Here is a 72,089-nt window from a genome sequence, read left to right as displayed (position 1 = left end):
TTTATTCCGATCAGCTTCCCCAGGACAAAAGAGAATGCTTCAAAAATTTATATTTCTCTGTCGTACTCGTTTTGGTGGATTACTAGATTTTCTGCTAGAGTTGTTCTACTGTGGTTCCCGTGAAGTGTTATTAAAAATATATACTGGACCGAGGAGTGTAAAATGTTTTGGCACTTTGGTTAATAAAGTGTAATTATATCCATGGTGTTGATTAAATAACAAATTGCTTTAGATTGAAACTAAATACACAAATTTCAAACTGCTCATCATTCTATCAACATGAGATCTGTTAACCAATTTTCTTTGATAATCATCATGTTATTAATTAAAGCAACCCTAATAAAAGCAGATAACAAGTCTATCAAAATATTGTTAATTATTTCAAGTATCTAGCTAGCTCTCAACCTACACGGTTGATTCAGGTAATTATGGGAGACAATATCAATTCCCATATAGCTGGCTAACACTTAATGCCAAGTTAGATTCAGATTGAGAGGTGATGCTACTTTTCTTTTCTCATCCAAAATCCACCCCTTCTTGTGATAAATTTTTTTGCCTTTACAAAAAGCTGGATTGTGTTCTCGATTTAGTACTCAAAAACTTTCGAGTTTCATTAGCGATTTTCGTAGGCGCGGACCATTAGAGGTAAACCAAATTTGGTCTACCTCTCCTCCATCACAGGATCTTATAGGGATAGAGTTTCAAGGTGTTAGTGGGGTCTGCACAATTTTGTTGGATGGTTGGATTTTATTGGTTCACAATTGGACTATGAAATTTGGTCTACCATTAGCTTTTTCAGTTCATTAAATTACATAATGGATCAAATGTTAGGTGCAATTATTAAAAAAAAAGGAATGAATTAAAAAAAAAAAAATTGGAGCAGGTGCAATTTTGTTTACTCCGCATTAAATGATAAAATTCAATTTACTTTTAAGTGGAGCAATATAAATTTTGATATGTGATATTATGACTTACGAGAGATATCATTGCGGAGGAGCCGGATGAGAAGAAATTTTCATGTTAGGCTTGGAGATTGTTGTTTCTTTTACTAATTTTTCTGCTAAATCAATAGCCTACTAGAGGTTTTTTTTCGTTTCTTTTGCAACTTTAAATTATAGGATCCCTCACTTATGATTTATTCTTCTCTGAGTACATTATTTATATGTCCTTATTTTTGAAATCCAATAAATATATCCTTTTATAACAATAAATATGTCTCGATTTTTTAATTATCTTATCCATTTAAAATTAGATTACCTTAATGTCCTCACTCATATAATAATTTTTTTATTTTAAAATGAAACAAATTTCTTCCTCTACCACTTCACCACCACCACTAGCATCATCACCACCAACATTCAACTACCATTCCACCTCCACCGTTCAAAAACCACCACCTACCAACCGCCATCACCACTAATATTTCACCACCACCATTACACCACCAACAGTCCTCCACCACCACTGGTTTGTCGCCACCACTAGTCCGCCGCCGCCACCACTGGTTCAGATATTTTTGTATCAACAACATTAGTTGATCCAAATAAAAATATAACCAACAATAGAAGTTGATCCAATTTAGGGGATCAACAATGATAGTTAATCCAAAAAAAAAGGATCAACAGTAAAAGCTGAATCCCCTAAATTGGATCAACAATGAAAGCTGATCCATGTAAATGGAGTGAACTTGGCGTGAATCGAACACACATCATCTGATATGGAGTCAGTCATGCTACCGTTGCACCACAAGTTCAACATTGGAAAAAATTTACATGATTTAATCTACGAGCATGATTATACTAATCCAAGAAAATGTTGTCAACAATAGGAGTTGATTGGATCAACAATAGCAGTTGATCCCATAAGAAATTGGGTCAACAACGGGAGTTTATCCCATAAATGGGATCAACAACCATAGTTGATCCAAAAAAATTGGGTCAACAACAACAATTGATCCCATAAAAACATATAAACAATAACAAATGATCATCACCTGTAGCTTCACCACCGTTGTATCTCTCTGAAAAGTTCTCAAACCTAGACAAGCACCACCACCGTCCCAGAGGTAACAAAATAAAAACTCACAATTGGATCAACAAGATATTGTTTGTTGATTATTTTATCTTAATCAACCCAACAATTTCTTGTCTTTCCTACGAAACACTACATACAACACACTGATCCATGGTTGGATTCCCAGCACATGGCTACAACCAATATAAAAATCAACAAATTAGCTTCGTATAGTTATGAAATATAAATTAACCTTAAATAAACATCTTAGATCGAATCTATTATCTATACAAATAAGATTAACCCTAAGTAAACATCTTAGATCGAATCTATTATCTATACAAATAAGATTAATTAAAAAAATTAAATAAACAAATCATTTAATACCAAATAAAACATTTCCCAAATCGTGATGATGATGGCAATGGATTTTCCAGTATAAATCCTCCTCCATAATCACTATTATCGCCAATAACAACACCTTATCATGATTTCTCTAGAAATCTACTGCAAAGACCGTAATTAATTCATCTTTAGGTTGTAAATCGTTTTCGAGATGTGATTTCGGAATACAATTTTCATATTTCATCACGATTACACGATTCGTTTTGGTAATCTTCTTTCAATTTTTAATACTGGTTTAACTCGAACATAGTGATAGATCTGGTGTTAATAATGGGAGACGTGGGGGTGATGGGGGTGGCGACGGAGACGGTGGTGGTAGTTGCGGAAGTGTTGGTGGTGAATTGAAATAGGAGAGATAAGAAAGTGATAAAATTTTCAGATTTGGAAGGGAAAATGAAATAAATCTTCGATATAAAAGAGGCTTAAAGAAGGAAAGGTTAAATGTGAAAAGAAAAAGAAATGTTAATGGACCCAGAAGGGCTTATAGATGGAGAGGGATACTTATTGTGTGATAAGGATATTTGTGTAGTCCATTAAAACAAGGGATATATATTCAATTACCACTTCTTCTATTCCCTTAGAGCTAGCACTATGGCCTCATCCCTTCCCTATCCCTCAATTTCCTTCAAAATCAGAAAAACCAAGTGCTATGGTCTCCCATATCCCTACTCATGTAGGGATATCCCTCATTTTCCCTACATGGAGGATCACATCTGATCCTCCTTGTAGGGAAGGGAACCGTATTTTTTTATACTTTGCGGCTACTCGGTAGCCGTAGCATTTTACACGGCTACTGAGTAACCGTTTCTGGTTTTAAAAGTTTTACCTTAAAACTTTCCTTTTCCACTCTTTTTTTATCTATTATATATATCCTTTTTTTACCTATTATATATATCTTTTTTTTACCTAGACAAACATATTCCCACTAAAAAAAAACTGCAAAAAAAAAATACGGCTACTGAGTAGCCATTTAGTGTAGGGAAGGGATAAGAGGGTATCATAGTGAGGTTGCATTCCTTTTGCTATCCCTTCCCTACATATGAGGGATGGGAAGGGATGAGGCCAACCATAGTGCTTGGGATTACAAAAAAAAGAAAAAGAAAAAACTTACTCTTCTATTAAATTTTATCAAAACTTATGAGAGGATGGACTGGAGGCACGACTGGATGGGGGAAATGGCGCCTGGCTTCTGGCGTCCTTTGTGACCGCAAAGTTCCGCTAAAGTTTAAAGGTAAGTTTTACAAATCTGCGATCAGGCCTGCCATGTTATACGGTGCGGAATGTTGGGCGATAAACAGCCGGGACACTCTGCGACTGAAGGGTACCGAGATGCGGATGCTGAGATGGGCATGCGGGCATACGAGGCATGACCGTATTAGGAATGAGTACATACGTAAGAAACTTATGGTAGCACCAATCAAGGAGATGCTGGCACAGTATCGGATGCGCTGGCTTGGGCATCTCCAGCGAAGACCGCCTGATGCCCCAGTGCGAGTAGGTCGCATCAGGCGCGCCGAAGGAAGGATGCAACGAAGAGGCCGACCGAAGCTGACTTGGGACGAGTGTGTAAAGAACGACTTGAGCAGCCGAAATATTTCACCAGAGAAGGCGTTGGACAGAAAGACATGGAGGGAGGAAATACACGTGGAAGAGGTGGGTTTCAGGTATGTACACTAACAACCCTCTCCTTTATTTCCTATAAGTTTCTTTACAACCCAATCAGCGAACACGTAAAGGAAATCCTGCGGTTTGTTAAGGGGGGGAATCCCCCCGTAGTGCTGCAGTTGGCAGGATTGTGAAGGGGCAACGCCAAGTAGTTTCTGCAACCGGGACATGATGTAAGTATATCCGCATTAATGGTCGAGAATTCGTAATCCCATTAACACGGTGATTACTGTCCATCTGGTCCAAAAATAATCGCGACGCGGGTAGCGTCAAGTATTTTTGCTTGCTGTAGTGCAAGTTGTGCAACGCTTGGACAGGCCGGCGTAAAACCTATGTTCGACTCTTAGGAGATATTCTCTAGTCGATCCGGTACTTACTACTGGAAAAGACTTTGGATTTGGATTTGGACTGGAGTCACGACTTTTCTTAAACTACTGAAGAGTCTAGAAGTACCGCAGTGTACTATCTCCTAAATTTAACATTTGTGGGAGTACTCTCAGACAGTAATATATTTTTATCTAAATATTTATATGTATATAGGCGAGGGAGTACTCATGGACAATCTTACATGTACATTATCCATGTAAGATTGAATCAATTTTTCTTTAGATTCCAAATGACAATGAATCTGAACTCAATATTTTGATGATATGTTCATTTTACTAAATTCTAGTTTTCTATAAAAAAAAATGAGCACAATCCAACATACCAAACTTCATCATCCATCGATTTTCTGATCGTTAATTTTCAATTATTGATTTTCAAAGTGATAACGGTGGTGTTATATTCTTTGGATTGTGTTCATTTGTCGTAAGAATTTATAATTAAACAAAAGGAATATATCATTAAAATATTAGGTTTAAATTCATTGTCATCTAGACTCAAAACATGAATGTCACGGAAATACATTGATAAAGTCATTGGATGCTTCGTGCTGAAATGGAGGGGAAAATGGTGAGGCACTGAGAGAGACACAACCGCACGACCTGAATGAATCTGAACTCAATCATCATGTTTTAAAGATGCTCACCAAATTCAACCCAAATATTAACTTTTTCTAAAAACTGTTTCACACCAAACAGTTTTAGTCATCATAAAAGCATATAAAAGTCTTGGTGAGGAAATGAGATAAAAGTAATTTGTTACTGCATTAACAAAACAGATAAATGGATAAAAACTAATTGGTAATCCTTCATTAACTGTACATATACAACTCGATATGATTACACATTACCTTGATGATATCCTTAGCTGGAAAAGAGTACTCAAACTGAACCGAAATTAAGATCCCAAGTTATGAATTATTCCAATTACTAAAGAGACAGAATTATGAGGAGCTAGCAGCTAAAACAGCGGAAATACTCTCAACACATCCATCCACCATCAGAATCAAGTAATTCTTCAATCATTTCTTCAATATCATCCTCTTCCAGTTGTTTGAATTCTTGGATATTCAAACAACTTGTACTGCTACCAATCGTCTGTTGAACCGCCATTGTATTTTCTACACCTCTCTTCTTCAACGAGCACAAAGAAGACGATGATGACGACCAAATACCCGTCATTTTGTCATGTTTTCCGGCATTATGCGGATCAGACTTTTGAGTTGGGCATTTCATCAGAACAGCAGGCTTGTTATTCATAATCTGTAGAGATGCTAAATGACACCGCTGTAGTTTTTGAGTAAGAGCTGGCGATAGAAGGTTGTTGGATGCAGAGTGATGTAAAGAAGAAGAAGAATCAGGGTTGTAAGAGAAGTTGGTTCTAGCTCTAATGCCGCACATTAATCTCGCTGCTTCATCATAAGCTCTAGCTGCATCCTCTGCTGTTTCAAATGTACCCAACCAAATCCTAGTCTTTCTGGCAAAACCAAAGAGATGGGTCAGAATTAATGAATTAAATTCCATAACTAATTAATGATTCATGCAAATGTATAACTAAGAAAATGCAGTTACATACAGTATTGGGTGTCGAATTTCTGAAACCCAAGAACCCCAATGCCTTTGACGTACTCCTCTGTATTTCTGTTGCTGTCTGCCCATTTTTTTTTCTATTCTGTTGATGTTTTAAGAGAAGAACCAACCGTTAAATCGAGTGAGGCAACAAAGAAAGGAGATGGTGGGTTTTTGTAGATGAATTTCTTGGGCATTATCATGGCTGGAGTAGTGGAAACCAGTTTAGGAGACAAATGGGGCCATGCGAAATGTTTTGGTCGTGTGTCTTTTTGGTTTGCATCTCCTCTTTCTCTTTTGAGTAACTTGGTGAATTATGGAAAATGAAACTAAGTGACTAGATTCAATTAACAAAAGGATACTAATGGTTTTGATCCACTATGAACGAGGCAAAACGATTCATAGTACCGAGTTTAAGAATGGTGTTATATTTTTAAAGTTTCCTTGCCTATGATCACTGTTCACCCACGTGTATGTTTTCACACTACCCATTCCTCCATTACTTTCCATTCTTTTCTCTCTCTACTAAATGACATGACCATCATGATCTTGTCCTTCTCGTGTTTTCTTGACTATCTAGCTTTCTCTATTTTCTTCTGAACCTGCTAATGGGTACCAGTTTACTGAGAGTACAGGTAGTATTAATATTGTCTAATATATGAATAACAGTATGCTCCTCATTAAACTAGTACCTCCGATTATCAGTTATCTAAACTGGTCGATGACACGATTGATTATCAGTTATCCGAACTCGTCACGCATCATCGACCATGTGGCCTTTACCTCCGATCATCAGTTATCCGAACTCGTTGAGCATCATTGGCCATGTGGCATATAGCTCCTGCTTCTGAGTTTTACTGGTTTCCTCTATGTTTTCTTTCCTCCATTTTTTGTGAGTTTTCTTACGAACTGTTTTTGCCTTAGGTGGGATTTTCTCATACTTGGTCTTGGTCATGAAAATCTTCCCTGAATGGTCATCGTGGTAAACTAGTTTAGAGCACTGTCACAGTCGTAGAGCTGGCTTAGAATATAGGTGTGCAGTTGCTCATTCAACACTATGGGCACCCAAGCCCAATGTTACAGTTGTAGATTTTTTGAATGCAAAATGAGTAAATATTTGATGGGGCCAAATACGGATGCGGACATGGGGATGAATAGGAATTAGACACTTGGTCTCCATTTCCTTACCATTTTTAACTAATTAAAGTCTTCAATTTTTAACCCAATTTACCCTCTCATAGATTTGTTAACCTTATTAACTGTCGGTGATTTCTCCTATAATGGTAGTTTTCTACGTCTTAAACACGGAAGGAATATCGCCAAGCAGGGAAAAAAGTTATCCATTTTTCTTTTAACTGTGCAGCTATGTTGGATTATGTAAATCTATGAAAGGCATGAACAAAGAAACATGTTATGTAAATCTAAAAGGCATGAACAAAGAAACATGCAAAACATACGATCAAAAAGTTCAAAGAGAAAAAGATTTATGAACCACAGGGCAATGACAACTGAAGTCCTTTTCTGAATCCTTTCTCTTGCTTGATCCTATGATTACAGTTTAACTAGGTCTCCCATTAGAGATTCAAAGATTTAATCTTAATTTATTAAATTAAAATGATCAAATAATCAATACGAATGGGAGAGCTAATCCAAAATCTGTCGAGTAATTTGGTCATCGTTGCATTGGATGGTAAAGTTTATAATCATTGCATGGAGATACACCCTCATTGATGTGCTCTTACCCTGATTACTTGGTTATGATGTGGAGAAGGATTGATTTTCTTCGCACAGTTCTAGAAATGGGTAATCAACGACATTAGTTTTGTAATTGTTAGAAGCTTCAAATAAGGTTATGGAGAATCATCCATCCAAGTAATAAGGATTTTTGTTTGACTCCTTCCAAGAAATAGGTGATTAAAATACCGAGCTGATCAAAGGAAAAGAAAATACTAATGTTTAATTTAAAATAGTGATTTAACCCTGTTTGTTTTTTGGTTGATTGGATGATGTAAAAACGAAATTAGAGTCAGAATGTTTCGTATTGATTATTTGATCACATGAAAATTGTTTTGAAGCTAATAGTTTGCATGAGACAGCTATTCTCATCTTCCAAGAATGTTTTAATGATTAAAATGGAGTTTACAACAATTAACCTTTGATTGGATATAGCATAATATGCATACTACTGCAAATATACTCCAAGTCCGGGAACCATAGTATGCATACCTGTATGCGTATTGGTTTAGTAGTTGAAGTCTAGGAATTATAGTGTGCATACCCGTATGCGTACCGGCGTTACAGTTCAGTTCCGGGAATTCAACTGAGTTTGGTTATGTCTGACATACTGGCGAACCCAGACCAAGTTGAGCTACTTAGGTATGCATACCCGTTTGCATACTTGAGTAGGTAAAGTTCTAAAATTGGTTTACTCATGAACTAATACATTTATGTATAAGGAATCCCATCTTTTGCAAACCGTCGCTATAATGTTCATGATCGATTCAAGTGAATCAAAACTGATTTTGCTTCAATTGTGTCTGGTATACTTCTATGAGAATATAAACAATTGAATAATTCCATAGCTAGTTTCATTTGAGTCATTTGAACTAGTTGTGATAAAGATGAATAAGGTTGATATGAAAGTGTTCATATGTCTAACTTTGGTTAACTATTGTTGAGCCAACCAAGTGTACACGTTTAGGTACGGTTACCCAGTGGCGGAACTGGACATTGAGTATGGGGAGGGCTTGATCTTCTTTTGGACTGGCTTAAGCCTAAAATTGACACACATAATATGATCCAATAAAAAATAGGCTATAAAATAAATGGTTTTTTAGCTTGTTAGGGCTGGCTTAAGCTAGCCCTAGTCATCATGTAGTTTCGTCCTTGCGGTTACCCATATCTAAATAAAGGTACATTTCACATGTGTGTAATAGAGCTACGACAATCTAACGGTTGAAAGATATTAGATTGAATCTAATCAAGTTTTCATTTAATGGTGAATATTGAATGCTTTGTTACCAAGGTAACGGTGATCCTGATTTGAAGACTATATAAGAGAGAACTCTAGCAACTGGGAAACCTAATCCCCACACCTCATGTGTGATAGTAGTTGCGGCAAGAGTTGATTCTCCTTTAACCTAGGTTTTTCTAAAACCATTATCCGTTAACGACTGGAGGACTTCATTGGGATTTTGAAGCCAAACCCATTTTTTTTCTCTGTAGTTGTGTGTTCTGATATCACTTTATTCTATCGAATTGAGTATTATCTTCTCTAAAATTTGCTCGAGATTTAATCTATGATAGGTAAAATAAAAAGTAGTCATAAACATCTTCGTCTCATCATTTGTGATTCCATAATATCTTGTTTCGCTTCCATACGATTAAGATTTTTATGAGGTGATTAAGATTACTAGGTTGTTCTTCGGGAATATAAGACCGATATATCAATTGGTTCCTGTTCACCTTGATTTATAAAAAGACGGAACAAAAACTCGTAAGTATTTATATAGGAGACAGATTTATCTATTCAATAGACTTTGCTGTGTGAGACAGATTGTTTATCAAGTCTTCGACTTTGGGCCGTAGCAACTCTTGGTTGTGCGTGAGATCAGCTAAGAGAATCAAGTGCGCAGAGTCCTGGTGGGATTCATAGGCGTAAGGAACGCGACTGTACCTTGAATCAGTCTGAGATTGATTAGGGTTCAACTACATTCCGGTCCGAAGTTAACTTGGAGTAGGCTAGTTTCTGTAGTGGCTTAATACAGTGTGGTGGATTAATTTGAGTAGGCTAGTTTCTGTAGTGGCTTAATTCAAGTTGTTTCTCATATTAACTCTTGGATGTATTTTCCATGATTGAGTCTGACGATCTAGTTGATTCTCTTGGAAATTATATTGGAGTTACTCCATACAAATTTCCTAAACGGAATATTGGGTGTGGTTGTTAGACCCCCGCTTTTTCAATTTATTTATTTTTATTTTCAAGCTTTCTTATTTTTTTATTTTCTTTTTAATGAAGCACCTTCAACAAATGGAATATATAACTGATGAATACCATGCCGACTGTATATAACCGACATTGAATATTTGTTGAAAACCATGCCGAAAGCTGGTGGTGTTCCTCATTAACAATAGTCCACACGGTATGTATTGCATAACCTGTTGATACAATCAGTATTAAAGAAAAGAATCCCCATGTCAGCCGCAAAGCTAAAATTTGGAATGGTTGACACAATCATTCGTGATTCACAACAACAACACGGTGTTCATTCATTTTCATTCCAACTGTATAGAATTAGCATGGTATTCTTCATTTGATTTACCATGTCTACTCTAGAAATAAAAATTAAAAATAAATAAATAATTAGAAGCACGAGCATAATTAATGCATTACAAAAAAAAGTATATGGATAAGGGGTTATTCATTTACTTCAAAATGACCTGTTTTGTATTATTCATCATCCTCGGTTAAAACAAGCTTCCCCCAATTGTGCGTTCTTATGTATATTCGATTAAGTCTAAAAAACCTCTTTTTTTTAAGCATGCAAATATTATAAAACCAATTAATATTATAAAAGCAATTAATATTAAAAAACCTCTTGTAAGAGCAACTGCAATGGACGAGTAAACCCAAATTTTCAGTCGAGTGGGCTGGCGTAGTGGGACGGACCATCGATCAAAATTTGATCAAAGAGTAAAATCCAGACCAAATTTGGTCTGCGATCAAGACCAAATCCAAATATAGTCGGGCGTTGATATAATCTCCGCTACACATCGGGCGTTGATATAATCTCCGCCATTCAAGGGGCGTTGATATAATGTCCGCTACACAAGGGGCGTTGATATAATGTACGCCTGAAACGGGGCGTTGATATAATGTACGCCCGATGGGGCGTTGGTAAAAACAACGCGCGAAATGGGGCGTTCATATAATTAACGCCCCACTTTCACAATTTATGAAACTTGCATGGGGCGGGCTTTATACCTCCGCCCCATTTTTTTTTTTTTTTTTTCTGAAGCGTATACTATACCAACGCCCCATTCGCGCGTTATCTTTACCAACGCCCCACTCGGGCGTTATCTTTACCAACGCCTGATCCCAGGCGTAATGTTTATCAACGCGCAACCAAATATACTCTTTTCCCACTACGCCACATGACGGACTAAAACCAAATTTGGTCTTTTTTTTTAGTCTTTGGTCTTTGGTTATACTCGCACCACTGTGGACGCTCTAAGCTCTCTTCGTACTTTTCTAATAAATTCCACTGAAAAAGAATCTTATTTAAAGCCCATTTCTTAAAGCTTAATTAAAATGATATTAAATAGAAAGTAGTTACATGTGAGTACGTTGAACCCATTGAATCATTAAATACAATTTGGTTAACAAAAGTTGGGACGTTGTCGTAAATGGTGAAATTTCGACGAAGAGCAAAATGGTCATTTCAGAAGAAAAAAAATCGTACCAAGGGAAATAGTTATTTCATCAATTTTCAGTCGAGAATAAATAGTTATTTTAGCAAAAATCGAGCAAAAAGGGGCAAGATATTTGTTTTGATGTCCGCCTCAGGATTCATAGAAAAAGAAAATCTCGTAGACACTGAAATCTCAAACCATGGGAGTATATGATCTACACCATGGTGCACGAAGCGTAACCCCTCCCTTACAAAACAAGACAAAGCTTAGTCATACACAACATGATATAACAAAGCTCGTCCCTTCCTTCAATACAGGACGAATCTCAGTCCTCACCTCACAAGACTAGACTGCATATACTCATAAGAGAGACTCAAACTTGGTCTACAAGGTACCCATAGTCGAAATTCCAAGACAACCCTGCGAGATACGCTGGTTAGAACATATCTAACGCCTCAAGAAACATCTTCCCCTGACTCATGAGCATGAACGGAGACTTAATGGCTCCCGTAAGCATCAATCACTTATATCTGTGTTAAGAGACTGATTCCGAGTACATCCCTGTGGGATAAAACTAGACATATCCACTCTAAGTTGGGCATCATGAGTGATTCTTAGAATGTCCTCGTGAGACATACTGGTCATTCTGCCCTTGGGATTCGTGACAAATTTTTAAAACATCCTTTCGAAATACACATGTCATGTATGCCCCATAATATGGACATAATTATAGATGACTCCTAACATATCCCTGCAAGATACGCCGCCAAAAGAAGAATGCTCCATAAGTCTCTAGGACACATTCTCATGTGGAAAAATGATGTTATCAGGATGACAAGCCTCACTCTTAGTCTATGAATACATCAGACCTGACTCTTAGAGATTCAAACTCCATGCACAATCCTAACAATCCCCATGAGTCCTCTACACCTCCAGATCATCTTAAAGTCCCGTACAAACATGAGATCGGGCACATGCCTCAACCGAGGCACAAGCCTCTTCCGCAGCCTCTTGAAACGCGCTCGCGTCTAGCAAATTGAGTATGAATCGTACATACTCATATAAAATGTGGATACGACTCTTAGAGTTCCATAAACTCATCATATGGACCCATAAGCAATGAACCAACCCCCACAAGACATATTTGGCAGGCCAGAAAAAGTTGAGGGTCAGCCTGAGTCCCGCTCGTGTTTAACACATGATCTTCGAGGCATGTTTTTCCTTTCATGTAACTTAGTCATAACTCACAAATCAATGAATATTTTTCCATCTTAGTCAAACATCGTCTACTGATAATATTGTATCCTGTCAACACATCATCAACAGGGTTGATTTAATCATACAATGGACGGGGGAATGATATCAATTAGGATTTTGGTTTCAATGACACTTGAGATCGATGAGTTCACCTATAAATATGTCATTAATCAAACAAACTAGGAAATACATTCATCACAATTATTTGCAACAAGGTGTTGGACCATTAATGTCGCAACTCATTGCGGCTTCTTATGTGCCCTCATCTTTGGCTCAAAGGGATTAAGTACTGACCATAGTTCATCAACGTCCGGATAAGAAACTACATCCAACTCGCATTGCAAGGGAAAAGGCCAAAAAACAGTTTAATCTGTATAGGCCAAAGGGTATTTTATAATGATAAGCATAAGTGTGCATTAATTACTGTCCCTTTATTCATTTTGTGCCATGGTGGTGCATCCTTATAGTTTCATAATACTATAATAATGATTCCTAAGCATCGTGAAACTTTCTTGATTAAGCAACTCACCATAATGATGATCTGTATCGTATAGGCTTTACCGACTAAGCTTTGAAGATTGCACCTTCAACCAACTACCCTTCCCCATAGATGTATTATTGACATTTTTACAATTTCAAGTCTGAGAGTACTTTGACATGCTTGCTTCACTATTCATGTTCATTTTTCATGCACCTTGAGTGATACGTCATGGTGGTGGTGCATTATCTAGTTCTGGGTCGTTCGCTAAATTGAATATTGCATTATGATGGTGCAACATGGCTCTTGGCGAGTAATTCATTGATGTGATGCACATGATTTTGTAATTTCAGTCCTTGTCCAACTTTCCCTAAACACACAAAACAAGCTTGAGATGAAGCTTCATTTCATACAAATGACGTATATCTTTGAGCATGCGCCGTGCATAAAGTGTGGGTGTCACATATGTATTGTCTTCGTCCTGCTTCATTAAATGCGGCATCAGACATTTTAAATATAATGGTCTTCAAGATTAATATCACAATCACAAATATTCGATCTTGAACCCTTTGTCTATCAACACGAAGATTTGTTCTGATAGGCCATCATGATAACTCTAATAATAAGACTAATAGAATAACAGAATATCACATTGATAGTTGTATTGTAAGCGGTGACGCTTATTTTGCTTATTTTATCGGAAAATATGGAAATCATGAACCACAACTTGCTTTTCGAGAAATGCAAACTTAACGTACATTTGAGAGAAACACAAAAGATATGGAAATCTCATTGATCGATGGTTATGATGGCGTACGTGGTTTTGACTCTGACAGTGAAGACCAAATTGAAGCGGTAATATAAACTTTCCAAGATGAAAATGTGAAGTTAGAGATGTTTCACCTGATAGGTTATTAAAATTCCTTGAAGGTATATTGAGTTCGGAATATTTCTTTTAGTTGGAGCTTTCCATGTTTCGATTTTTAGGTTTTTCATATTATTTTATTTTTTACGTACTTAGATAACCAATGTTTTTCATTTCATGATATATTTTGGATTTTATTTTTTTTAATCTCCTTTTCGTTTTCTGTCACCATTTTGGTGACTCTCTTTAATTAAAATTTTGCCATTTTAATGTTAAAAAAATAATTTATAACTAGAAATGAATTGACAGGGTAGATGAATTAATTATAATTTTGAAGAACTATAAGTGGTCAAAAATAGTTTTTAGTCTTAGTTTATTTTCACATATATTTATTTACTTATCTTTTTTAGCTTGGTTCCTTAGGGTAGTTCTTAAGGAACTAAACAAAAAATAAAATTTGCAAAACCAGGTGGATGGGCAAAGATGGATTTCCATTGTGGGAAAAGTAATGGACGGTTGGTGAATAAATGCGCGGGTGGATAAGATCTGCTGTGATTGCAGGAAAATCGGTGGCGGGCGGACAAGATCCACATAAGGTCGTCGAAGATGCGCGGGCGAACTCGCATATTCTGCCAACGGTAAAAAGCCAACGAATATATCCCCAACGACTAAAATTTCAAACCTTTTTAGATTCTTTCAATTACAACAATTTTCGTTGACATCACTCCACTCACTTCTTCCTAATTTCTCTAAACTAAATACTTTACTTGTTATTTACAATTTGTAAGATAAAATAATGGTGATGAGGGCTTCTATAAATAATTAACAAAATAAGTAAAAGATTAGTGGTGCCTCCTACAAATGTCGATTATAATCAAAATTGTGATGCAGAATTTGCTTCGCCGAGTGTGGTTTCTGCTCTAGAATTAGTTGCACGTCATTTGTCGGGCCATCAAGAGCTGTCCAGTTATTATAAAATGAGAGGTGGATACAAAGATTTAAATGTTGTTCATCTAGCGTACCCCCTCATGTCCGAGAAAGAGCATATAGATATCCCTGACGTCAGTTTTATTATGTATATCACCGGAAAAAATAATTGCATGCTTACAAGAAAAATAATAGAAAGGTGGTGGCCTACGATGTACACGTTCCATTTCCTAGAATTTGAAATTGCCAAGTTTGTTTAAAAAAAATGAAATAATTAGATGATTATAAATTATTTTTAACCAATTATTAATTAATGCGAAATATTCAATTAGATGATATCATTCTTGTTATAGGAGTTATCCCCTTGATTTTTATTTCATTGGTGAAATTACAAGTGGAGTGGGAACCCTCGTGCCATTCAACTAAAATGAATGGATATGAAATGATAAATGGAAGATGCTTCTCCCCTTGTTTTCAGAATCACCTCTACGAGAAGATCATAAATAGTTGAAAGGGGGTGGCATACATGTATCAGCATTGAAGCGTTTCTTAATGTTCAAGGAAGGCTCAACAAATGTAGCTTCGTATGAGGAGCTTGAAAGAGTGTTTTTTTTTATGGTTATTGGGTCAGACATTATTTGCTAACTCAACCACTGTTTCTCACGTTGATTGGTTGAAGTGATACAAGATCTTGATATTGCACCAGATTATGATTATGAGTCTATAATTTTAGCAGAACTGTGCAAAACCCTCGATACAACATCCATAGGTGTTTAGAATTTCACCGGTTTATATGTCATCACAGAGGTAAATATCTAAATTATGATTAAGAAATTGAGTACTTCTTATGAACAAAACAAATAGTCATTATATATACTAAATTATAGGTTAATTTGCAGTATGGTATACCTACTTTCGTGTTGGTAAACTAATTCTTAGAGATAATACTCGTAGAGTTCCAAAAATGAACATGTACCACAGGAATGACTGGTAAAGAGACACTGGTAGCAACGGGGAGCTTTCCATTTTTGTTAATAGGTATCAACAAATGACACGGGTCTATTAAAATGTTGTTGTTCATTCTAACAACGATTTTCCTGAGGTCGCAGATCCGCATGTACAAATTATTTTTGATTATTCACTCGGAAGAGTTAATTTTTACACATATATTGGAAATGAACATAGGTGTTTGGTATTTTGGAGAAAACATACTTTTGAAATTGTGATCAACCTCCCAAGACATACGTAAGTTTCCGCATCAGATTTTGATAGGCTGAGACAACATCCATGGGAAAGGTTTGAATTCAATGCCTAGCATCATAATACTGAAGCACAATATCTGGGATGGTATTAGAAGATTGTGAATCCTACCATTGGTGTTCACAACATCCACATTTATGGGTTTGATTTCTCAGCGTTATGACGTGTAATTCGTAATACAGAACTCATTCCTAGTTAACCGCCTCCAGAAGAACCATGCTTTATGACTTACCCCATTACAGATGGAAGTTTTCATCATCTTCATCAAATATGCCTGACAAATATTGAGAGTTGCTAAGCATAACTTCAAAAGGCGAGCCAATCACGATCTCGATCGTTTCTCGAGCTATGAAACGTACCTACAATATGGATGCCAATGAAGAAAAATTGAAACATGATCTTAACAATTTGCACTGGTTAAATCAATAAATGACGAGATGACACATGCAGATAGTTCAGAAATGGTAGACGAATACCATATTTGGATTCATCCCATCTATAAATCCCGATGGTCGTGATCATTTTAGTAGTACTTCCAAGAGAAATTCATCATGGCATGATCCTGACGGAACACAAGTGTTAGATACAGAAAATCAAACCATGTTTGTTCGCCAATATCAAGTAATTCAACCAGATCCAAGATGCCTTTCAATATCATTTCTCCCTGGAACCAGAATCAAGGTTATTATACTATTGATCCACCACAAGCAACCTCTTCTACATTTCTAGAAACTTCTGGTTTACAACCAGCCTCTCCTACTTTTTCAAATTACGAAGATATATGTCAATTCTCAAGTTTGTTGGTAAGTGGGCGTATTCCGGGTTTTGGAGAATGCAATCAAGGTGAAGGAGGCAATAATGATCGGCAAAGGGAATTCCAAGCTAAGGCTTCTAAGATGACTCTCATTAGCTGCAACGGAATCCTACATAATCAAGATAAAATCAGAATAAAATATAGTATAATTAATAAAAAGTGTTAGAGCACTGCTCGGTCGAACTCGGAAGTGTTGCTATCTCAAGCTTGTTTGTCAATTTTAGTGATCAAAACTATAAGTCTTGATTTTTAGTCTACTTATAGTAATGTCTCGGACTAGGATAGATTGTGTAGTTGAGCTTTAGACTTTATGGCGTTCATCAATTTGAAGACGAAGAACTCCTAAGGAGAGCTTGTGGAAGTTCATCGACAAAAGGTATGTGGAGACTGAAACTCATCTATCACTTAGAAAGTTTATTTCTACTTTATCTCCTTATTGAGACAAAAATTCGTATTACTATATAGTATTCGATTATACACATTTGATATTTCGAGCTGAGTTTAACTCGCTTACATATTTCTCGAAATATGTATTGGTGAGCTTTCTCTTTAACCAAGTTCATCTTAAATTATTGACGCAAGTCAAAAGATGATCATGTGAAAATTGCCTGGTAACATCTTATATGATTTGTGTGAGAAAATCATTTGATGTAGACCTGGAATGTTTCGTATTGATTATTTCTATAACTTGAAAATCGCTTTGATGCTAATAGTTTGTGATAACAACTATTGTCATCCTCTAAGAAAGTTTCAATGATGTAAATAGAGTTTAGAACACTTAACCATAATTGGATTATAGACATAGTATGTGTACTTGCATATGTTTTGATCCAACACGGTTATAGTATGCATACCCGTATACGTACTGGCAAGGTCAGGTAAAGTCCATGAGCCTTGGTATGCGTACCCATATGCGTACTGGCGAACTCAGTTGAAGTTTGTGAACTATTGTATACGTACCCGTACGCGTACTAATTCAACTGTTGTTTTGGATGTGTGATAGAATGTGTACCCGTGCGCATACTGTCGCACACAGTCCAAGTCCGGCTACTTAAGTATGCGTACCCGTTTGCATACTTGAGTGGGTTAAGTTCTATAATCGGTTGAATCATGAACCAATACATTTATATAATAAGGAATGCAATCTTTTGCAAACCGTGGCTATAATGTTCATGAATTGATTCGAGTGAATCAAACCGATTTTGCTTCAATTCTGTCTTGTATACTTCTATGAGATTATAAACAATTGAACAACTACACTTGCTATCCTAGTCCGAGACTTAGATATAATAGACTAGAAATCAAGACTTATAGTTTTTATCACTAACATTGAAAAACATACTTGATATTGCAACGCATGCGAGTTCGACCGAGCAATGCTCTAACAATCTCCCCCTTTGTCAATTTTAGTGACAAAAATATCAATACATATGGAATACAAAAAAGATTAAGAAACTTTAGTAGCTCCTATTCCACATGTCTAATCTTCAACATTCCTCGAAATCTTCGTCACTTCCAAGTACTCCAATGATCCCAAAGGTTGTAAGTTTAGCATCGCCGTTGTTGAAGATCCGTAGCTATAACAATGAGAAAGCATCGGTCTCGATCATTGTTATACATTGTCATATTATCATTACACAGTGTCAAAGTCCAATTGTATCACAACTTCAACAATAATACTATGGTGATATGTATCACTCCACCTTAGTCAATATTCCATCTCACATGGAAACCACTCCCCCTTACACAATGATCTGAAAACCATATGTATTTGTAGTGTGGATTACATATTAATTCTCCCCCTTTTTGTCAATAAAATTGGCAAAGGTACAAGAACGGGATCATAATGAAATTTTTGTAAGAGATATTTCATGAATAAAAGAAACAATACATACCATCTAATTTAGATGCAATCATATAGCCGAAGCTAATAGCATTCATCAAGGAGTTTAAAGATACAAGATAATCCCTCTAAAATTCCACAGCCGCACACCCCTCAAGATATGACCATTAAGCACAAGTTCATAAGAACTCTCCCCCATTTGATGTCATTCCCAAAGGAACAACAAGAGCGACCTTAATTTCGAAAGAAATGAAGGATTTTTTATTGGACACCAAAACCATAAGAATGATTTATATCCAAAAACTCAATCAAATTAATCATAAGTAAACCCATGATTAATTTAATCGGAATAAGCAATCAAATTAAACACAAAAAGTGATCAACTTAATTGATTATGCTCGACATAAGAGAACTTACGGAGCATATGACTAACATAACCATTAGAAAATGAATAGGATAGTCGTTCATATACTCAACATAAGAGGAATATTACGGAGTATGAAAATACTCAACTAGAGTAATTACAAGAGAACTCATAATTAATCTAATTGGAATACACAACCAAACTAATTACAAACGTAATCAACTTAATTGTCATTTGTTTTGATCGACATAAAAAGACTTATGGAGACATAAATAAATAACCAAACAAAATGATTAATTCAGTTCAAAAATGCTCAACGTAAAGTACCTTACGGAACAACCAACAAAGCTAATCAAAAATTCATCAACTTGGTTGTATCGTGCTCAACATAAGACACATTACGGAGCCTCACAGTATTACATAAAATATGGATCAGTGAAGATCAATACTGTGGAATACACAAGGATTCATTCTATCTTCCATCACTATTTGCATAACGATATGTAATAGACATAATCCTTGAACACAAAAGATTTTAACCTATCTTCCATCAAAGAATTGACAATATAGGCTTAACTTTTGTATATGTCAAAAGTCCATTCATTCTTTTACCAGTACGTGAATACCTAACACGAACGACTTTACTTTTGACAAAGTATGGGACAAACATAGTTCACGGACGTAAACACCAATATCCCGTAACAAATTGCAATATGACAAATCATAAAGATTAAATACTGCAAAACATCATCCTCCAAATATTTTTATAATTTAATACCAATAAACCTAAGGAAATAAACACAAGAAGATGAAAAATAATAGCTATGTGTAGTCACAATCATTGCTATTCAAAGCACTAGTTATTCTTCCAACTAAATCAAAAAGAAGACATACTAGGCAACAAATAAAACAAGCTAACAAAAAACAGACTCCAGTCATATTCCAAACACGAACTAAGATCATATGGACGGTTCAGAATCCTCATGAGACAAAGGGTCTTTGAGCTTGTGATCAACAACATTCATTGCAACATCGGAGAGGTGATTCTCTTTGCGAAGATCATTGATGTAAGATTTTATGAGACCAAGGTCAACAATAACCTTTTCCAGCTCAGTTTTCAATGCATCAAGATTTTTCAGAGTCACAATGAGCTCTTGTTTTTCTTCCCCAAAGTACTTAAGAAAGTCATGAACAACTTCAGCAGAAATCATATCATCCTTTTCAGCATCCTCATGAACATAGGAAAAACAACATGAAGCATTAGGATGATCTTCATCTACAAGGGTTATTTTCTTCTTGGACTCAACAACACAACCCTTGTCAAGGAATCCTCTTGCAAAACCACCATAGCAAGATGAAGAAGAAGACATTCTTGACAACCCAGAAGCTAACCTAGAGTATGCGTACGTGACTTTCGTAACTCAATAGGTTGATATTTAAGGGTCTCTTGGGGAAGGGATTCTAGGGTTTTCTTAAAAAGTTGACTCGTCCCAGAACACGAATATCCGTTCGAGTACAACATGACCCCCAAAAAAAATCCCAAAAGGGGCTTTTGCAACAAAAGACTCGAAAAATTCCATAACACAGGAAGACAATTTTGAGCATAGTTGAAGCAAGAGACAAGATTCAGAAGAAGACTTCCTAATGACAATTTAGAAACAATACTTTAAGCACAGTGAGTCTGCAATAAAAAAGCTTAGATATGGACGATAAGAAGATAGCTCAACTTAAAAAACGCAAATGCCAAAAGTATACCTGAATATTAACACATCTTACTCAACAGGGTTTTTGTGAGTAAGCTCTTCAACCCTTGTGATTAATTAGCACAAGTATGAGACACAAGCTCATCAAGAGATTTTTGTTTATGGTCAAGTATCCTTTTCCTCCTGAATCTAGAGAGGGACTCCCTTTTATGTGAGAAATTATCATAAAACTTACTGTCATCAAAATACGAGACATAGTTTGAGTTCTTACCAGAAGAATTTTGGTTTGAAGAGGAGGACAACCTGTTGACAAATTTTTTATACCCTTTAATTAGTTGTTTCAGATTATCTCTCATTTCATCAATTTTTCTTCTTTCTTCTGAACTTCCTTTCTCAATAGGAGCAGCGTTATTTCCAGAGACCACTACACGATCTTCCTTTAGAAGATTTATTAAGACGTCTGCTCTGTTCTTGAGTGTTCTAGGAACTCATTGAATTGACTTTCCTGGTAACATACACAGGGTAGGTACAAAAACCAATTGGTTTAGTCATACGAATGTCAGTTACACCTTTAAGAATTAAATCTAAGGTGTGTTGAAGTTGAACCAAAGAGTTTTTCTTCAACCTAGAGGTTTCCTTTCGTTTAACAGAACTCTTTGTCTCACAGACAAGACATACTTTCTGATCATCAGAATAATTAGATAGTACAGTCTTAATATCATCGTTAGAAGATTTATTCCCTTCATTTGATGTGCAACATCCTTGAGCGTTGGTGACTTCAGGCACATCAGTTTTACTAGAAGGGGCTTCCGTTTTTACTTCTGAGCATGAACCATCTTTAGTTGTGTCAGAAGTACTTGGCATATTATATTTCTTTGAGCATCCTTGAATAGAGAGCTTACTCAAGAGATGGTCAATTTCCAAGGCATATCTTCTGAGGCTAGCTTCAAGAGACGTACACGAAGAGTGAACTTCAGAATTACCTTTGGGTTTGCAATCTCTTATTACAAAAAGTAGAACATTTACATGGTGCTTCAACCGACTGAATCTATCAGCTTGGATTCTAACAAGATTTAGAATCAATTCACTCTCTTCAGCTGAATCCTATTCATTAATGGAAAGGCTCGCATTTGAAGGGTAATCCAAAGTACACATGTCATTGTTATTCTGTCTCGTTAGTACAGAAGGTTCATCTATATTAAAGATTGTAGAACTCTTCTCTTTAATAGAGTTAGACGAGATACAACTTTTATTTCTTGTGAAACGTTTATCAAAGATAGTACTCTTGTCCATAGAGTCAGATCGCTACAAACACAGACTTGTAAGGTCTTAAACGTGTTTCCCTGCTCTGATACCAATTGAAAAAGAGGGGGTCTAACAACAACACCCAATATTTCGCTTAGCAATCTGTATGTACTAACTCCGAAATACTTTCTAGAGAATCAACTAGATAGTCAGACTCAATCTAAGTAAAAGTATCTCAAGGAATTAATATCTCTCTCTTGTTTTGATTTACTCGGGCTAATAGAAATCAACGCGTCTTTAATCAAACACAAGGAATAACTTGGATGGTACCAAAGACCAATATCCAAGGGTCAATCAATGACAATCAACAACCAAAGGTTGGATTACTCTAATTGATGATCTAACGAACAACATGTATTATTTCAATTATAAATATAAAACAATAAATGCGGAAATTGAAATAACACAGACACCAGAAATTTTGTTAACGAGGAAACCGCAAATGCAGAAAACCCCCGGGACCTAGTCCAGATTGAACACACATTGTATTAAGCCGCTACAGACACTAGCCTACTCCAAGCTAACTTCAGAATTGACTTTAGTTGAACCCCAATTAGTCTCCCACTGATCCAAGGTACAGTTGTACTCCCTACGCCTCTGATCCCAGCAGGATACTGCGCACTTGATTCCCTTAGCTGATCTCACCCACAACTAAGAGTTGCTACGACCCATAATAGCAGGCTTTGACAATAAACAAATCTGTCTCCCACATACAAGTGCATCAAAGGATCAATTTGTCTCCTGATAAGCATGAATATGCTATATTATATACCCATATTTATATTAGGTATGATACAATATTTTAGTTACTAATACTATTTTAGTCCTTTTGTAGAAAATACAAGTGAATTCGATCATCCAACGAATAAACTGCAAAATGTGAGACTTAATGGTGTTTGCGACGAAAATGGAAAAATGTGGTTGGCCTGGTACTTCCATATATCAGCAACCACAATGATGAAATGTGGTTTGCCTGGTATTTCCATGTATCAGCAACCACAATGATCAATTATGTTGGCCTGGTATTTCTGTATGTCAGCAACACTTATTATGCTGGCCTGGTATTTCCATGTATCAGCAGCCGGGTTGGCCTGGTATTTCCATGTATCAGCAACCACAATTATGAAATGGGGTTGGCTGGTATTTCCATATATAAGCAACCACAATGATGAAATGAGGTTGGCCTGGTATTTCTATTATCAGCAACCACAATGAAAAAATTGACAAAATGTAGCTGGCCTGGTATCTCCATATATATCAGCAGCATAAACTTGTTTCATAGGCGAGGCATAAACGCAACAAAGGAATTGAAATCAAAATGGGGTTGGCGCATGCAAACTGAAAATGAGAATTATTTTATCTTTCTTAATTTATTACAAATATATTCCACCGGGAAAGATAATTTATTTTCCATGTGAAGAATTAATTGAGGAATATTTACACGTGAGATTATTTGGGAAATAAAATAATTCTTTCTTCATTTGGGAGATTTTGGAAATAAGGAGAGTTTATTATTTCATTGAAAAAACGAAGTGGCAATACTATTTGGGGAAAGATATTGATGACGACATCAACTTGTGTGCAAGTATTTCATAGAATAATTTATTTTTATACTTTTTTTAATGAAATAAAAGAAAGGAAAGGTGTATAAGAAGGATGTCGAATATTTGAGAGGCGGAGCACCCGGCCACAGTGCCGCAACGAAGGAAGGGTTTTGAAGTTTTGTTTTCGATTCTTCATTTTTCATTAGATAGAGTTTAATTTTAATATTTATGGCTTTTGAGAAAGCCATTTCTAGCTAGTGTTATGTTAAGGTTTAGGTAGAAACCAATAAATTATGTAAACTCTATATTTATATGCTCAATAATGATTTGAATGACTAGTAATTTTTCTTCATATAGCTTGGTATTTTATTGTCTATGTGATTTCATTGATTATTTATGCTTTTCAATTGATATGGCATTCTTTGGTTAAATCCCTTGACGTGATATGCTTTAGGATTGATATGTAATGCTTTAGAATCACTACCCATAAAGCGAAGAAAATTACAGTAGAGAAACCGTATTTGAAAAGGCATGAAATATGTTTTTAACGATTAGTAGAGTTTGCATAATTAATTGGTGGAAACCGAAAATCCAATAACTCATTCCCATTTTATTTTTATTGTTAAAATTATTATTATTTCATTTTTTTCCAAATTTCTAAAAATCGTTAAAACATTATCCCGTCGATTAGTTACTTTCGATATTAGTTGGTAGAGTATTTCACACTCCTCGTGGGAACGACCTGTACTTTCCATTGTCTATTAGTTAGACGTTGTGCACTTGCAGTAATATTATTGTAGGTTTTCGAGCCTACCAAGTTTTTGGCGCCGTTGCCGAGGAGTGGTTGCAAAATACTCTTTTGTTGATATCATTGTATATAGTTTATATTTAGTTTTGTACATAATTTATTTTTATTTAAAATTTCTTTTAGTCTTTTTATGCAGTTTGCTTGATTTTTTTTTAGGTACCTTAGTCCGAAGTGCTGCGGGCGAAAAGCAAGTATGTACTCGGCAAGCTTTTGCAAGAGCCACTTGGAAGATCTATTAGAGGTTTGCTTAGCTCATTTTGGGTTTGATTTTGATAATGATAGTGTTATTTTTGAAGTCAATGCCTTATTAGACTCCGCACCGTTGCTAGACACTAATAAATGGAACCCCAAATTAGAACTTCTAGTTTTCTCCGAGTCTCGACTAGTTCCATCAGTCGAGAAAGATCCGACCTTGACCTTTAAGCCATTAAGTTCTGAATTTTTTTGTCTTGATGATATTAATAATGAAACTGTTTTAGATGATAATGGGTCTATGAGTCGTGATATTATTGCTTCATTGAGCTCTTGTTCCGCGGAAATTATTTCAGCTGATTTAGAACCTCATTTAGAGCGTGTTCCGCCAATAAAAACTGTCAAACAATCTGAATTTGTTGCGTATGGGAATGATTTACTTATCCCATCTATGCATTATTTGAATATCACTTACAGTTTTCGATTGAGCATGAATTTACATACCGTTTTGGAGGTTTATAGTGTTCACATGGACATATCTTCAGCTGACCGGATTAGTTAGGATGATCCTCAACATTTTAGACTCTATATATATGATTGTATGTCTACTTTGGGGTATCAACCTCACCTTGTTTGAGACTACATGCTATTGGAAAGTAGGAAAACAAATACATTTCTCTTTATGGGAGTCAACCCATCATATTTGTTCCCTCTACTCTATCTCTTATTTTATTGTTTATTTTTGTATTTTCCATCTTAATTTCTACGTTGGATGACTCAATCACATTGAGGACAATGTAATGTTTAAGTGTCGTGGAGTGGGTAATTATCCATATTTTTGAAGGTTTTCACTTTTCTTAGAATAAAAAAAAAATCAATTGCATAATATCTCTGTTTTGCTCGAGGACTAGCAAAATATAAGTGTGGGGGTGTTGATAAGCATGTATATGCTACATTATATACCCATATTTATATTAGCTATGATAAAATATTTTAGTTACTAATACTATTTTAGTGAAAGTACAAGTGAATTCGATCATCCAGCGAATAAACAGCAAAATGTGAGACTTAATGGTGTTTGCGACGAAAATGGGAAAATGTGGTTGGCCTGGTACTTTCATATATCAGCAACCACAATGGTGAAATGTGGTTGGCCTGGTATTTCCATGTACCAGCAACCACAATGATCAATTATGCTGGCATGGTATTTATATATATCAGCATCACTTATTATGCTGGCCTGGTATTTCCATGTATCAGCAGCCGGGTTGGCCTGATATTTCCATGTATCAGCAACCACAATTATGAAATGAGGTTGGCCTGGTATTTTCATATATCAGCAACCACAATGATGAAATGAGGTTGGCCTGATATTTCCATATATCAGCAACCACAATGAAAAAAATGACAAAATGTAGCTGGCCTGGTATCTCCATATATATCAGCAGCATAAAATTGTTTCACAGGCGAGGCACAAACGCAACAAAGGAATTGAAATCAAAATGGGGTTGGCGCATGCAAACTGAAAATGAGAAGTATTTTATCTTTCTTACTTTATTACAAATATATTCCACCGGGAAAGATAATTTATTTGCCATGTGAAGAATTAATTGAGGAATATTTACACGTGAGATTATTTGGGAAATAAAATAATTCTTTCTTCATTTGGGAGATTTTGGAAATAAGGAGAGTTTATTATTTCATTGGAAGAACGAGGCGGCAATACTATTTGGGGAAAGATACTGATGACGACATCAACTTGTGTACAAGTATTTCATAGAATAATTTATTTTGATACTTTGTTTAATGAAATAAAAGAAAGGGAAGGTGTATACGAAGGATGTCGAATATTTGAGAGACGGGGCACCCGACCACAGTGACGCAACGAAGGAAGGGTTTTGAAGTTTTGTTTTTGATTCTTCATTTTTCATTAAGTAGAGTTTAATTTTAATATTTATGGCTTTTGAGAAAGCCATTTCTAGCTAGTGTTATTTTAGGGTTTAGGTAGAAACCAATAAATTATGTAAACTCTATATTTATATGCTCAATAATGATTTGAATGATTAGTAATTTTTCTTCATATAGATTGGTATTTTATTGTTCATGTGATTTCATTGATTATTTATGTTTTTCAATTGATATGGCATTCTTTGGTTAAATCCCTTGACGTGATATGCTTTAGGATTGATAGGTAATGCTTTAGAATCACTACCCATAAAGCGAAGAAAATTACAGCGGAGAAACAATATCTGAAAAGGCATGAAATATATTTTTAACGATTAGTAGAGTTTGCATAATTAATTGGTGGAAACCGAAAATCCTAATAACTCATTCCCATTTTATTTTTATTGTTAAAACTATTATTATTTCATTTTGTTCCAAATTTCTAAAAATCGTTAAAACATTATCCTGTCGATTAGTGACTTTCGATATTAGTTGGTAGAGTATTTCACACTCCTCGTGGGAACGACCTGTACTTGCCATTGTCTACTAGTTAGACGCTGTGCACTTGCAGTATTATTATTGTAGGTTTCCCAAACTACCATCTCCCATAGAAAAACCCTAAAGTTTTTGTTCCGTCTTTTGATAATGATCAAGGTGAACAGGAACCAATCGATAATCCGGTCTTATATTCCCGAAGAACAGCCTAGAATTGTCAATCACCTCACAACAATCTTAATCGTATGGTAGCGAAACAAGATGTTGCAGAATCACAAACAATGAGACGAAGATGTTTGTGATTACTTTTTATATCTTGTCTATCGGAGATATCAATCTCAAGCCAATCAATCTGATTGTACTCGTACAATAGAAGATGCAAGATCAGATCACACAACTACGATAAAAGTAGTGTCAGTCTGGCTTCACAATCCCAATGAAGTCTTTAAGTCGTTAACCTGGTTTTAGAAGAAGAAAACCAAAGGTTAAAGGAGAATCGACTATAGCACGCAAACTAGTATCACACGTAAGGTGTGGGGATTAGTTTTGCAGAGTTGTTAGATGTCCCTTTATATAGTCTTTCAAATCAGGGTTTCGCCTTGGTCACAAAGTAAATAATATCCACTGTTAGATGAAAACCTGATTTAGATTCAAGCTAATATTTCTCAACCATTAGATAAAAAACTTATCTTGTTATACACAAATGAAATGCACACTTCTAGGTTTGTTAACCGTACCCAAACGTGTACATTGTTGGTTCAACAATAGTTAACCAAAAGGTTATCCATATGAGCATTTCATACCAACCATATTCTTCTTCACCATAACTAGTTCAAATGACTCAAATGAACTAGTTAGAGAGTTGTTCAATTGCAAGGAAATCTTATGTACTACATAAGACACAATTGAAGCAAAGATGATTTGATTCGCTCGAATCGGTTCATGAACTTTATAGACATGGTTTGCAAATTGCATTCCTTAGTCTTTATAAGTTTAAGTTCAGAAATCATCTTCAGATATATAACCTTCTTAAGTTCGCACACTAGGTTCGCGGACTTAAGCAACCGGACAGAGTTTACAAACTCCAGCAGAAAATCTCGCAAAAGGGTTTCCGCCGGTTCGCGGACTGGATTCGCGGACTGGTACTCACGCAACTAGTTTGTCAACTCCATCAGAATTTCTCGGAATGAGAAGTTCGGCAGTTTGTGGACTGAGTTCGCGGACTTGGAAACAAGCCATTCTTCCGGTTTCTCTTGATCAACAAAGTTCGCAAACTTTAGTTCAAGGGATAGGACTTACGCACATATGTGTTTCCACAACAATACTTATGTCCATTATTGGTTATGTAATCTAAACTCTCATTCCAATCATTGAAACATTCTTAGAGGACGTTATACAGTTGTTACACCATTTCTCGTCAAAGCAATTTTCAAAGTGATTGAAACATATCATGACTTTGGTCACTAGGTAAAGATAAACATGGTCGAAGCGAAACGCTTAGCAACACATATTTCAAGATATAGATAGGCGAGGTATACTCGGCTCGAAATACCAAATGTGTATAATCTAAGTCTATATATATATCATACGACTTTTTGTCTCAAGAAGTAGGAGATAGAGTAGATAGACTTTTGAGTGACAGATAAGTTCAAGTCTTCACATACCTTTTTTTCGAGAAGTTCCACCGGTTCCTTGAGTAGTTCTTATTATTGTATGATGAATCGCCATGAAGTCCTTGAGCTCAACTATCCTAGTCCGAGACTTAGCTATAATAGACTAGAAATCAAGACTTATACTTTTGATCACTAACATTGACAAACATGCTTGATATAGCAACGCATGCGAGTTCGACCGAGCAATGCTCTAACAAAGCCATACCTAACTATTTTTTCTGTGGTTGCGTGTTCTGATCTTGCGTTATTCTATCGTATTGAGTACTATCTTCTCTAATATTTTCTCGAGATTGATCTCCTATTGGCAAGATAAAAAGTAGTCACAAACATTTTCGTCTCATCGTTTGTGATTACACAATATCTTGTTTCGGTACCATACGATTAAGATTATTGTAAGGTGATTGATATTTCTAGGTTGTTTTTAGGGAATATAAGTCAGGTATATTAATTGGTTCCTGTTCACCTTGATTTATCAAAAGACGAAACAAAACTCATAGTTTTATCTATGGGAAACAGATTTATCTATTCAATAGACTTTTTTGTGTGAGATAGATTGGTTTATCAAGTCTTCGACTTTGGGTCGTAGCAACTCTTAGTTGTGAGTGAGATCAGCTAAGGGAATCAAGTGCGCAGAGTCCTGGTGGGATTCATAGGCGTAAGGAACGCGACTGTACCTTGAATCAGTCTGAGATTGATTACGGTTCAACTACATTCCAGTCCGAAGTTAACTTGGAGTAGGCTAGTTTATGTAGTGGCTTAATACAGTGTGGTGTTCAAACTTGGACTAAGTCCCGGAGCTTTTTATGCATTTGCGGTTTCATCATTAACAAAACTTCTGGTGTCTGTGTTATTTCTTTTTTACATTATATTTATTTATAAAATAGAAATATCACAGGTTGTGTGTCAGTTCAATCAATTAGATAATCCAACCTTTGGTTGTTGATATAAATTGATTTACGCTTGAACATTGGTCTTTGGTACCGCTCAAGTTATTTCTTATATTCAGTCGGGCTCGCAAATTCTTATTTGTTTGATTTTGGATTGAATTGATAAATTGAGATATAAACTCTTTGATATACTTTTCTTAAGATTGAGTCTAACTGTCTAGTTGATTCTCCTGAAAGTATAGTTTGTCCATACAGATTTCTAAGAGAAATATTGATTGTGGTTGTTAGACCCCCGCTTTTTCAAAAAGTACATTTTGTAAAATAATGGTATGTTTTACAATATTGCGATCAATATATGGTTGTCATGTGTATAAGAAACTGTGGGACTCAACAGAAGAATGGAAACCTGAGATATTTTTATACAGTAAGCTACATGATCCATTGGATTTTTTACAAGACTATGTCATCTGGAGGAGGAAAGAGAGTTTGTCCAGGAAATTTTTGGGGAATTTTGATTACTTTCAGTGCTATTGCTAAATGCATTCAAGAGTTTAAGTATAGTTTGGAACCAGTAAAGAGAAAAAAATATGAACACAGATTTCCCACATTACACAATTACTCATTTCTCCTCAAGTTGTCCCACATTACACTTACACATAAAAAACGGGGGTCTAACAACCACACCCAATATTTCGCTTAGGAAATCTGTATGGATAAAATCCAATATATTTCCAAGGGAATCAACTAGACAGTCAGACTCAATTAAGGAAAATACATCCAAGAGTTATATCTATATTTCTCAAATAAATATGCAATCGAACAGATATAAATTTGTGAGCCAGTCTAATTAATAAGAGAAATAACTTGACGGTACCAAAGACCAATGTTCAAGTGTCAATCAATTTATATCAACAATCAAAGGTTGGATTATCTAATTTATTGAACTACGCACAACCTGTGATATTTCAATTATATAAAAATATAATGCGAAAAAAATAAAACAGACACCAGAAATTTTGTTAACGAGAAAACTTCAAATGCAGAAAAACCCTGGGACCTAGTCCAGATTTGAATACCACACTGTATTAAGCCTCTACAGACTCTATTTTACTACCAATTAACTTCGGACTGGAATGTAGTTGGGCCCTAACCAATCTCACACTGATTAAGGTACAATCTTCTTCCTTACGCCTCTTGAACCACGCTGGATTCTGCGCACTTGATTCCCTTAGATGATTTCACCCACAACTAAGAGTTTGTATCACCCAAAGTTGAATACTTGATAAACAAATCTGTCTCACGGAAAAAGTCTATTAAATAGATAAATCTGTCTCCCACAGAAATACCTACGAGTTTTGTTCCATGTTTTGATAAATCAAGGTGAACAAGAACCAATTGATACACCAGACTTATATTCACGAAGAACATCCTAATAATATCAATCACCTAACAATAATCTTAATCGTATGAAGCGAAACAAGATATTGCGGAATCACAAATAACGAGACAAAGATGTTTGTGACTACTTTTTATCATACTTATCAAAGATTAAATCTCGAGCAAATCTCAGAGAAGATAGTACTCAACACGATAAAACAAAGTAAGATCAGAACACGCAACTGCAGAGAAAATAGTTGGGTCTAGATTCAATATCCCAATGAGTTCTTCAAGTCGTTAACCTACAGGGTTTTGGAGAAAACCTAAGGTTAAAAGAGAATCGACTCCAGTCGCAACTAGTATCACACATGAGGTGTGGGGATTAGGTTTCCCAGTTGCTAGAGTTTTTCCTTATATATTCTTCAAATCAGGGTTTGCAATCAATGTTACCTTGGTAACAAAGTATTCAATATTCATCATTAGATGAAAACCTGATTAGAGTCAAGCTCATATCTTTCAACCGTAAGATCAAACTTAGCTTGTTGTACACAAATGAAATGTGACGTCATTTAGGTATGAGTAACCATACCCAAATGCGTGCACATAGTTGACTCCACAATAGTTAACCGAAGTTAGCCATATGAACACTTTCATATCAACCTTGTTTATCTTAATCACAACTAGTTCAAATGACTCAAATGAAACCAGTTATGGAGTTGTTCAATTGTTTATATTCTCATAGAAGTATACAAGACACGATTAAAGCAAAATCGATTTTGACTCACTTGAATCAATTCATGAACATTATAGCCAAGGTTTGCAAAAGATTTCATTTCTTATTATATAAATGTATTATTTTATGAACAAATCAATTTTAGAACTTAACCCACTCATGGTATGCAAACGGGTACGCAGACCTAAGTGGCCGGACATAGTTTGGGCTCGCCAGTATACGAACGGGTACGCATACCTTCAAACTCAGTTAAATTCCCGGAATTGAACTTTACGACGGTATGCATACTAAGCTCCAGGACTTTCAACTAACCAACCAGTATGCATACGGGTATGCATACTATGGTTCCCGGACTTTGAATAACTTTCAAAAATTAGCATACACGTACGCATACTCTGCTATATTCATGGTTAATCGTTCTAAACTCCATCTTAATGATTGAAACATTCTTGAAAGACGGGAATGACTGCCTCACACAAACTATTAGCTTCGAAGAAATTTTCAAGTGATCAATAGATCAATATGAAGCATTCTGAGTCTACATCAAATGCATGTCTCACACAAATCATATAAGATGTTACCAGGCGGTTTTCACATGATCATCTTTTGACTTTCGTCAAGAATAAAGATGAACTTGGTTAAAGAGAAAGCTTACCAACACATATTTCGATAGATATGTAAGCGAGTTAAACTCAGCTCGAGATATCAAATGTGTATAAATTAAAGTCAATATAGATATACGACTTTTGTCTCAATAGAAGATAAAATAGAAATAGACTTCTGAGTGATAGATGAGTTCAAGTCTCCACATACCTTTTGTTGATGAAGTTCCACAAGCTCCCCTTAATAGTTCTTCGTCTTCAATGGATGAACGTCGTGAGGTCTAATATTGAACTGCACATTCTATCCTAGTCCGAGACATATCAATAAGTAGACTATAAATCATCAAGACTTATAGTTTTGGCAACTAAACTTGATAACAAGCTTGAGATAGCAACGCTTGCGAGTTCGATCGGGAAGTTCTTTAACAATCTCCCCCTTTCTCAATTTTAGTGACAAAACTATCAACATATATGGACTAAAAAATAAATAAACTTTGTAGCTTCTCATCCAAATGGTTGATTTCCTTGGTTCTTCAACATTACTCGAAATCTTTGTCATTTCCAAGTACTCGAGTGATTTTGAACGTGTTCAACTCAGCATCATTGTTGTTGAAGATCCGTAGCCATCACTCCACCTTAGTCAATACTTCATCTCACAATGAAAATCACTTCACCTTACATAATGATCCGTAAACCATATATATTTGTAGTGTGAACTACACATTAACTCTCCCCCTTTTTGTCGATATAAATTGGCAAAGGTACGAAAACTAGTGGGATCAGAATGAAATTCTCATAGAGATACTTCATGACTAAAAGAGAACATATCAACTTTGTGTCAATGATTTCACATAGTCGAAACTTAGTGTATTCATCAGGGAGTTTATAAGGATACAAGAAAACTCCTACAATATTCCACAGCCACACTACCCACAAAGATTTGGCAATTAAGCACAAGTTCAATTAAGAACTCTCCCCCATAAAATGTCATTCTCTAAAGAACAACAAGAGCAACCTTACTTTTGCAAGGAAAAAAGGATTTCTTTGGACATTAAAAAATTACATGTAACATGAATTTGTATCCAGAAAACTCAATTAAATTAACTACAAGAGACCCTATCATTAATTTAATCGGAAATGCTCAACATATGAGAACTTACGGAGCCATACAATACTTTCACATAGAAGTGGATCAGGAAAAGATCAATACTGCGGAATATATACAAAGATTCATTATATCTTCATCATTATTTTCATAATGACATATAATAGGCATAATCTTTGTAAACAAAAGATTTTAATCTATCTTTCATCAAAGAATTGACATAATAGGCTTAACTTTTGTTATGTCAAGACTTCATCGGTCTTGTATCAATATTTGCATATCGACATATGAAAGAGTTAACTTTTGACATCGTATGGGACAATAACAGTTCACGGACGCAAACACACATATCCCATAACATATTGCAATATATAAAACCATAAAGATTAATACTCCAAACAATCATCTTCCAAAACACTTTAAAATTTAAATAAATAAATCTAAAAACATTTCAAGATGGAAACGTTAGACATAGCTATGTGTACTCACAATAATGGGTATTCCAAACCCTAGTTATCCTTCTTAACAAAAATAAAAATTCTCTAAGAAGTTACACTAGACATTAAGATCTTTGAAAAATTCTTTATCGTCCCTGAACTCCTTGTCGTCAACAACCATTGGAACATATGGTTCGTGGACGAAGGAGTTAATAACAACAAACCGTCTTGGCTGATGATGTCGAACTAGGGCCTTCTGAATTTCTAACGATCTTAAAACACAAGCCTTTATTTGTTGAATCTCTTCTCTTGCCAGTTTCAACTCATCAAGAATATCAGAAAACTTCTGAGAATTAGAAGGAACTTCTCTTGGCTTCCTCACATTCATTCTTTTTCTTTTCAAAGTTGGAGACAAAGGAGATTTCTCTTTTTCCTTGGTGATTGATGGCTTAACAATCATATTGATATATTTCCATCAGAAGACATGATGCTTGGAGTACCCTTATGCATCCGGTTTTGTGAAAGGAATTCACAATCTCGACAAGAAATCTTAAGATATAAAGAATATCAGAGAAAGAAAAAGGATTATAGGGTTTCGAAACCTTTAAACAGGTTCGTACACGTCCAACTCACAACCCTATAAAGAGTATAATTGTTGATAATAACCCTCTTCATTTGGCAAAACGGTCCTTTTCCAAAATTAACAGTGATATGGAGGAATTCCATGAAACCAAACAACACTAAGCTAAAAACAAAACAATTTTTTTTATTTTTAAAGCCTGATGTGAGCAAGATCTTGTCTCTTTTGGACAGGCACATGAAACAAGATGCATATGACAACACAATCAAGTTATGCTGTGGTGAACAACAATTTGTCCACCATGACCCTTTTGGTTGGAATTCATAGAACCCTTTCTTTCCTTATGTTTAGACCACGTTTCTTCTCTAGTTGTCTAAATCTATCCTTGGAAACTACTTTCTTACATACCTCAGCTATTTTCTCCGCTAATTTAAGCTTGGTAGCTAGACGATCTGCTCTTCGTTGAATCTTGTTGACATATCTCATCTTGTGTTTGTACTTGAAACACTTTGAAAGTTCATGAACCTTGAGAGAACAATAGGAGCATGTCAACGCATAAGATGATTCAGGCGCCTGTGAAGTGCAAGATGCTAAGCACAAAGTAGATCCTGAAACATTAAACATAGAGTTTCCAAAAGAAGGGTCAATTGGTTCTTCCATCTTGATTGGGTTCTCTTCTAAAAGATTATCAAGATTGATGTATGTATTGCTACATTGTCAAAATCAATATTTTCACATAGAAGAGCAACACTTGATTTCTTGTCTTCATCAGAATCATAATTGTCAAACAACTCATTAGGTGTCGCAACAAGACCTTTTTCCCAGTGTATTTCCTGCGATTTGGGCATTCGTTTGCAAAATGGCCAAAGCCCTTACACTTAAAGCACTGAGGCATATCCTCGTCATCAGTTTCATCTGTGTCCCTGTTTTTAGGAGGAATACGATTATGAGGTTTGACTGATGCTTTTGGCTTATCTCTAGAGAACCGTTTACTTCTCTTCAACAAAAGATCGATAAATTGTCTTGTGATTATCGAGACTGATTTGTCAAGATCTTCATCTGATGAATGTGTCTCAGAGTGATCATCTTCAGAGATATACACATTTTTACTTTTATCAAGTAATTTTGTGTCTTTTAGTGCTTTGAACGCAACATCCTTGGATTAGATGAGTGTTCGTGATCAAAGATTTTAAGCTTCCTAACCAACGTATTTCTGGAAAGGTTATCCAGGTTATTTCCCTCAACGATGGCATGCTTCTTAGAATCGTATCTAGATGGCAGCGATCTGAAATTTTCATCACAATGTCCTTTTCAGGAATAGTCTTACCCAATGCAAATGATGCATTAACAATTTCAGACACTTTGTGATTAAACTCATCAAATGAATCTTCATCTGCCATACGAAGGTTTTCCCAATCGAAATTTAGGTTTTGAAGCCTGGCTTCCTTTTCGCTGGTATTTCCTTCGAATACGGTTTCTAAGATATCCCATGCATCTTTAGACCTAGTGCAATTTGACACATGGTGCTGAAGATTTAGGGTAATGGCATGTATGATGGCATTCAAACTGTCGGAGTTTTGCTTCGCAACAAGTATCTCAGCAGCGTCGTATGCGCCAATATTCTTTGGCACAGAAACATCTCCTACTTCTACAACGGGAGCATCATAGCCATTAACTACATATACCCATGATTGAAAATCACGTGCTTGAAGAAAAGATCACACATCAATTTTCCACCATAAGTAGTTTGAGCCATCGAAGACTGGTGGTACGTTAATGGAGATAACACCTCTGTCCATAGAGTCATATCGCTACAAACACAGACTATTGAGGTCTTAAACGTGCTTGACTGCTCTAATACCAATTGAGAATGCGGGGGTCTAACAACCTCACCCAATATTTCGATTAGGAATCTGTATGGACTAACTCTAATATACTTTTAAGAGAATCAACTAGACAGTCAGACTCAATCTTAATAAAAAGTATATCTATGAGTTATTATCTCGATCTCTCGATTTGATCTATACTCAAGCAAATAGAAATATGCGAGTCTTTATCAAATACTAGAGAGATAACTTGGATGGTACCAAAGACCAACATCCAAGTGTCAATCAATTTAAATCAACAACCAAAGGTTGGATATTCTAATTGATTGATCCTAACGCACAACCTGTGATATTTCAATTATATAACAAAATATAATGCGGATTAGAAATAACACAGACACCAGAAATTTTGTTAACGAGGAAACCGAAAATGCAGAAAAACCCCGGTACCTAGTCCAGATTGAACACCACACTTTATTAAGCCGCTACAGACACTAGCCTACTACAAACTAACTTCGGTCTGGACTGTAGTTGAACCCTAATAGATCTCACACTGATTCAAGGTACAATTGCGCTCCTTACGTCTCTGATCCCAACAGGATACTACGCACTTAATTCCCTTAGTTGATCTCACCCACAACCAAGAGTTGCTACGACCCAAAGTCGAAGACTTTAATAAACAAATCTGTATCACACAGAAAAGTCTATGATATAGATAAATCTGTCTCCAACAGATAAACCTAATAGTTTTGTTCCGTCTTTTGATAAATCAAGGTGAACAGGAACCAATTGATATCCCGGACTTATATTCCCGAAGAACAGCCTAGAATTATCAGTCACCTCAGAACAATCTAAATCGTATGGTAGCGAAACTATATGTTGTGGAATCACAAACGATGAGACGAAGATGTTTGTGATTTCTTTTTATCTTGCCCTATCGGAGATAAATCTCAAGCCAATTATTCAATTGAACTCGTATGATAGAAAATGGCAAGATCATATCGCTCAACTACAAGAGAAGTAGTTTCGTCTGGCTTCACAATCCCAATGAAGTCTTTCATATGTTAACCTACAGGGTCTCGAGAAGAAACCTAAGGTTAAAGGAGAACTGACTCTAGAAAAACCAACTAGTATCACACATGAGGTATGGGGATTAGTTTTTCCAGTTGCTAGATGTATCCTTTATATAGTTTTTAAATCAGGGTTTGCAATCTAAGTTACCTTGGTAACAAAGCATTCAATATTCACCGTTAGATAAAAAACCTGATTTATCCAAGCTAATATCTTTCAATCGTTAGATTGAAACTTAGGTTTTCACACACAAATGAAATGTATCATATTTTGGTTTGAGTAACCGTACCTAAACATGTACACTTAGTTGGTTCATATATAGTTAACCAATGGTTAGCCATATGATCACTTTCATATTAACCGTATTCATCTTCTTCACAACTAATTCAAATGACTTCAAAAGAACTAGTTGAAGAGTTGTTCAATTGATTAGATCTTTATGAATAGATACAATTGAAACAAAATTGGATTGATTCACTTGAATCAATTCATGAACAATATAGCCATGGTTTGCAAAGATTACATTCCTTATTGATTTATTGTTTAAGTTCATGAACTTCCGATTTGAGAAATATAACCAGCTTGGGTACGCGTACGGGTACGTGTACCATAGCTACCGGAATTGAGTTTAAAAACTTAGCAAAAAATTTCGATTTGAAAACTTACGTTGGTACGCGTACCTAAGGTGACTGATTTACAAGTTTGCAAACTTACAAACTCAGCAGAAATTTTCGGTTGAAAACTTCCGCTAGTACGCGTACCCAACCTGTCTCCTTCACTAATACCCTATGCACACGTATGCACACACTTGGTTTCGGGCACATGGATTTATACACTAATGTGCGAACACACTATATATGCTTATATCCATAGTTGGTTACGTAATCTCAACTCTATATTTCAATCATTGAAACAATGTTATAACAGTCGTTATTCACAACTATCGTCATCAAAGCTATTTTCCAGATTGAAACGTCATCATGACTTTCGTCACGTGTTAAGATGAAAAGTGGTTAAAGCGAAAGATTACTAACACATATTTCGAAAAGAAAGATAGGCGAGTAAATTAACTTGGCTCGAAATAGCAAATGTGTATATGTTAAAACTATCATACTTATACGACTTTGTCTCAAGAGTAGGAGATAGAAAGGTAGAGTTTTGAGTGATAGATAAGTTCAAGTCTCCTCATACCTTTTAGTCGGATGAATATCTACCGGTTCCTCGAGTAGTTCTTCGTCTTCGTAAGATGATCTTCGTGGAGTCTGGAACTCAACTACATTTGACTGTCCTAAACCGAGACTTAGCTATAATTAGTCTAGAAATCAAGACATATAGTTTTGACAACTAAACTTGACAAACATGCTTGATATAGAAACGCATGCGAGTTCAACCGAGCAATGCTCTAACAAATATGTCTCCCACTGAAATACCTACGAGTTTTGTTCCGTCTTTTGATAAATAAAGGTTAACATGAACCAATTGATATACCGGACTTATACTCCCGAAGAACATCCTAATAATATCAATTACCTCACAATAATCTTAATCGTATGGAAGCGAAACAAGATATTGTGGAATCACAAACGATGAGACGAAGATGTTTGTGACTAATTTTTATCGTACCTATCGGAGATTAAATATCGAGCAAATATTAGAGAAGATAGTACCCAACACGATAGAACAAAGTAAGATCAGAATACGCAACTGCAGAGAAAATAGTTGGGAATGGCTTCACAATCCCAATGAAGTATTCAAGTCGTTAACCTACATGGTTTTGGAGAAAATCCTAAGGGTAAAGGAGATTCGAATCCAGTCGCAACTAGTATCACGAAGGAGGTGCGGGGATTAGGTTTCCCAGTTGCTAGAGTTCTCCCTTATATAGTCTTCAAATCAGTGTTTGCAATCAATGTTACCTTGGTAACAAAGCATTCAATATTCAACGTCAGATGAAAACCTGATTAGCGTTAAGCTAATATCTTTCAACCGTTAGATCAACCTTAGCTTGTTATACACAAATGAAATGTGACGTCATTTAGTTATGAGTAACCATACCCAAATGTGTGCATGTAGTTGGCTCAACAATAGTTAACCATATGAACCTTGTTCATCTTAATCACAACTAGTTCAAATGACTCAAATGAAACTAGTTATGGAGTTGTTGAATTGTTTATATTCTCATAGAAGTATACAAGACACAGTTGAAGCAAAATCGATTTTGATTCACTTGAATCAATTCATGAACATTATAGCGATGATTTGAAAAAGATTGCATTCCTTAATATATAAATGTATTAATTCATGAACAAACCGATTTTAGAACTTAACCCACTAAAGTATGCAAACAGGTAAGCATACCTAAGTGGTCGGATATAGTTTGGGTTCACCAGTATGCGAACGGGTATGCATACCTCCAAACTCAGTTGAATTCCCGGACTTGAAATTTACGCCGGTATGCATATGGGTATGCATACTAAGTTCCCAGACTTTCAACTAACCTACCAGTACGCACACGGGTATGCATACTATGGTTCTCAGACTTTGAATAACTTGCAACAGTTAGCATACTCGTACGCATACTGTGCTATATTCAATCAATGGTTAATCGTTCTAAACTCCATCTTAATCATTGAAACATTATTGGAATACGGGAATAGCTGTCTCACACAAACTATTAGCTTCGAAGCAATTTTTAAGTGATCAATAGATTAATACGAAATATTCCTAGTTTACATCAAATGACCGTCTCAGACAACTCATGTAAGATGTTACCAGGCGATTTTCACGTGATCATCTTTTGACTTTTGTCAAGAATAAATTTGAACTTGGTTAAAGCGAAAGCTTACCAACCTATATTTCGAGAAATATGCAAACGAGTTAAACTTAGCTCGAAATATCAAATGTGTATAAATTAAAGTCTATATAGCTATACGACTTTTGCCTCAATAGAAGATAAAATAGAAATATACTTTTGAGTGATAGATGAGTTCAAATCTCAACATACCTTTTGTTGATGAATTTCCACAAGCTCCCTTAGTAGTTCTTCGTCTTCAATCAATGAACGCCGTGAATATCTAACGATCAACTACACATTCCATCCTAGTCCGAGACATAACTATAAGTAGACTAGAAATCAAGACTTATAGTTTTGGCAACTAAACTTGACAACAAGATTGAGACAAAAAAGCTTGCGAGTTCGACATAGCAGTGCTCTAACAACACTAAGGAAGTATTTATATACAAATCTAGAATCTTTGCTGGACCTAGTAATGGAGTCAGAGCAACCGTTTTGAGTTCCCTGCACTATTCTGCTATTGGAGGTCATTATGAGATGCAAGCTACATGTCAGAGCCAAGAACTACTTCTACTAGCTTCATATGAAAAATGACATACTTCTTTTTGTGCCTAAATGTGACATTTGCCAAAGGAACATATGTGAGAGCAGATTTTCTTTTGGGATACTTCAACCACTACCTATTCCTGAGCATGCTTGGCAACACATCACAACGGACCTCCTTGAAGGACTTCCATAAAGTGAGAAAAAGTGTTATCGTAGTGAATATGGATAGACTCACCAAATACAACCATTTCTTAGATTTATAACATCCCTATACAGCTGCTTCAGTTGGCAAAGCTTTCTTAGATCGTGTATTCAAATCCATGGCTTACTTTCTTCTACTGTTTCTGACAGAAATATAGTTTTTACTGGAAATTTCTGGAAAGATTTGTTTAAGTATTTGGGAACTAGCTTAAATCTCAGTACAACTTATCATCCTCAAACCGATGGTCAATCAGAGAGGGTCAATTTTCTTTCTTAGAAACTTAGTTATGATGCATTACTGGTCACAAACCTAGTAAATGGTGTCAGTGTCTCTCTCTTGATGAATGGTGGTACGATACTAATTATCATAGAATTCTCAAAATGTACCCCTTTCAAGCTTTGTATGGTTATTTGCCTCTCTACATGGCTTTTCCCTCTATTACAACAACTTCTGCTGCTGTAGAAATATACTTAAAAGAAAGAGATGCAATTCTTGAAATTTCGAAGGAATCCATCCACAAAACACAAGAAAGAAAGAAGGTTTTTACTGATAAAAGTAAAACAGATAGGACTTTTGATGTAGGGGACCGAGTTTACTTAAAACTTCAACCTTATATGCAAGCTTCAGTTTCTTTGAGAAATAACTTTAAGCTTTCATCCAAATTTTATGGACCATTCCAAATCTTACAGAAGATTGGCTCCGTGGCATACAAGCTCCAATTGCCATCTCATGCTAGAATCCATCCAATTTTCATGTTTCTCAGCTTAAGAAGCACATTGGTAAGCAGCACATTCCTCTCATATATTGCCTATTGTTGACCATGAAGGTCAAGTAATATGAGGCCAAAGACAGTGCTCAAATCAAGAACAATTCTAATTAGGAAGATATTTGTTAGACAACTATCGATTCAATGGAAAAACTCTTCACCAGAAGATGCCACTTCAGAAGACTTATCTACCATCAAATCTCACCATCAAATTTTTATCCTTGAGGACAAGGATACTGTTTAGGGTATTGACAATGTCACAGTCTTTCATGTGCATTGAGCACCCTGTCTGCCCTTAATATTGTTTTGGGTGTGTTTAGCTGCTGTCTGATTAGGTGTATTTAGTTACCAGTCGATTGGGTGCTTAGTATCCGCTCAGATAATGACAAATGTTCACAATCTGACCATTAGAGTTACCCGATTACTATTAAATGTGGAATAACCCTTGTCTTCTTGCTGAATCAAATAATATTAGATTAGTTTCTTAGCGACAACGTTCATTAGGAACCAGATTTACGATCTTTGGTTTTCTGATTTCCAATTGTAAAGATTAGTTTCTTTGTTGCTGCGTTCATCGACAACCAGATTTACGATATTTTTCCCAGTTTCCAATTGTAGTAAGTAGAGTACAAACTTACACCATAATATTCATATTCCATTGACAAAACATCGATTTTTATACTATCTGCATCATCTTTTAATGAGATTATTATCATCCATATTGTTCATGCTCTTTGATCTTACTCTTTCTCGCTTGCATACAAAAGTAGCGAAAAAACAAATGGAAAGAAAAATGCAAAATAATAGAAGACCGATCTATTTGGCATATGGGTTGTATTTATCCCTTTTGTTTTAAGAAAACCGAGAAGTAAAACGTGAGTTGTATTTAACCAAAAAGTGAGTTGTATTAGTCGCTACCATTGCTAAGAGCATCCACAATCACGACTAAATTGGGCGACCATACCTATATTTGGTCTGTGAAGCAATCACAGTGGAAGGGACTGAAGGTAAATATAGTCTGATTTTTTAGGGTTTGGAATAAAAAATGGTCGCCGACCCAGACTAAAACTAAACTTAGTGGGGCGTAGATATAATATACGTCTAGTGTTAGACGTAAATATAAAGTCCGTTTAGTGTTAGGCGTTACTTGTAATAACGTTTCCTTTTGCAGGCGCAAGTTATATTAACGTTTGAGTTGGGGCGTAAGCATAGCATACGTTTCAATAAATTAACATCCCCATCAGGCTTGGATTATATTGGTGTTCAACCAGCGTACGGGCTTTATATCAACGTTCGGACTAATTTTAGTCTTCTCCCGTTGTGTTTGAACGCTGAAAATGCCAAATTTTTGTTTAGTATTTAGTCTGATTTTTGGTATTTGATGGACTCCATGAATGTGGTTGCTCTAAGTAGTAAAAATTTTGTTGTGATTTTGACCGTCCAAGCTAACCCACACAACTTGAGGGGACGTATTTAGGCACCCACCACCGCGGCAGCGCCCTTCATGAAAGCATGCCCTTAATGGGCTTGGCTTTAGGTTACCCGGACAAGACTCTAAACCCACACTGCGTATATAAAGAAGAAACCCTAACCTAATTTCTCTTCATTCTCACTTTGCTTCTTCCTCAGCGGCCGCACCAAAGAAGCGAAAATGGTATCTCTCTCTTCAATCTCCCTTCTTCTTCTTCCTTTCTGGTTCTATTTCAGCGATGTTCTTCCTTTTTGATTCAGTTTCAGTGATGATTTCACTACTAATTTGATTTTGATTTACGTTTTTGCAGCCTTCCCACAAGTCATTTATGATCAAGAAGAAGCTCGCTAAGAAGATGAGGCAAAACAGACCTATCCCTAATTGGATCCGTATGAGAACTGATAACACCATCAGGTTTGTGTTTCTGCTTCTTCTTCTTCAGCTCTCTTCTTCATCTTCTTCTTCTTAGATCTGTTTTTTTTGTTTTTGTTTTTTTGTTCCTTCAGATTTGTTCTTCTTCTTCTTCATATGTTGAGTATTTTTCTGATTTTGTTTGTTTGTTTTTGTAGGTACAATGCTAAGCGCAGGCACTGGCGCAGAACCAAGCTAGGGTTTTAAGGTAGATGCAGTTTTTCACTTCACCTCTTGTTATTTGAAGGATATCGTGTGGTGGGGTTATGGATGATGTTTAGTTTACTTTAGGATTTAGGGTTTTTTTGATGGAAGATGGTGGAAAGGGAGATAAATCGGATTATTGTTCTTTAAAATTTGTAACTAAGCTTACTTTATTTTGATCTGTTTCCACAACAGATGGATTTTTAGTTGCAAATTTGTGTTTGGTACTTGGTGTTTATCTTCAATCTAAGACTTATGAAATGTTATTTCTGCTATATTTTTCTTTGTTATGCATTTAAACTGCCATTTTTATCTTGTTTGCTCAGTATCAGTATCTTAGTTTTATATCTTGCAAGTGATTTTCTAGCTTGTAAACTTATTTTCTCGGATTTGAAAATTATCTCCTGTGTTTAAGATGCAGTATGGTTTTAGTAGGGAATAGGGCTTGTGATACAGGGTGATTTGTTATACGTTTTAGGGGGGTTACTATACAAACAATCCAAGATGAATGGTTGTGTACTGGTAGAATATGAACGACTCAGGTATAACACATATAGTAAGGTTGACTTGGGTGTCTGAGTTGATACCAAAAGTACATGGATCAACTGGTGGTGGTTAGTTGAAACTCATGACCAATTTTGGTCTGTGTACTTTTGATATTGATAAGATTTCCTCAGTGGGTTTGGATGACTAATGATGTTTCAGTTTAGTATTAGGAAGCAGAATGTGTACATGATTCCTAAGGTTATCATGGGTATGTGATTTTGATTTAATGTGTCCGTAGATAGCTTTTAGTAATTGCAAGTGAAATGAGTTGGAATTGGGTGTCATCTTTCAATACTGATGATATACTTGGTAGTTTAGCATCTTTCAATACCAATGATTGTATGTACTTCAGAACTAAGTTTAGCGTCTCTTCGAATGGGTATCATCGTTTAGCATTGACGATGTATACTTTGTTTTCAATTTGGGACTTCTTTTATTTCTGCTTTTTCTTATTGTACATGTACACTAGTATCTTAGTTTTTAGCCTGTAAGTGGTTTTCTTGCCATGATTTGAACTTTTGTTTCTGACTCTACACATTTTCTTCTGTTATCAAGATTCAAATGCAACATGGATTGGTAGGTAATAGGGCTTGTGAATTGGGGTAATTTGTGATTCTTTTATGCTATTGATAACAACAGTCAATCAGTTGTATTGTTGAAATAAGATTTCCGAACACCTTTGTTATCTGTGTGGGAGGTTGTTAACGGGGTTCTGGTATAAGGTCCTTAGATGGCTTTTTGTCACTTGAATTGAAATGAATTGGATTTGGTTTGTTTTCTTGTAGTTGTAAAAGAGTTTGTTGGTTTATTGATGTGTGCATGTTTTTGTGCTTTTTCGATTTCCATCGCCAATCTTTCTGCATAGTTGATTTTCAAGGTTATCAAGGGTATGGGATTCTCAGTGTTATCACGGATATACTTTGTTGTAGTTTACCATCATTTTGTATATACTTCAGTGATTCTGCAATGTATATACTTCAGTGATTCTGCAAACTAGGTTTAGTGTTTGTTCAAATGGGTATCATTGTTTAGGATTAGGATTGAAGATGAATGCTGCTTCGTTTTCAATTTAGGACTTGTGTTATTTTTGTTTTTTCTTGTTGTGCAACGTATGCTGCCATTTTATCTCTTGTATGCGTAGTATCATAGTCCTTAGCTTGTATGGTGCCATGATTTTAACTTTTCTTTTAATTATGATGATGATTCATGTTTTAGGATTATCTTTTAATTATAACAACAGCTAATTCAAGTTAAATAGTTCTGTAATGTTGAAATTAGTTTCTGAACAACGATTATCTGCGTATTTAGATGGCTTTTGGTCTGATGAATCGAAACAAATTTGATTTAGTTGGTTTTCTTGTAGTATGATGAGAGTTTGTTGGTTTATTGATTTGTGCGCCAATCTCTGCATACTCTCTTGTTTTCACTTTTCGTCACCCAGAGACCCAATTGGTGGGCTTCTTTATATTTGTATGGTTATGAATGAGTTTTTGTGGTTAAGGTTTAAAAATGGGCTTCTTTATATTTGCATGTTTCTGAATGAGTTTTTGTGGTTAAGGTTTAAAAATATAGCATAGAAGGATCCATTACATGATTAGAGATTAGAGATTAGAGAACTTGATTTCCTATTTATATTTGGATCTCCTTGTGAAGTCTGATGACTGGTGACTAGGTTGAGGTTTATGATTGGATTTCACCCCTTCAGGTTTCGAGGTTTATGGTTGGATTTCACAAGCTCCCTTAGTTGGAAACTGGCTTCTGCAAAAATGACTGACCTGTGCTAACAGGTTAATCCTTGAGTTAGGTTGGAAAATTGTTCGAAATGTTCCAAACGCAATAAGCCCGCAATTTCTAAAATACCCGGACAATTAATATGCTTATTTGGTTATCCCATAGTGGCTCATAAATAAGCAAATATTTTTATTTCTTAATCCCATTGGAGTCGCCGGACAACGTACTGAATTATTTCCGGTGTCCGGTGGGGTCAAAAGTATTCATGATTAAAACGTGCATGTACGATGCTCCGTTTACCTATAGAATTCAACTCTCCTTTTACTTCTCCCACCATTATGACCTGCTCCAGCGCCAATACCAACCCCCCTACAACCCAGGATATGGAATTAATCGGGGGGATGTAGGTGGTGGAATTTGGGGGGACGTGTGGTGAACCAGGAGGTGGAATTGATGAAACTGGCGGTGGGGGGTGGGTGGGGTGGAGTTGGAGGTGGTTTATAAACGAGGTTTGATTGTAATTGGCGACGAAGGAAGAATAGGTGGTGGAATTGTAGGCAGTGGTCTAGGAGGTGGTGGCGGAGGTACAGGTGGTGATGGTAATTGGTTGGATTGGCAGAATTTTGGTAATTCAGTGATCCAGTTTTACTCGGCTTGTGGTAAATTAGATGGTGGAAAGGAAGTATTTGATGAATGTACTCACAGGGATGTTGTAACGTGGAACTCATTGATTAGTGGGTAGATATTTTTAGAAGCACTGGGTGTTTTTGAAAGATTCCTGAAAGAAATGAGGTTTCTTGGAATAGTATAATTGGCGGTCTTGTTCGAGCAGGTTATTTGGATGAGGCGCGACGTCTTTTTGATGAGATGGCGAGAAGGAACGTTGTTAGTTGGGCTGTGATAATATCTGGGTATTGTCAAAATGGTTATCGGAGAGAAGCTCTGGCTTTGTTTAGGGAGATGGAATCATTGGATTTAAAACCTAATCTTGCTTTCAGTTTTGGAGAGTGTTCTTTCTGCTTATGCAGAATTTTCTTTTGAGGGAAAAACCTATTGAATGCGTCCAGTTAGGTCTTCGGAGGAGACCACATCAAAATGTGATACAAGAGCAATCACCATAACCTTCATGGGGAAATATATGCTCTGCTATAAAGTATCCCCCAATGTTAATCATCGAAGTTTAATGTGAAGCAGCATGGCTATTAGAGCCTACATCGTATTTACAAGGAATCAAGTTGGCCCGAGAACTGTGAAGCATTAAGCTAGTGGGAAGATCTCCAAAGAGGGTTAGTAATGTGGAGGAAATGCTTGCAGGATAACAACCCGTTCACCTCCTCATGCATCATCTCTGTACTTGCAAAAACAAGCACGGCACTCCATAAAAGAAGACCAATTAACATCCACTATCACTAGTTTTAGAACCGACGTAAGTAAGACGACTAATAAGCAAGTTACTGATTACTAATTATATTTTTCTAGAAGTTGAAATTTTCTTTAATAAATTTGAATGAATACAAGTTTTATCTTATCAATCTCATGAAGTCATGTAAGAAAGATCAGATTGGTGGTTGGTTTAAGCTCATAAATAATATGTACATTTTGGTACCTTAAACTTAACCTACTACTAAAGTGACTTTTTTAGTGTAAGGATTGTTTGCCAAATCAATAAAAAGCTAGTGACTATTTATGGGTATTTAACTAGAAGCGGCTATTTCTTTACGTACCTGCTTCTTCTTTTCCTTAAAAGATTGTGGTAAAAGCTTTCTTCTTCTCTAATAAAAATGGTAAAAAAATAAATATTTTCATCAACAAAGTCACAATTAAAATCAGCGTTTTTCGGATGGGAATAGATTGGTAAAAGGATCATGGCCATGGATCTTAAAAAAACAGTATGTATGTTTGATTTTTACTCGGTATGCGCGATTTTTACTAACATAAATTACTTTTATTTCATTATTTTTTTTACCGTACCTTGCAAATTTGGCTGTAGTGCTAGTGAGGAGGGAAAATTGACATCACCATCTTTAATAAGGGTAGTTGGAATTGGGTTACCTTTTTACTATTTCGTGCAGAGCAGCTAGCAGCAATGAGGTTCACGCATTTGCCTTATTAGCCAAGTTTAGTGGGAGTGGAAGACAGCTGTTGCATCCTTTTGTGTCCAGCTGCATTGTTGGTCGTCTATATATATGCATAAAAAATTGCAAACTACAGAGAGTTGAGTTGATTTCTTTTGGTTTGGGGGAGGTATCTTCAGAAACAAAGAACTTACTAAGCTTGAATTCCAGAGCAAAGATGTCTTCTTCAACAAAGAAAAGAAGAAGAGGAAGAAGAAGCACAAGAAAAGGTAATATTTTAAATGATTCTAATTCTTCATCACCATTACTATCACCAGCAGCATCGTTTATAGGTAGTGATGTTGATATCTTAACGCTGATTCTTACCCGCATACCATCAAAATCTCTACTTATGTTCAAATCTGTATCGAAACAGTGGTTGTCCTTGATCAATGACCCCAAATTTGTTCACAAACATTTCATCCAAAACCCTAAATTCTCTATCACAGGATTGCTCTGGGGCAGTGATTTTGATTCGGGCTCGAGAGAGAAACCCATATATGATTACATTTTCTTAGATGGAAATATCAATAGTTATGTCCCTTTTGAAACCATAGGTTTTAAAATATGGAGATTAGTCAGAGAAGGTATTACGATTGTGCAATCTTGCAATGGGTTACTCTTATGTAGTGATTGTAAATCCCGAAATCGTGATCGTACGTATTACATCTTCAATCCTTTCACAAACCAGTACAGAGTTTTGCCTCGGTCCCGAATGAGAATTTGTGGTTTCCCATATCTTAGAAATGTTAGTTTAGCGTTCGATCCACTGAAATCCCCATACTACAAAGTTATATGTTTCTGGAGCAACCGTGATTCTAAATATAGAATTGAAATCTACGATTCCGAAACGTCTTCTTGGAGGTTGTCTGGATTTGATTCATGTAGTCTGCCAGCTAAAGCATTTCGATGGACTCATTGCATCTTCTGGAATGGTTCGTTGTACTGGTGCGACTTCCAAGGATTTATATGTTACTTTGATATTGATCAAGGATTAGATGGGGCAGTGCCACTTCCAAGTTCTGCACATACAAATCATGATACTAAGACTTTCGACATTGCTGAGTTTCGGGGCCATTTCTATCTTATTGAGAAAGATCATGGTCGTTTCACTTTCAACATATTCGAGTTGGATTCCGCTAACTGCTGGAACGTGAAAGGTGCGGTCGATGTGAGGTTAAATCCATATGCTGGGTCTCCTTATAGTTCTATTATAAGAGGTCTTAATACGGATTTTATCATATTCATTACGGAGAGAGAAGAAGAAAATGAGTCAACAAGGGTTGTGCTGCTAACAAAAGATAGAAGTGTTGTCACTTATGATCTAAAAGGTATGAGCTTCGAGAAGATTCATGACCTATCAGCAGGACAACAGTTGAATATAACTGTCCGGTTTCATCAATATATCGAGTCCTTAGCTTGTGTTTAGTCATTTAAGTGACTATTTCTTGGGATTGTTTCTTAGCTTGAACTGGAATTATGATTATCCAACTAGTACATCATCAATAGGAGAACAGCAACCACAACATCAGAATTATGTTTCATTTCTTCATGATCACCATGCCACTATGAATCCTGTGTTTCATTTACACTGCCGTTTTATATCTTGTATGCTTATTAGTATCTTACTTTTATAGCTTGTATGTGGTTTTCTAGTCATCTTATAAGCTTATTTTTTTGGATTTGAAACATCATCTTCCGTGTTTAAGGTTATATGATAGAGAATATGGCTCGTGAATCAGGGTAATTTTTCATTTAGGAGGATTACTATACGTATGTTTGCGTATATTGCATATGTTTTTTAGTGTTTATTTCCTAAATGGGTTTGGATGACTATTGACTTTTGATGATTCTTAAGGTTATCATGGGTATGGGGTTTTGATTTAACGTGTCCTTAGCTGGCTTTTCGTAATTAGAAGTGAAATGAATTAGAATTGGGTGTATCTTTCAATGCTGAAGATTATATACTTTGCAGTTCAACATCTTTCAATACCAAACATGGATGGTATATACTTCAGTGATTCAGCAAAATTTAGGGTATCTTTGAATAGGTATCATCGTTCAGGATTGAAGATGATATAAATGTGAATTACTTTGTTTTTGGTTCCATCTCTTTGGTTGAGTTAATTTCTGTGCAACTCTTTCCTTCAATGCATCTTTACTCTACTGTTTTTTGGATTCTAATCTCTCTGCATAGTAGATAGCTTTCTGAAGTAGTCATGAAGTCCAGTTTCTCTTGAGAGACCCAAATGGTGGGCTTCTTTGTGTTTGGTTATTAATGTGGTTAGGCTAAGTCTTATGGGTGCTAATCTAGCAGCTAGATTAGCAGTCCATGTCAGCTAGCAAAACCACCTAAGTCTTATGGGAGTGCTAATCTAGCAGTTAGATTAGCAGTCCACGCCAGCCCAGCGATGAACCATTCAGCGCCCAGCGATGAATGGTCCAGCGCTTTAAATCTCAACCGTCAGATTCAAAGATATATTGTCCAGCGCTGAACCATTCAACGAAAATGTGGTTTTCTCAGCGCTGAATCATTCAACGAAACTATCTAGCATGCTAGTTCACATGCTAGCAAATGGTAGGAGAGAGAACTCGCGTTAACTTTTTTGCCACACTTTTTTTTTTGAATTGCAACCCTTAAGTGCTAATCTAGCACCTCCAATCTAGCACATAAGACTTAGCCTTATGGTTCGAAAATATAACATAGATTATGGCTTTTGCTAACCTCTTTCTAGAGAAGCCTTACATGATTAGGAATCATTATTTCCTCTTTATATTGGGAACTCTCCTTATAATGAACCAAAATGCAGTTTCAGGTTTCACTCCTGCAGGTTGTTAGTGCTTACCACTTCTTGTTTAGATCTACTCTGATGACCTATATATATTGTGGGGAAAAGATGGAACTGTACTTTCTTTGAGGTTTACAAATGGATCTCACGCATTTGTTGGTTATTTTCCGTGTACTTCTTCGAGGATACTACTCCCCTTTGGTTTCCAGAATTTTGCTGTCACTGTCAGGAAATATTGCTCAAGTTTAGAATGATCTTTGGTTGTCAAAAATTGACAAGATCTGTAGACATGTCTTTGATGACTCCTATACAACCCACATACTTCGGAGTAATTGATTGAGAGAGGCTTGTTGCGTATCAAGTTCATACCGGATTCATCATTCATGGTTATGTTAGTTCTTACTTATAATTGCTAATAAGAAGCCTGAAGTGATTTCCATGAAAAAAAAAAGTATTATCTTTCCAAGTACACCCCCCCCCCCCACCCCCACAGTGAATCTTAGGTCACAAGTTCACCTGTGCTAGCAGATCTAAACGAACCAAGCGGATTCAGGGTTCTGCAAAAAAAAGACTTGATTGCAAGAAACTGTACGAGGATCGAGAAAATTCATGATCTATCAGCAGAACGACAATTTGATGTATCTGTCCAAATCATCAATATATCGAGTCCTTAGCTTGTGTTTAGTCATTTAAGTGACTATTTTTTGGGATTGTTTCTCAGCTTGAACTTGAATAATGATTATCCAACTAGTACAACATCAAGAGGAGAACAACAACCACAACAACAGAATTATGTTTCATTTCATCATGATCACCATGCCACTGTGGATCCTCTGGTCAACTATTCCCGAGTTGAAGCCATCTCTTTTATATGTATATTTTGCAGCCAATAACTTTCCTTCTTTTTCTTTAGATCGTGATTGCCTTTTGAACTATTTGGAGCAGTATATTAACTGTAGCTAATTAGGACAGATCCATGTTGTGTTAATTGTGTAATCTCCTTTTCATTACAGTTATGTGATGCTTAATATACTTTGTATTAGGAGTGGTCTCACCTAGCAACAGTGATTACTGTCATTGTAGATGCATGATCCTGCCAAATTTAAAAGTCTAAGCTGTAAATTTAGCAAGTATCCTGAATAGATATGGTACAAGGTACAAATATTTGGTATAAGAAAAGGACTACCTGGTACGACTTGCCCAACTGCCTTCAGCTTGTTGATAATTGCAGGAAAGATCTGAACATTATTCAGTACTCGTTGACACAACATTCTGATCATCACAGGGACCTAGCCAAGGAATAATATCACCGGATTGCTCGGAGTTGGACCCCTATGGAAGGAAATAACCCGCGGGTGAAAGTAAATTTCTGTGTATAACTATTAACACAAAACCCTATTCCCCAGGTAGGAAGTTTGCGTAGTTAGAGAACAAGCTGCAAGATGAAGAAGCAGCATGGCAAATGTATGAAACAGAAAAACAAGAAACAGAAGCAAAACAAAAAGAAGAAACAAAAGCAACACAAAAACGAGAAACATCTTGATGATCATCAAGTTGTTCAACAGCAAGCGTGTGAGACATCCCCAATTTTATTATGGGATGTCGAGGGGATACTTTCTGAGATATTGAGTAGACTTCCGGTCACATCGCTCATGAGGTTCAATTGTGTATGCAAACATTGGAAATCAATAATCCAGAAAGATCACCATGTCATTGATTTACACTACTCTCTTTCAAAAACAACAAATCGTGTATCGCTTGTACGTATGGGGAGGTTAACGAATCATGGAAACAATTATTTGATATCAATGGAGTTACTTCTGCCCGTCTGATGAAGAAGAATATGGATGTGTAACAGGTGTTGGAGCTATGCCTAAAAGGAAATACTACTCATTTACAATAAAGAAAGGTGTTTTTTGCACGACTAATGGGTTGATATGTGCCATGGACCAGAGTAAACGCCGTGTTTGCATACATAACATTAGCACCAGAGAATCAACACCATGGATAAGGTCAACAGTAACCAAACACTCAGCCTTTTCTTTAAATAGGTTTGGAATGGGATATGATCCTGTAGCAAAGGAACACAAAGTGGTTTCAGTGTGGAATTATACTGCAACAACTAATGAGCTGGTTTGCGAGGTCTTAACAATAGGACGCAATTCGTGGAGAAGGATTGATGCCCTCGTCCCACATCTTAATGGAAAGTGTCAGTATAATGGCATTGTAGAATCTGTTCATGTGAATGGTTTTATTTGTTGGCTGCAGTTTCAGTATGACTACTATGGAGATCCATGTATTATTCAATTCGACGTTGCGAGTGAAAAGTTTAAGCAAATAAACATACTGCTTCCTCATCCAATCAACGGTAACTTCCCTTATCCTCCTGCTAGTTTAATCAACATAGATGGCCGTTTAGCTTTGTTAGTTGTGCGTAAAACATCAACAAAGATGTACATATTTTATGAACAAGACAAGAATAGCTGTAATTATTATGGGATGGAAGAGACCTTCTCAAAGCCGCCTATCGATTGTAAACCTCGATGGAATAAAAATCGACACATTCCCGGAACAGACTTGTTCATGGTGGGATGCACAGACGATGATCACTTCTATTATTACAATTGGAAGAAGAAGAGTTATAGCAGTCGCATGATTCATTTAAAAACCCCTTCATCATGTAGGGATATCTGGGATGTTGTTTTCACTCCCAATCTTTCCCCTGTGAATTAAGTAGAATACTATACCCCATAAGAATATTATTAGTTTTGTGCATTATCTTAGATTCAAATTTATCTTGTGTTTTGTATTATTGGTGGTACTTATGTCGTCTGGTTAATAATATTTCTAAGGTTTGCAAATTTTATCTTGCTGGGAAGTGCAGCCTCACAACTTATTAAGTGTTTGCATGTCGGTCCATTTATTCGGTAGATGCATAGACACCAATCACCATGTATGCTTATGGCAAGACTGAACATAATCGAACATAACAACTACAATGCCCAGAAAACTGATGGAAAAATCACTTCCGTAAGCACTATGGCGCCTTATTTTTGGCTCTCACTTTTACACTTTGCTTATAATACTTTTGCTGGATATATACTCAGTATCCGCGACCAAACATAGCCAAGACATAGTGGTTGGCTTTTTTTCTTATTCCAAGTATAAGGATTTCGACATGAGTCAGAATCAGAGTGATCGTGGCATCATTGACTTGGCAGTATTTAGCGATTTCATTCCGCCCAAGGCTCCAACCAAAAATGCTCTTATTAGAGGCTTCAGTAGAGCAGATTTGGACCATTAATTGCATGGCAGTATGGCACCAGGACTAGAGCATGCCAAGGGCAAATTTGGGCTACAGCGATAGCGAGAGGAGCGAAAAGTTGATTTCACCAACCATCTTTAATAACGTTAGGTGGAGTGGATTTACCTGTTTCGTGCATGACTAGCTATGCTTTTTCCTTGTTAGCCAAGTTTAGTGAGAGTGGAAGACAGCTGCGCTACATCCGTTTTCTTTTGGATTGAAATTCCCAGGAAATACAACAAACAAAAAGACCATATAAACTCACACATTTTGACATTTTCATCATGCATGAAGGAGGTATTGAACTTGAGAAACAAATTTGGTAGAATTTATAATCCCTAGAACTATTCTTGAAATTCATAGAGTAGTAAAGATGGCTTCATCAAAGCAAAGAAGAAGAGGTGGAGGAAGGAGACGATGCTCAAGAAAAGGTAAGATTTTGAATGATTCTAATTCTTCATCATCATTACCATCATCAGCAGCATCGTTTATAGGGAGTGATATTGATATCTTAACTCTAATTCTTACCCGCTTTCCATCAAAATCTCTAGTCATGTTCAAATGTGTATCGAAACAGTGGTTATCTTGGATCAATGACCCAAAATTTGTTCACCAACATTTCATTCAAAACCCTAGGTTGTCAATCGCAGGATTGTTTTGGGTCTGTGAGTTATCCTCAACGACAAAACCCACGTACGGATGCATCTTCTTAGATGGTAATACCGACAGTCATATTCCTTTTAAAACCCTAGATTTTAAAATAGGAAACTTTGTCAGAGAAGGTATTAAGATTGTGCAGTCATGCAATGGGTTACTCTTATGTAGTAATCGTGCACGCTACAGCAGTAATCGTACTTATTACATCTTTAATCCTTTCACAAAGCAGTATAAAGTGTTACCTCAATCTGAAATGGGAAGTCTTCAGTTCCCATATCTTAGGAACGTTAGTTTAACGTTCGATCCATTGAAATCCCCATACTACAAAGTTATATATTTCTGGAGGAACCGTGATCTTGACTATAGAATTGAAATCTACAATTCCGAAACGTCTTCTTGGAGGTTGTCTGAACTTGATTCACGGAATCTGCCAGCTGACGCTATACTATGGACTCCTAGTATCTTCTGGAATGGTTCATTGTACTGGTGCGATCGAAAAGGGGTAATATCTTACTTTGATGTTGATCATGAATTAGTTGGGGTAGTGCCACTTCCAACTCCTGTTAATACAAATCGTGATACGATGACTTTCTACATTGCAGAGTTTCGGGACCATTTCTATCTTATTGAGAAAAAGATCCAGGCGGTTTCAGCATATTCGACTTGGATTCTGCCGACTGCTGGAAGGTGAAAGGTCATGTCAATGCGAGGTTAGATCCATATGCTAGGTCTCCTTGTGGTTCTACATTTGTCCTTGTGGATCGTATCATATTCATTGCAGAGAGGGAAGAAGAAGAAGATTCAACGAAGGTTGTGCTGCTGACAGAAGAGGGAAGAGTTGTCACTTATGATCCAAAAGATATGAGGATCGAGAAATTTCATGATCTATCAGCAAGAGGACAATTGAATGTACCTGTCCAATTTCATCAATATATCGAGTCCTTGGCTTGTGTTTAGTAATTCAACTGACTATTTTTTGGGATTGTTTCTTAGCTTGAACTTTGAATTATGATTATCCAACTAGCACAACATCAAGAGGAGAACAACAACAGAATTATGTTTCAGTTCTTCATGATCACCATGCCAGTACGCCACTATGAATCCTCTGGGCAACTATTTCCGAGTTGAAACCATTTCATTTATATGTATATTTTGCAGCCAAGAACTTTTCTTCTCTTTCTTTAAATCGTGATTGCCTATATATTGAACTATTTGGAGCATTTGGAGCAGTAACTATAGTTAATTAAGACAGATTCATGTTATGTTAATTGTGTCATCTCCTTTTCATTACAGTTATGTGATGCTTAATATACTTGTATTTGGAGTGGTCTCACCTAGCAACCCTACTTGCAGATAATACAGTGATTACTGTTAATCAATAGATGCATGATCACGGTAAATTTAAGCACAAAGTCTAAGCTATGTATCTGGCAAGTAGCCTGGATAGACATGGTACAAATATTTGGTATAAGCAAAGGACTACCTGGTAGGACTTGCAACTGCCTTCAGCTTGTTGCCTTGTTGTCAATTGCAGGAAAGACTGCCCAGGCCAAAATTTGTACCCTACCAACTTCTAAATACTAGAAGTTGGTAAATTCATTTAACAAAATCTTAAACCAACCAACTGCAAAGAAGGTTAACAGAATATAAAACAGCATCTATAACATAGTTTCGGAACCAGAAAGAGAGAACTACTTGGTCTTCGATAATATAGCAGAAAAATAAAAAACATTCATAGGCATACTGGAGAACCACCAGAAGACAGCAGCCTTTCAGTAATCACCACCACGAAGACGGAGGACAAGGTGAAGGGTGGATTCTTTCTGAATGTTATAATCAGCAAGAGTCCTTCCATCTTCCAATTGTTTACCGGCAAAAATCAACCTCTGCTGATCAGGAGGAATACCTTCCTTATCTTGAATCTTTGCTTTCATGTTGTCAATGGTATCGGAACTCTCAACCTCCAATGTGATCGTCTTCCCAGTAAGGGTCTTAACAAAAATCTGCATACCACCACGTAGGCGAAGAACCAAGTGAAGTGTAGACTCCTTCTGGATATTGTAATCAGCGAGTGTGCGGCCATCTTCAAGCTGCTTGCCTGCGAAAATCAATCTCTGCTGGTCTGGAGGAATTCCTTCCTTGTCTTGGATTTTCGCCTTCACATTATCAATTGTATCAGAGCTTTCAACTTCAAGGGTAATGGTTTTTCCTGTAAGGGTCTTCACAAAAATCTGCATACCACCACGCAGACGAAGAACAAGGTGAAGGGTTGATTCCTTCTGGATGTTGTAATCAGCCAAAGTCCTACCATCTTCGAGCTGTTTACCAGCAAAAATCAATCTCTGTTGGTCTGGAGGAATTCCCTCCTTGTCCTGAATCTTTGCCTTTACATTGTCAATAGTGTCAGAGCTCTCCACCTCAAGAGTTATTGTCTTGCCAGTCAAAGTCTTAACAAAGATCTGCATACCACCACGAAGACGTAACACAAGATGGAGAGTGGATTCTTTCTGGATGTTGTAATCAGCCAAAGTCCTACCATCTTCGAGCTGTTTACCAGCAAAAATCAATCTCTGCTGGTCTGGGGGGATTCCCTCCTTGTCCTGAATCTTGGCTTTAACATTGTCAATGGTGTCAGAACTTTCGACCTCAAGAGTAATGGTCTTCCCGGTTAGAGTTTTCACGAGTATCTGCATCGTTATCTGCATTAAAACAATAACCATTCAATCTAAGTAACCCATAAGAAATTTTTTATCCCAGAACCACACTACCGTGAACCCGTGTGCACAGATTCAGTCCAAACCCAAGTCTAAGTTATCAAAACATTAAGAGAAAAGATATCAAAACATTAAGAATTACAAGAGGTGCTCAAAATACAGCACAAACTCTAATAATAATCATCATTAAACAAAATCTGTAGATCAGAGTCTTAAGTTTCTAGTTCTGCTGCAACCTAAATACAGTTTTCACCAATCCGTTACAAAGCGATCCAAGTAATCCATATGAACAAACCCAGAATTCTCACACTTGACAATCAGCAAAAATTGTATTTTATTACATTCACAAAATTGTGACCTAGTTTTGAAGGAGATCAGATCAGAGTCTGATTTAATCACCGTACAAACCCTAAATTCAATTTAGATATCAAATTGTAAATAAAACAGAGGGAATCATCAACATCAGACTGCAAATCAAATCCAACAGCACCAACTAAATTGTACAGGAAAATACATATAATTGAGATAATGTCCTAAATCAATACCAAAATCATTAAAAAAAACCCTAATTCATTCAGAAACTACTTAATCAACAGCAAAGAATTGTTAACAACGCTTACCTTGTGTGTGTGAGAGAGGGATAAAAATATGAAAAGCTTGTTCTTAATGAATCGGAAAAGCAAAGAGATCAGGCAAAGGGCCGGAGGCGAAGAAGAAAATATCGATGAAGAAAATCGGAAGGAGTTGAGGCAGTGGTTCCGTCTATTTATAAAGACTTTGTAACCGAACCGAGTCGACTTGGAGTAGGAAACTTAGAGAGAAGAATATTTGATTTTGCCCAATGGGCATAAAGAACGGAACATGAAAAGATTGACTCGGTCAAATTCGTAAATGTTACCAAGAAGTAACCTTTTCTTCTTTTAAGGGGTGATGAGTTTTTTTACCTAGTGACCCTATTTTGGCACCACTAGGTATGCCTCAAACTATTTGAGTATGCCTCAATAAGAAGTGAAAACCGATCAGTTCATCCGTGCATCCATTAGATGCAAATCCGTTGAATGTTGGATTGCGTGCGGATGCCGAATTTAAAATCCACAATGTATTAATATGGATACATATGGAGTGAAAACCGATCCATGCTCACGCCTATTTATGGTTGAGGTGATAAATTAGTTCTAAACTATAGGCTTAAGCCAGACGTCTATACATGGTCAGTTTACAAGCCACTCCCACATTAAATTTCCAGTTCCGCCACTGGTGCTGGTGCACCGAGAAATGTACTTCGGGAAGATAAAAATGCATTTGACATTGTTCTATCATTATGATTGGTGTCGTAAAAGTAGGTCTTTTTTTTTTCTCTACTGGAATGTATTTCTGAATCTCAGTAATGTATCTATTATTTTGGAGGCATAATTGTGAATGACCACCCATCAAGGCCCACACATCCTATTATTTGAAAGACGCGTATATGTACATGTACAACTACTTATATTAAATAACAATAAACTGAAATCAATTACAATGAAAGATACAAATAAACAAGAAAGGTCAAGATACCTCGGAAATCATACCAAATTCTTCTTTGAAAGGTAGAGTGAAGAAACGGTGTGAGAATTTAAATCCAACCATTTTGGATGTTGTTCTTCTTGGGGAAGAGATGCCCTTGTGAATTAAGAGTATGTAATTTTTCCAATAACTTGTCATCTTGTGGAGAGTAATCAAGAGAAACCGGTGAAAATACTGTAATTGAACCCAAATCAGGGAACCACAATAGAAAGAATCCTTCAAAAAAGAAAAGCTAGAATACCACAAAAAGGAAGGAGAAATCCGCCCAAATTTAGTCGGAGACCTAATTATGTTTCTCAGAGGAAACCTAGGTCAATAGAGGACGACTCTAGAATCAACTAAGACACAAAGTGTGAGGGATTAATTTTCCCAGTTGACAGAGATGCTCTATTTATAGTCTTCAAACACCAAGGTTAGCTTAGAATTCAACTAAGATAACTTGAGAATCAAGCAAACACTTTAGGTTTTTAAAATAAAATAGAAGAGTATACACATAGGTTGGTTATGGAACCGTGTATAATGCATGTTCCGTTTAGAAATTTTCCAAAGAACCGAAAGCTATTTGATGTTCATTTAAACACCTAAGGAATTAATCATGATTTACACACATAAGTGTCTAAGTGATAAACGAAGTTTTAGAAGTGTTTAAGAGAGTTCTATCAATGCTAAACATATTATAAAAATAAATCTTTAAATGCCAAACATTGTCGGGACTGTTGGTACAACGGTTCGCCAACCGTAAGGCTTGTTCACAGGTCAGGGTGTTATGGTTCGTGAACCGGGTTCGCCAACCCTTCTAGACTACCGAACTCAATTGGCCACAGTTCGTGAACCGTCTTCTCAAACCGCTAGCCTATTCATCCAACTTATAAAATTATATTCACAAAGGTTCACCAACAGGGCTCGTGAACTGTTCGCAGATGAACTTGCGGTTTGCGAACTAGTTCGTCAACCTTCTTGTATTTCTGTATCTCATATACCTATGATTTGCGAACTGGTTCCCAAACCTACCCTGAGTAGAACTACCAATACGTTTATATGTCTCTCTTATGATGTTTGAAACATTTTCAAGTGATATGATCATTTGTATTGGAAATTTTTAATCGATCCAAAAATTAATTCATAAAACTAATATTATTTAAGGACCGTCGAACATCTAATTGCTAAATCATATTTCGAGATTTTTCACAAGACAAGCTTGACCCGAAACTTCTTCTTTGTAATTCTACTATAAGTCATAAAACATAGTCCAAAGATATAATGATGGTATATTGAGTAAAATAAAATGGTTCACTCTTCACATAACTTATACAAAAGTTTTCTAAATGTCTTCGTCTCAATATATAAAATGATGGTACATGGGGCACTCCTGCATAAGCCCCGAGTAAAATATATGGGCGTAGTAATAATGCTCAAAGGAGCATCCAAAAACATGATATGGAAGTTTGATCAAAGAAGGAAAAGGAACAGAGATGAAATAGTAACAAAATAATAAATCATGAGGGGTGGGACCACATGGCTTGCCAGCCATCCAATCCACCGGTTTTGGCCGGCTCCCTCCTCTTTTTCCTTTATTTTATTATTATTAGGTATCCTAACGACAAGCTGGGCACCAACACCTTCTAAATGACAATGCCTAATTTATGAAAGATAGAACCACCTGTCATATGATTTGCATCATGACTAGCTAGGAAGTTTTTCAGTCTTTTTAGAAATAAGATCATATCTTCACCTAGTACACCTAAGGTTGAAAATTCCAATACACCAAACCATGAGTAGTACATTTATCCAGATATTTGTTACATTTATGCGTGAATGCAACACTAATAGCATGACCGGGTGTGACGTTGCGAGTTCTAGCACTATTAAAGGGCGAGACGCCGGTGATATCAAAGCATACATAGTTTCCGTCTTCCCAATTGTAGACAAGAAATCATCGAGCTTTAGAGAAGTAGCATTCGAAATAAACCTCTTTTCCCGCGGAAATACCTGACTTATAACACATATCCGCTACGACATCTCACACCAAATCATGCCGAAATTTGAGGCCTACATCTTTTTCATAGTTTAGCGCATAGTTGCCAAACATCTAAAGTTATTTAGGGTTTCCTCTTTCATGGACCTCCTCTTTCGATCAAACTCTTAGTTTCCAAATATTACTCCATGGACCATATGGTTGACAAAGCAAGTGGTCCTGCAATCATTATGACTTTCAACCATAAAATTATTAAAATAATTATAGTGATCCTGTAATTTGTCCTTCATTTATTGATTTAGCTAGGCTTGATTAGTAATAATTGTGATGATGTTACTTGAAAATTTTCAGAAACCAACCATGAGGTTGGTTAGGCCTTGTTTGGTAATATGTTTTTTTTTAGGATGCTAAATGTCCGTTTGGGTATGCTTGTGTTTGTGGGTGCAAATTTAACGTAGTGACGTGTTAGAGTATGTGTAAATATGGATTGTTTTAGCTTAGTCAACATCAGATTTTGGTTACGTGGCGAACTCCTACCTTGACACAGTGGTTTGTTCTTTTCATTGGGGATATGATTAGAAACAAAAGAGTAAAACTAAGAAAGAACAAACTTTTGAACTTTTCCATCAGAGGGATATTTTCTTTTTCTTCAATCGCTTGTACCACTGTTAGATCGAGAAGAGTTCAGGAGAAAACCCAAACTCGTGAACCTTAACCTGTTGAAGTAGTCAGTCCAATAAACTAGTGTTAGTTGAGTCTTTAGCAAGTATGTCCTATTGTTCAGGACAATCAGTTTAGTTTGAATTACTCTTGTTGCCAGTAACACCACTTGTTAGTCGTGGTTGTTTCGATCCTACATTATTTCCTTTGTAAGGCTATATATAGCCATTGTCTTAAGAGTTTTCTTATACTTTCCTGTCTCTAGAGTTAGTGTCACGAGCCATCTAGAGCTGGTTTGTTAAAAAGGAGTGTGAAAGATTTGTGTGTGTTAGAAACAAAAGTTTTTCCTTGAGTGATTTGAGTAAGGTGTGGCCATAGAAAGCATATTTGTTCAACCATCAATTCCAAAGTTTGATGGTTTCTATGAACACTGGTCGATGCTGATGGAGAATTTTCTGAGATCTAAGGAGTATTGGAGTATAGTGGAAGAAGGAATTCTAGTTGTTGATGCAAAAGCTACAGAAGCTCAGATGAATGAGTATAATGATGCGAAACTGAAGGCTAAGAATTATCTTTTCCAGGCCATTGATAGATCAGTCCTACAGATCATTCTAGATACTGGATCAGCCAAAAGTATTTGGAATTCCATGAAGCAGAAGCATCAAGGAACTGCTCGTGTACAACGTGCACAATTTCAAGCTCTCAAAAGGAACTTTGAGGTGTTACAGATGAAGGCAGGAGAATCAGTGAATGGATACTTTTCACGTACCTTAACTATTGTCAACAAGATGAGGCAGTACAAGGGTAAGATAAGTGATGAAGATGTTGTTGAGAAGATCTTAAGATCGATGACACATAATTTTGCCTATGTGGTTTGCTCAATTGAAGAGTCTAAATATCTCAGTACTCTCTCAATTGATGAACTACAAAGTAACTTAGTGGTTCATGAGCAGCGAATGACTGCACATGTTGATGAGGAACAAGCATTGAAGGTGACATATGGAGAACCATCGAGAGGAAGAGGACGTGGAGGTAGTTTTCGAGGTCGAAGCAGAGGAAATGACAGGCCTAATTATGACAAATCTACAACTGAGTGCTTGGACTGTCATAAACTTGGGCACTTTCATTATGAATGTCCAAAGAAATCTGAAGAGAAGGCACACTATGCAGAAGCAGAAGAAGATATGCTGCTCATGTCTTATACAGATGAAGGGAAGACAAGTCAAGATGCAGTATGTATGTGGTACCTTGATTCAGGATACAGTAACCATATGAGTGGCAAGAAGGAGATGTTTTCAAGTCTTGATGAAGACTTCAGAAAAACAGTGAATCTAGGGGACAATTCAAAGATGAAGGTGATGGGAAAAGGAAATATTATGATGGTGGTGAATGGAATTACACAGATTGTCACTAGTGTGTTCTATGTTCCAGATCTAACAAACAATTTTTTGAGCATTGGGCAGCTAGCTGACAAGGGCTTGAAGATTGTTATAGAGCAAGGGAAGTGCACACTATATCATGCTCGAAGAGGTTTGGTTGTAGATATTGCGATGTCCTCAAATTGCATGTTCAAGTTATTTGCAACTGTAAAGAAGAAGGAAGAGATGTGCTTCTCTGTTGCTGATGATGTGTCTCAATTGTGGCATTGCCGATATGGTCATTTGAATCGCAAAGGACTGAGACTTCTTCAGCAACAAGGAATGGTAACCGGATTACCCTCGCTTGGAGCTATGTCAAAGGTATGTGAAGTGTGTCTTCTTGGCAAGCAACATCGACTTCCCTTTTCGAAGGAAACTACATGGAGAGCTACACAAGTTCTTCAACTTGTACATGGTGATATATATGGACCTATCAGGCTTATGTCCAACAGTGGAAAGAGGCACATAATCACCTTGATAGATGATTTCAGTCGTAAAATATGGTTATTCTTTCTTGTGCAAAAATCAGAAGATTTTGATGTTTTTAAACTGTTTTTAAGAGTCGTGTTGAGAAAGAAAAGGGTGTATGTATCAAAGTCCTTCGTACTGACCGTGGTGGAGAACTCACCCTAAGTGAATTTAATGATTTTTGCAGCAATAATGGTATACAATGGCAGCTGACAGCCTCATACACCCCACAACAAAATGGAGTTGCAGTGAGCAAGAGTCGAACCATCATGAACATGGTTTGTAGTTTGCTTGTTGAGAAGAATATTCCAAAACCATTTTGGACTGAAGCTGTGAATTGGGCCATCCGTGTGATGAACAGAAGTCTAACAAGGGCTGTGAAGAATAAAACTCCAGAAGAAGCTTGGAGTGGTATTAAGCCGTCAGTTCATCATTTTCGAGTATTTTGTTGCATTTGTTATGCACATGTGCCTGACAGTAGACGCATTAAGCTAGATAACAAAAGTATCAAATGCATATTCCTTGGAGTCAGTGAGGAGTCAAAGGCGTACCGGCTAGTTGATCCTGTTTCTCAAAAGATCATAGTAAGCCGTGATGTTATTTTTGAAGAAGATGAAAGCTGGCAGTGGGACAAGGAGCTTGAACAAGATGTTGTTGCTGATCTAGAATGGGAAGATGAAGACTTAGTGGGTACAACTAATGAGTCTGCAACAACTACAACAATACCAATTGAAGCAGATGTTCATATGCCAACTGAAGCAGTCGATCAAATCGAAGCTGACACACCAAGAAGCAATATCTCAGGTTCAGGTGAAGATTCTACATCTCCAGCTGCTCACAGAAGAGATAGAAGACCACCAGGATGGATGAGAGACTACACCAGTGGAGAAGGAATTTCAGAAGAAGAACAAGATGATGATGCAGTTTTCTTTGCAATGATGTCTGCCTCAACAGATCCAGTTTACTTTGATGATGCTGTTAAAAGTGCATCATGGAGAGCTGCAATGGATGCTGAAATTGCTTCCATCGAAAGAAACAACACTTGGGAGTTAACTGCTTTACCAACTTATGCAAAGAAGGTGGGAGTGAAATGGGTCTATAATACAAAATTGAATGAACATGGAGAAGTTGAAAAGCTTAAAGCTCGTTTGGTTGCAAAAGGGTACACTCAAGAGTATGGAGTGGACTACACTGAAGTATTTTCACCTGTGGCTAGATTGGAGGCTGTTCGTATGGTGGTCTCTCTTGCTGCACAAAAGGAATGGATATCTTTCAGCTGGATGTTAAATCAGCCTTTCTTCATGGAGAGCTTAGTGAAGAGGTGTTTGTTGCACAACCACCTGTCTATGTGATAAAAGGAGAGGAAGATAAAGTCTACAAACTGAATAAAGCCTTATACGGACTCAAGCAAGCTCTACGAGCCTGGTACAGTCGCATAGAAGCTTATTTCACCAGAGAAGGTTTTCTAAGATGTCCCTATGAGCATACACTTTTTGTCAAGGAGGGAGCTGAAGGTAAAATATTCATTGTTTGCATCTATGTTGATGATCTGATATTTACTGGCAATGATGAGATGCTATTTAACAAATTCAAGAGCTCTATGATGCAAGAGTTCGACATGACAAACCTTTGACAAATGAAGTAATTTCTTGGAATAGAAGTGATGCTGAGAAAGGATGGCATTTTTATATGTCAGAAGAAGTACACTGAAGAGATACTGGAGAAGTTTGGGATGGCTGCTTGCAATGCTGTTCATAACCCAATTGTTCCTGGTTCTCATCTCAGTAAAGATGACAATGGCATTAAAGTGGATTGCAGTCTGTACAAAAAGATAAATGGGAGTCTTATGTACCTTACAACAACACGTCCTGATATTATGTTTGTTGTAAGCCAACTTACTCGATACATGGACTGCCCTACTGAGCTTCATCATAGTGCAGCTAATAGGGTGTTGCGATATTTGAAAGGAACACATGATTATGGAATTCTCTACAGAAAGGGAGGAGATATAAAGATTGAGAGCTACACAGATAGTGACTATGGTGGTGATATTGATGATCGCAAGAGTACATCAGGATATGTGTTTCAGCTGGGTTCTGGTGCTGTGTCTTGGCTTTCAAAGAAGCAAGCAATTGTTACACTGCCAACAACGGAGGCTGAATTTGTTTCAGCAGCTACAACTGCAACTCAGGCAATTTGGTTACGAAGGATTCTGGAGTATCTACATCAGTCTCAAATCAGTGAGTGCACAATCATACTATGTGATAACAGTTCAAGCATTGCTCTCTCTAGAAATCCAGTTTTACATGGTCGTAGCAAGCATATTGATGTCATATTTCACTTTCTTCGTGATCTCACTAAAGAAGGTGTTATTAAGCTAGTTAATTTTCCCAGTTCAAGATCAAGTTGCTGATATCATGACAAAACCATTGAAGTTGAATGCGTTTGTGAGGCTTAGAGGTCTGCTTGGAATGTGTTCTGCATCAAATCTAAACTGAATTTCAATGTTTAGTTTAAGGGAGGATATGTTGAAGTAGTCAGTCCAATAAACTAGTGTTAGTCGAGTCTTTAGCAAGTATTTCCTATTGTTCAGGACAATCAATTTAGTTTTAATTATTCTTGTTGCCAGTAACACCACTTGTTAGTCGTGGTTGTTTTGATCCTACATTATTGCTTTTGTAAGGCTATATATAACCATTGTCTTCTCACTATTGAATAACAAGAAACACAAAGTTTTCTTATACTTTCCTGTCTCTAGATAACCTAGGTTTTTGTATCCAACCCAGTGAGGGAAAAAGGTGATGAATTTGATACTCTTGCAATATCAATCTCAGTAGAAACTTGAGGTCAATCGAAAAGGAAATTTCGGTGTTCTTGACTGTAAATTGAAGGTATTTAACTCTCTCTTACTTCTTGTTCAACTGTTTGGACTTACCTGTATAATTCTACCAAACTTATCACTCTCTAATGTTATCAATCTCTGGATGAATAGATTTAGGGGTTTCAATTGAAATTGAATATTAGTTTTCATGATTGCTGAATTAGGGTGGTTTGGAACTCGACTGGATATTGAGACATGAGTATGAGTCACTGCAAATCTAGGTTCTACATGGAAGTTAGCTGATTGAAATGAATACTTATTTCAGATTTTGTCCATGGTGTTGATGGATATGCTAAGGTTTGATATGCGTTGTTATATCTACTGATTCATGATAGGGGATGAACTCTGTTAGGACTTAGAATTATATATGTGTGACCTTATAAGTAAGTGCCATATTTCTTAAGAAAATTATCTGTGTTGAAACAGATCACATCATCTCAGAAATTTATGTGTTGTCCTGTGATATTTCGGCTCGATTTTAGGGTACTTTAGGTAATGAACTGAAATGAGATTTCTTTACATGAAATTTATTTATCTAAAAGACATTATATTGTGATATCAAGTATTCCTTTGTGAACTACATATCACGAGTTATACCTAACTCAGTCACTGCCGCTCAATGCACCAGCCAGTTCTGTTTCCAGTGAGCTTGCCGTTTATACAACTTGATCTAACCTAGAACTTCTACAGATAGGTTTTAGGTGTTTGTGAACAACAATTTCATCTTGGTTTTCATTGTTCTTGATATAATTATATGTTTGATTATGCCAGATTGTGTGTCTTGCATTTCACAATCCTGGCAGTTCTACTTTTAAGAAAATTTGACACTTGCAACTTGAGTTAGCCTTAGTTCTTACGCAGGGATTATAATACATCAAACTACCAATCTTTAGAGATTTAGGTAACTTGAATTGGACTTGAATTGATTAAGTTGTGATAATTCTTAGTATGCATTATGGAATCTGGAATTTTCTTGTAACTGTTGTAAGTAGGCATCTTCATAGACCTTTATAGGTATGATAGATATTGTTTTAGTTCATGAAGTCTCAACGAAAGTTGTAAAGGAGGATGTTATCTTTATAAAGAGCTATTGCATGTTTAATTTATACTAATGATGAGTGTTTTACGCACACCGAAACTTAGACCCTCGTGTTGTTTACATGGTTTACGTTATGGTCAGTTTGTTATGTCATATAGATAAGTTTCAGCGAGGTTGTTCTGTTTTATCTAACATTAACTTTTGTGTCATTAAGATTTCTTCGAATTCGATAGGAAGGCTGCGGAGATTAAGGTTTGAGTTGTGAGTTGAGGTGGGGACTTATGCTTCTCTTTTCTAATCATTTATGGATTTTCAAAAAAATTATGTTTATGCTCTTATATAAACTCATGCATTATTGGAGTTGATTTCTGATAACTCAGTAGATTATTCAAGTCTTTCCATCACTTGGAAATGACCTGACATGTACTTGCTTGTCTTGTGATTGTATGGGAAATAAGAATTTCCATCTGTGGTATATAGGACACGCTCCTTCATTTTTAACTACTTTATTTTCAGCTTTTATGCAATGGTTAGGGCGATACACCATAGTATTACTATCTAGGTGTGGAACTGGTTGACACCATATTATACATTGTTTGAAGGAGGAGTTTGTGTCCATATACTTGATTGTTTTGTATGTGCGGATTCTCTTTTAAATTTTAGAGTTCGTGCTTGTTTATTTTCACTAAACTAAAAATGTTACTATCGTTTAAGGAAAATTTGCATTCTTTTAAATTCAACTTTGATGATTATATTTTAGAAGTCTAAGTATCCATTGGGATTGTTTAGCTCACTCTTCCACCTCTTTTAGTGACACGTAGCGTCGATGCAAGTGGTGTTGATTCAGCCGAAGAAGAATTTAGCATTTGGGTCGATTAGGTCGTAACTTATGTCCTTGAGAGACCATTGCTGGTCTAAGTAGTACTGTGCAGTCTTGTAACTTTCTGAAGGTGTTTCTCTTTTTCTGAGTTTTTTGATTGTAAGTAAAACTCTAACTCCTGGTTGTATATTTGTATGATATCAAACAAAACACTTGTAAATTAGTTAGTGTTGTATAATATGAAAAGCCTAGTTTATGTCCTTGGCTTGTTTTGGAAATTAGAGAGCAGTTTGAGTTAGTTTCAATTTTAGAGTCATAATTACTGTTTTGGGAAAAAGGGGCATTACAATAATATTATTTTAATATTTTTAATAGTCGTTTTTCAACCAATATTAAGAGTTTCAGCCAAACTCAAATTATTCATAAAAGGATGAAATAATGCTCGACGAACCATCAAAAAATACCAAAAATCCCAGGATTGGTTCCCGGACAGCATGGTGACATGGATACCACCATAAATGGCCATGGTCAGCCCCTTGGATTGCAGAAGTCGGTCACACATTCTTCAATGATTAATGACCTAATTAAGAAGGCATAATAGGGGGATATATACTCTCAAAAATTAGGGGATACTGTTTGTACCCCATTAAAATGGTACACGTGCGTACCACACAAGCTATTGCATAACGGTGAAATACGGTTCATTGGAGAAACCCGTTTGGTATCACAGAAACCCGGTTTATTGAGGAAACCCGTCGGTTTATTAAAGAAACCCATATGGCTTATTATAGAAGCCCAGTTGGCTTATTGAGGAATCCCAACCAGACTTATTAATGAAGCCCGGTGGTTTATTTAGGAAACCAACTCTGGATTATTGAGGAAGCCCAACCGGACTTATTAAGGAAGCCCAGTGGTTTATTAAAGAAACCAACTCATGGTTTATTATGAAAGCCCAATTTGGTTTATTGTAGAAACCAGTGGGTTTATTGTGGAAACTCACATGGCTTATTGAGGAAGCCCAACCAGACATATTGAGGAAGCCCGATGGTTTATTAAAGAAACGAACTCTGGCTTATTGAGGAAGCCCAACCGGACTTATTAAGGAACCCCTGTGGTTTATTAAGGAAACCAACTCTGCCTTATTGAGGAAGTTGGTTTATTAAAGAAACCAACACATGGCTTATTATGGAAACCCAGTTCGGTTTATCTTAGAAACCAATGGATTATTATAGAATCCCGTTCTAGCTTATTATAGAAGCCCAAAAGATTTATTTTGGAAGCCATTTTGAGATAGACACAAATCTTGGGAGATAGATAAGAATCTTCCACGATAGATACAAATCATGTGAAGATATACAAGAATCTTTCAAGATAAATTCAAATCTTGACAAGATATATAAGTATCTTTCAAGATAAATATGGATCTTCAAGGATAAGTACAAATCTTGGTAGTTATTTTGGATAATTACAAATCTAGGGTTATTATTGAACTAGATTAGGGTTTTTTTCTTATAAATAGAGGCCAAAAATGCATCTCAAAGGACATGGAATTCTAGGTTAGCTAACCATACAATTGTAAACCACATATTAATAGAATTTCTCCCCTATGGGATTCCACCGTGGATGTAGGCACAACTTGCCGAACCATGTTAAATATTTGTCTCTTCTCTTTATCTTTTATAGTTTCTATCCCTAATTTTCAATAATCATCATCAAATCATCGTGTTTAGTGCCTAAAAGTAATTTTGGGTACAAACATTGGCGCCGACTAAGGGGACTTGAGCAAAAGATCGTGTTCCCCCACTGAGAAGAGTTTTTATTTTCAAGTGTTTTTAAAAATTAGGGTTTCAAAAACGTATGTGAAAGAATAGGAAGAAAAAGGTTCACAACTTTTTCATAAAAGTTGCTGAAAGTTTACAACTTGCTGTATGAATGTTGCAGAAGTCCAAAAAGTTTTTGAAAATCTTTTAACAGGGAGCATTGTGATCCAGAGAGTTACTGAAAGTTTCTGAAAAATTTGCGATCAAGAAAGTTGCTGAAAGCTCCTGAAATGTCGCAATCTAGAAAGTTGCAAAAAGTTACTGAAGCATCGCGATCCAGAAAATTGCTGAAAAGTTACTGAAACGTCACGACACTGAAAGTTGTTGAATGTTACTGGAACGTCGCGAGCCAGAAAGTTACTGAAAGTTTCTGAAACGTCGCGATCTAGAGTTATAGAAAGTTGCAGAGTGTCGCGATCCAGAATTGCAGAAGATCTGGTTCATAATCGTTGTGCAAGAAAATGTTGTTAAAAACAAAATTCAGCATATTTGGTGCCTCGTCAGTCAGTGTGGACATGTCAGCCTCATCAGTCTCCATGTCAGCAAATGCGCACTGTCATTAGTGCCCGCGCTTCGTAAAAATCTTGTTTCATCAATAACTTCTTCGTTTTATGTCTGAATTGAGTGATTTTTGGCTTGTTTGAATCGTCTTTCAATTCCTCACAGCATGGAAGCAAAGAATTCTATATTCGAGAAACTTTAGTATGCAATTGGGACGACAAAATGATCGAGTTCAAGGTTTGTTGACAGCAACATGATCGAATTCAAAGTTCTTTTGATTTGTTGCTTGAGGTTCGTCAGCAACATGCTCAATTGAAGATAACCAAAGAAAGAAAAGTTGTCACGTACGATGAAAGGGTACGAAACCGAGGGACACGCCACACCAAGACAACATTTTTAGGCAATTCCAAAAAGGAAAATCACGATGGAACCAGAAATAGAGATGGCAACGGAAAAGATACCTGATTATAAGCCAGAGCCATTTGGCAAGTGAGAATTGGATATAATAGATCTATTTCCTGCTTCACCTTGGGGCGTCTTTGCTATTTGGAAATATTTATACAGATAATGGGGGCGGCTAAAGTGTCGACAAGCATGCAATCAAAAGCAACTTGTTAAAAGAAGTCGAACAACAGAAGACATCTTTTTCAGTATCAATTTAAGTAATGGGGGCGGCTAGGATTGAACGAACGAACGAACTCTCGTGGAGGTGAGACCTCACAAATTGTTACATTATAAATCAAGTTTATATTCACAAATGAAAACACTTTTGCATGTATTTATTAAAGAAATACGTGCAATGTTTTTCTAGTAAAGAGAAAGATGAAAAAGAAGTATTTTCGATTGTTAAAGGAAATAACTACAATGTCTTTCTAATAAAGAGAAAGAGGAAAAAAAAGTGTTTCAATAAAAGTTGAAGCTAAAGATGGAGCGAAGCAGCGAAAGGAAAATATTAAAGAACGCATGGGGAGGAAATACTTGCAATGTTTTTCTAATAAGGAAAAAGAAAAAAACGAAATGTTCTGCTTATCAAGGAAATAGTTGCGATGTTTTTCTAGAAAAGAGAAAAACAAAGATGAAGTGTTTTGATAGAAGTACTTCAAGAATAAGAGTACAAATGTTTCAATAAAAGATGAAACAAAAGGAGAAAGAAAAAAG

General features: G+C 36.3%; 5 protein-coding genes across 5 annotated transcripts; 3 read left to right on the top strand and 2 right to left on the bottom strand.

Annotated features, from left to right (window-relative positions):
• Nucleotides 1-5,371: 5,371 nt before the first annotated feature.
• On the bottom strand, nt 5,372-6,159 carry LOC113326078 (protein PPLZ02-like). The gene is made up of 2 exons (XM_026573884.1): nt 6,043-6,159; nt 5,372-5,943 (listed from the first exon to the last, which is right to left on the bottom strand). Exons 1-2 carry the CDS (start codon nt 6,123-6,125, stop codon nt 5,448-5,450), a joined length of 579 nt encoding a protein of 192 aa, XP_026429669.1. The 5' UTR covers nt 6,126-6,159; the 3' UTR covers nt 5,372-5,447.
• Nucleotides 6,160-43,358: 37,199 nt separating this feature from the next.
• Nucleotides 43,359-44,218, top strand: LOC113326563 (60S ribosomal protein L39-1-like). Its single transcript, XM_026574263.1, has 3 exons — nt 43,359-43,496; nt 43,624-43,727; nt 43,883-44,218. Exons 1-3 carry the CDS (start codon nt 43,494-43,496, stop codon nt 43,929-43,931), a joined length of 156 nt encoding a protein of 51 aa, XP_026430048.1. The 5' UTR covers nt 43,359-43,493; the 3' UTR covers nt 43,932-44,218.
• A 4,279-nt stretch (nt 44,219-48,497) lies between these two features.
• On the top strand, nt 48,498-49,748 carry LOC113326896 (F-box protein At5g07610-like). The gene has a single exon (XM_026574562.1). The coding sequence runs from the start codon at nt 48,498-48,500 to the stop codon at nt 49,746-49,748; it is 1,251 nt and encodes a 416-aa protein (XP_026430347.1).
• A 5,037-nt stretch (nt 49,749-54,785) lies between these two features.
• On the top strand, nt 54,786-55,760 carry LOC113326895 (F-box protein At5g07610-like). Its single transcript, XM_026574561.1, has one exon. It carries the CDS (start codon nt 54,786-54,788, stop codon nt 55,758-55,760), a length of 975 nt encoding a protein of 324 aa, XP_026430346.1.
• Nucleotides 55,761-56,553: 793 nt separating this feature from the next.
• On the bottom strand, nt 56,554-58,551 carry LOC113326050 (polyubiquitin-like). The gene is made up of 2 exons (XM_026573853.1): nt 58,404-58,551; nt 56,554-57,768 (listed from the first exon to the last, which is right to left on the bottom strand). Exon 2 carries the CDS (start codon nt 57,760-57,762, stop codon nt 56,842-56,844), a length of 921 nt encoding a protein of 306 aa, XP_026429638.1. The 5' UTR covers nt 57,763-57,768; nt 58,404-58,551; the 3' UTR covers nt 56,554-56,841.
• Nucleotides 58,552-72,089: the final 13,538 nt, after the last annotated feature.

The sequence above is a fragment of the Papaver somniferum genome, unplaced genomic scaffold, assembly GCF_003573695.1.
Source record: "Papaver somniferum cultivar HN1 unplaced genomic scaffold, ASM357369v1 unplaced-scaffold_10, whole genome shotgun sequence".
NCBI classification, from domain to species: domain Eukaryota; kingdom Viridiplantae; phylum Streptophyta; class Magnoliopsida; order Ranunculales; family Papaveraceae; genus Papaver; species Papaver somniferum.
The sequence above is the reverse complement of the archived record's forward strand: the minus strand, read 5'-3'. Positions and strand labels throughout refer to the sequence as shown.

What these genes read in the sequence shown, in the direction of transcription:
- LOC113326078 (XM_026573884.1), bottom strand. Translation starts at nt 6,125, where the DNA reads ATGGGCAGACAGCAACAGAAATACAGAGGAGTACGTCAAAGGCATTGG. An exon ending in GAAATTCGACACCCAATACT is followed by an intron (nt 5,944 to 6,042) that starts GTATGTAACTGC and finishes TGGTTTTGCCAG; the next exon opens with AAAGACTAGGATTTGGTTGG.
- LOC113326563 (XM_026574263.1), top strand. An exon ending in AGAACTGATAACACCATCAG is followed by an intron (nt 43,728 to 43,882) that starts GTTTGTGTTTCT and finishes TTGTTTTTGTAG; the next exon opens with GTACAATGCTAAGCGCAGGC.
- LOC113326896 (XM_026574562.1), top strand. Translation starts at nt 48,498, where the DNA reads ATGTCTTCTTCAACAAAGAAAAGAAGAAGAGGAAGAAGAAGCACAAGA.
- LOC113326895 (XM_026574561.1), top strand. Translation starts at nt 54,786, where the DNA reads ATGGCTTCATCAAAGCAAAGAAGAAGAGGTGGAGGAAGGAGACGATGC.
- LOC113326050 (XM_026573853.1), bottom strand. Translation starts at nt 57,762, where the DNA reads ATGCAGATACTCGTGAAAACTCTAACCGGGAAGACCATTACTCTTGAG.